This window comes from Hippopotamus amphibius, chromosome 2 (assembly GCF_030028045.1).
Source record: "Hippopotamus amphibius kiboko isolate mHipAmp2 chromosome 2, mHipAmp2.hap2, whole genome shotgun sequence".
NCBI classification, from domain to species: Eukaryota; Metazoa; Chordata; class Mammalia; order Artiodactyla; family Hippopotamidae; genus Hippopotamus; species Hippopotamus amphibius.
The window spans coordinates 29517584-29589672 of record NC_080187.1 but is presented as its reverse complement, the minus strand read 5'-3'; the positions used below and the strand labels follow the sequence as shown (position 1 = coordinate 29589672).

General features: G+C 37.5%; 1 pseudogene; it reads right to left on the bottom strand.

The window, feature by feature from the left end:
• Positions 1-16357: 16357 nt before the first annotated feature.
• LOC130844300 (WD repeat domain phosphoinositide-interacting protein 3-like) lies at positions 16358-56969 on the bottom strand (annotated as a pseudogene).
• Positions 56970-72089: the final 15120 nt, after the last annotated feature.

The following is a 72089-nucleotide window of genomic DNA, read 5'->3' as shown; positions in this document are numbered from 1 at the left end:
TAAGATCAAGCCCAAATTCACAGGAACACCACCTCCATTTATATCTCCATTTAAGGCATTTAATTTTGTCTTTCTATTATGAGTAGAGAATCACCCCATCTTGACATAAGGTTAGAGAGAAAGGAGTTAAAGCAACTGGTCTGAGATCCATTCACTCCCTTTACCAACAGTATGCTACTGGGTGAAAGCAAAGAGGCCAGGTGACCCAGTCTAATCTCCCTGTCAGCATGATAATTAGAACTCTTGGTAAATGATGAAATGATATTTGCTAGGAGGAAGGTCCCTAACTTTAGAATGTTCTTAATAGGATGTGTCTGGTTATTTACTGCTCATAGAAATTAAATCCATAATCTATGGATTTATGATGTATGGTTCCTGTAAAATGGCAGGGACATTGAAAGGATATTGTTGACTAATTCATCAAGAAAGTGGCCCTTCCCTAACAACACTCATCACCAAACCCTGAGTTTCCACGCTTTCCTAGGCACTGTCCACGGTGCTGGTAATTCAGACATTAAAAGACATTCACTGTCCTCAAATAGATCATAATCTAAAAAGACTCAGATAAATAAATAATACAATGTTGCTAGTGCCAAGATTTAAACATAGATGCTATGTTGGTACCTATACGAGGTAGATACCCAGATTGAAAGAATTATGGAAGCTTTCCTTGAAGGGGTGATATCTTAGAGGAAATGTAGAAGTTAGCTTGGCAAATGCCCATTTGGTGTTCTAGGAGCTCTGAAAAGATTGATGGTAGAAAGACATAGATCTATGACAAAACATGTCATATGGAAAAAGGAAAAGTAGGCCAGGATGCTTATAGCCTTGTTCATAAGGAGAAGGAGATCAGTGATGGACCATGATGCAGGCAAGGTAGAAAAGGGAATCCTGGAACTTTTATGTTACTTTGAGAATTTACCAACTATACTGTAAACAAGGGGAGCCATTTAAGCAAGACAGTGACACAATTGTATTAGTATTTTAGAGTAATTATTGATGGGAAATTGATTAGAAGGAATTAAGGTGGGAAGTTAGAGTTTGTCAGTGATCAAGGAGAGAAATGTCAGGAAGCTGAAATAAGGCAGAGGCAGTGAGGGTGGAGAGATTTTGAGAGCCATTTAGGAGGGTCAGTCTATAAGATTAGATAGATTAAATGTGGGAAGAATAAGAGGAAAGTGAAGAGGATGACGTGTGTGGGATTTTGATTTGGGCAACCAGGTGGATGGATTTACCAAATGTATGACCCAATGGAAAAAAAATAATTTAGGGAAAAATGATGAGTTAATTCATCTTGGTTTTTGAAATTGAGGTGTCTGTGTGTTATAGAAGTAGTGATATTTAATAAATACTTGTATATGATATGTAGAGTTTAGAGATCTAAGCTAAAGGTATATTCTGCAGGTTAAAATTTACAGGTGAAAGTTGGGTCCCATAAGAGGTTAAACATTGATCCCACAGAGAAAGAGGGCAGAATGAAATGGGGCTGGGTCCAAGAAACAATATTCAGGAGATGCAAGGATGAAGGAGAAGCAGAAGAAAGGAGTCCACATAGGAGGCTAGGAAGCAGCCACCAAAGAGGTAGAACACAAACGAAGCACTGGATGGACAGCAAGGGAGAAGAGAAAGGGATGGTCCTTAGTGTCAAATATTCCTGAGCTGTCAAGTTTTTTAAAATGTCCAATGTTTTTATAATCAAGGAGATCATTGACAACTTTGGCAAGAGCAGGTTATTGATAACAGATAGTGAAATCCAGGAGTTTTATTGGAAACCATCTCAAGGGAAGAAGAGTAGGTTTCTTATTACAGTCTCCTGATTCCTACCAGAGTAATTAGGATTCTCTTTCCTACCCACAGCCTGTGAGACATTGTCAAGAAGGTGATAGATTCTCACTAATCTTTGTTCTCTTATCTTTGGAGAAAATAGAATACTAACTCCATTCTCCCTGGTCTCAGATTTACAGTAAGAAGAGCTTAGTTCTAAACTTGGTCCCACCATTTTTAGCTTTGTGACCTTGACTGCTTCTCTTAATTATTTGTTTCTTAAAGGGAAGTAGGTGGACCAGCTGCAAAGCACCACCTGGGAACTTGTTAGAAATACACACTCCCAGGCCTCACCAACAGCCTGCTGAACCAGAATCTGTATGTTAACAAGATCTTCTGATTCCCAGGCATGTAAAGTTTGAAAAGCATGGACTTAACTCAATAAATTCTAGTTTTCCCAACTAAAAAATGGGATGTAACACCAACCAAATAGATTTTTGTTAAGACTAATAAATTGAAAGTAATACCAATTTGTATTACCCCTTGAGTCTGTTGCTCAATGATATAGAGCTAAGGGAAAAACCAAATACTTCATGCACCATTTCCTTCTTAAATCTTCAACTTTTACAAGGTGAAACTATCTTAAGAAATAGACCATACACCATTTCTCTTTCTGGGTGAAATCTATCAATATTCCCCAAGTATCCAGAATCAATTCTGTCAGCTTCTGCGAGAAGATATGTGGGCCATTTGAGATACCCCAGGGTGAGATCTGTTGTATGCATGACTAAACCTGTGAAAATGGGTGGAACGACAACTACTCATAGGTGTATAAAATTGTTCCTCGCTGCCTTGTGACTGATGTTTCTGAGCAAATACCAACACCTTCATACACTCTTACGTGCATGCCTGTCCACCCTTCTGGGTTAGAGTTCGTTTTTCATCCATCTCACAAATCTTACTTCTGAGCTGCTACTCTGTGCCTGGCATTGTGCTCTGCTAGAAATACAACAGTGTGACCACTTGTGGTCCTCAGCATTGTGGAGCCTACAATCTTATTTTCCCCCAGAAGTTGGCTCTACTCCTTCTTCCAGCATCCTGTTCACCTAATTTTAGTTTATCATTTAGTACTGCCCCTGACTTTTCTTCCCACGCTTTTAAATGACCATCAGCGTCATCTTACTGCTCAGACCTGTCACTGAACTTCACTGCCCCATATAATTCTGCTCCCCACCCCCCCAGATTAAATTTTACAATCCAACATTTCCAAGATCAATCCAGTATTCACTCATTATCTGCCACTTGTTCAACAAATATTTGTCGAACACACTATTTGTTAAGCGCTGTTCTAAAAACACGGCCCAGACAGAAACAAAGAATATAATAATCTTGAGCTAACGACAACCCTGCATTATCATTTTGTTAAAGATAATTTCTCTGAGAGTGCTACACTTAGGGTTACCCTAATCACAACAGCATGAATAATGTTTTAGTCATTTACTAAGAACCTTTTATTTGAAGCATTTGCAGCTTTCCTGGAATTTTCCCATTTTGTGCACATCAGTATTCTAAGTCCTTGAGATTTATCCTTTTCTACCTTGATTTCTTCATAAGTAGTATCCCACTGAGGTAGAACTGAATATTCACCTGTCTTTGAACAAAATTATAAGTTTGTCCCAGATTTAAATAATTGGTGCTTTATATCTCTGTGGAATAGATATTTAAAAGTTCTTTACATCTTTGTCTCATTAATTGTTTTAATATTCTGAGGAGAGACCAACTGGGTCAAGTTCAAATATCAATTATTTATCTTAATATTGTTTTATGAAAAAACCTTCTACTAAGAGAATTTCAACTCAGCTAAAATAACATGGAAGCTAAAGACAAAGATGCAGAGTAATGTGATCATCACAGTCTCAGAGGGGAAAGAAAAAGGGAAGAAAGGTGGTTGGAAAAAAGTGACAGAAGTGCACTGGAAAGAGAGAGAAAGTAGCTTCTGGTTATTTCTCATCAAGTCCAAAAACGGGCAGGTGATTTATTTATGTGAAATAGAAAGCATAAGAACGCTTTTGAATATTAGAACTGGATTCTATTAAAATACTGCAATATGTCAAGTGGTTTAAATTATTTTATCTTCCAAACATAATGTCATATAATTAGGAGAAAGACTTTTAGGGAATATTCCACAATGTTATCTATGTAACTAACGGGATTAGTAGGTATTTTTGCTTTCCTCTTTATAATTTTCTGTATTGTCCACAATGTGTATATTCTGTTCTAATAAGAAAAAAAATCAATACTCATTTTAAAATGAAATGCTCCCCTTTCTCTCTGTCTTCAGAAATAATCACTTTTGAGTAGGTCTAAGATTACCACAATAGGAAAATTTTATAGTTTCAAGTGAGCTTGTAACTGAGATCATGCCTTCCATTCCAATTTTCTCCTGAGAAAGGAGTGTGGTGGTTTGAGTTGGACAATGTATTTGTAAGCTATTCCCAAAGTCTGGGCACCTTGTAGTCCTCATTCTCCCCCCGCCCCCTTTTTTTGGATTTTTTTTTTAGTTGAAGTATAGTTGATTTACAATATTGCGTTAGTTTCAGGTATACAGCAGAGTGATTCAGTTACATATAAATATTCTATTTCAAATTCTTTTCCCTTATAGGTTATTGCAAAATATTTAGTATAGTTTCCTATGCTACACAGTATGTCCTTGTTGGTTATCTATTTTCCCCATCCCTTTTTAATAGTGAGATAATATGGTCGTTTCTCCACTGCACATTCTTAGCAGAGTTTAACTGGCTTTATATCCACCCATTCCAGGTAAACAGAAAAAATGTAAATAAATAAAAATAGCAACGATGCAGATAAGTAAATCCATCCCCCACCCCATCACCACCACAGGATGTACTATGGGTGAGAGGATGTCTTTGCAGCCAGTAGAAAAGCAGAAAGTGTTTCGGGTGCAAAACTCTAGAGCAAGGGTCTCAGTGAAGTAGAACAGCAAATGTAGCCCAGGATGTGGCAGAATCTGACACTTGAATCTCTTCCTGCTAAGACAAGCATACCCAAACATCTGGAGGTAGACACATTCACCGGAATTAGTTGCCTGCCAGGTCCCACCTGAAGGATCCTACTTGTTCCTCAGCATCATGATTAGGAGAACCTCCTCGTTATGACCTTCCCTGACTATGCAGTCAGTTACCCTCTGTTCTGTACATCTGTCCTTTTCCATGCTTATGCTGTTGCTTCCACACACAGAGTAATCATTTCTCTTTTTTCTAGTTATCTGGAAATTATATTTCTTCTATAATTGTTTTATATGTATACATGTAATTGTAATAATGTAACTGTTATATATAAACAATAACATTATATTGTTTTTTACCTGTGTTCCCTACTAGACCATGAACTCCTTGAAGGCAAGAGCTGTATCTCCAGCATTTAGCACAGCGTCTGGAATTGTTACTTCTCTTTATATTTTTGAATGAATGGATAATTGGTTAAAGTGCAAGAAAGCAAGAGAAGCATAACTGGCTATTTTGGTGGGTGCTGTCACATAACAAAACTGATTTCTGTGCCTTTGTGTGTGCCCTGTGAGCCTTATCTGAGATCTTTATCTTGTAAGTACAGTGAAAAAGAACTTCTGACTAAAAGTTTGCATCTGGCCTTAAATTGTAGGTCTTTCCCAGATAAGTCTCCAGGTCACAGTTTCATTATTTATAAAGTGAGGAGCATAGACTAGAAATTCTCTAAATTCCTTCCTCTCTTTTAGCGTTTAGGATATTTTCACTACACATTATTATCAAATTTGTCAGTAATTTTGTTGATAGTTTTCTGCATTTCAATCCAGTTCCATTCAGTTTCCTACTACGTGCTGGCATCTTGCTGAGATACATAGCTTCTGATGTGATTTATAAACAGTGTAATATACATATAAGATAGTTCATATTCTAATGGTAAGCTCATAGTTATATGGTGTGATTTTTAATATTACATCTTTATTTTTGAATTTAACCCAGAAAAGTGAGACAAGAGTAATCATTTCTTTATGCCACTATCTCCCTATTTAGCTGCAAGCTCCCTAGACACAGGAAAAATACATTTCCTGTCTCTCTGGCCTCAGGGACCAGCACTGGGACTGCCATCTAATGATGATCAGGACACATGCATTTAATTGAGCTGAAATCCCTGAGTACCACTTCTGGCTCCCAGTCTTCCAGGTTTGCAGGCTACTGCCTATTTAATAAGCTGCTGCATTTAACAGATAGATTTCACCTCCCCCTCACCCCCACCCCAGTCTGGTGCTGGAGTCTTTATTCTAACCACTAGGCTAGCTCTCTTCAAGATTTCCCCTTTTTAGGAAAAACGAATAAAAGACTGTAAAACATAATAAAATGACATACCCAAGACTCTTTAGAATGTGTTCTCTCATCTGAGATGTCTCTCTGTTTCGAGGGACATATCCATTTCATGCTGGTATTGTTGTCACTGAATTACTGATACTGATGTCTACATCCCTGACCTTAACTATATCTCACCTTCCTATGGACCCTTCTTAAGTTAGTCTGTGAGGCCCCTGACGTGCAGTCTTACAACATCGATTTTTAGCGTACAATATATAACAAAACCAGAATAGTCTAGTCACTGTAATCTTCATACGCTGGGGCTCTCAGAACACAGCAGTAAACAGCTGATCCTCCAGTATTTTCCTCACTGTGCTGGCCCACTCACGGTTGTCCCATACAGTCTGCTCTCCTCTCATGCTCCAGCCACATCAGCCCAGAAGAATTCTGACTTCAAGAGTAAGGTAGCACTTGGATTTACTTTCCTTCCAAAATTCCATTAAAATGTTAGTAAGTAAACAATAATCTATTTTTAGCCCCAGGCTGAGAATGGAGCCATCGGTGATGAGAGAGATTGAGGAATTTTTATAACATGCTAAGAGGTAGGGGTTGTTTGATAAGTCAGAACAGAGAAAGAAAATCATCCAAAACACAGATAAAGAAAATCTGCAGTTGAAGAGGAAGTTGTGGACACAGAACTCTAGTGGGCCATGATGCAGAAGTCCAAGCAATTAGGGAACAGTTGTCCCAAAAGGCAGGTGAGTTGTCTTACTCCTCTATCCCTAACACACACACACACACACACACATACACACACAGGGAATCAGGCTGCAGTCAGGATCTTTTTCTTTTTTTTAGATTTATTTATTTATTTTTGGCTGCATTGAGTCTTCATTGCTGCACACGGGCTTTCTCTAGTTGTGGCGAGCGGAGGCTACTCTTTGCTGCGGTACGTGGGCTTCTCTTGTTGCGGGGCATGGGCTCTAGGCGCGTGGGCTTCAGTAGTTGTAGCACATGGGCTCAGTAGTTGTGGCTTGCAGGCTCTAGAGCGCAGGCTCAGTAGTTGTGGTGCATGGGCTTAGTTGCTTCTCGGCATGTGGGATCTTCCCAGGCCAGGGATCAAACTCGTGACCCCTGCATTGGCAGGTGGATTCTTAACCACTGCACCACCAGGGAAGCCCTGCAGTCATGATCTTCCGCAAAAACTAGAATCTCTAATAAAGATGTTCCTGCCCCAGAGCTGAAGCTTCTTTAAGGTGTTCCCCGTGTTCTTCCATTCCCACAGATTAGGACAGGTTGACAAACCCTGTCCATGGACAAAGAGCAGACTCACCTGGGAACATTTGCATTTGCTGTTCCCACCTCTTGATGTGTTCTTTAACTAACATTCACACAATTTTGTTCTTTCTTCTTTTAGTCCTTTGTTCCGACTGCGTCTTATTGTAAAAGCTTCCATGACCAACCTGTGTAAAATAGTCACATACCTTTCTCCATGTATGGCATCCTCTATCCACCTTACTCTTCTTTATTTTCACTGCCTGACATTATATTTACTTGTTTACCCACTATCTACCCCTACTGAAATATAAATTTCGTGAGTTCAGGGACTTGGTTTTGTTCACTGCTGATTTCCCAGTATTTATGACAGTATCTGGCATTCAGCAGGTGTTCAACAAATATTTATTGAATGTATCAATGAACTAGCTCAGGAATATGACAAGAAAATTCAAGATGCAGCTGTTTAACAGGTAAAGAAAGCAAGAGGCCTAAATTATGGAGGAATTCACAGGATCCTGAGAATAGTATCTTCATGAAAAGTGGATTCTATTAAACACATAACATTAAAAAGCACCTGGAAGCTTTTGAAGGCATGTAGTTCTTCTGCCCACCGGGTAAAGCAAAAGCATTTAGAATCTGAGAAATAACTAAGGAAATATATGCAAGAACATCATAGTCCAAATATGAACAATGAAAAAGTATCATGATTTTGAGCAATAAAGAGAATGAAATGAGATTATTTAATTTTCATGCTTAGAATATTCAGCCTCCAGTAGCACTGTTTTAATGACATCAAATTGCTGACTCTCTTATTTCCTCCTGACTGTGTGACCCAGACCCCCAGGGCAAGAAGGACTTTCTGAGCAGTAGCTGAGCAAATTGTTTCATTCCCAGGCCAAACAATAGAGCCCCCCAGTGGAGAAACAGAGAAATCTTTGTCTTTCCTTAGTCCATGGCTTCTTTTAAGAACTATACTGTCAGGACATAGTCACCAGCCACATATGGCTTTTAATTTCAAATGGAATTAAAATTAAATAAAGTATTCCTTTTCTGGTTGTACTAGTCACATATCAAGTGCTCCATAGCCACATGTAACGAGTGACTACTGCTGAATGAATGAATGAGCAGTAATGAAATAAAATTTTTTAATCATCACAGAAACTCCTCTTGTTCCAACAAATGATGGAGACCAGCAGGAAAAATGAGTAAAAGAAGACAGGCAGTTTTGCCTCTCAGTATTTACACATAGTTGAAGAAGCAACAAGTCTTCAGTGGCCAATAATTTCTCAGGCAGGAAGGCTTGATTTTACATGTTTATAAAAAAAACCACAAAGCTATCTCCCCTTTGTTTCATACCACTTAAATTCCTGCTAGGAATCCAGGTCCATATTCCTGGTTGCTTCCTTTATGGGGTCATTTAATGTGATTAGGAAATAACTTTCTGTCTCGGTTGTCTTTTTTGGTGGTAACCCTTAATAATACTAAGACTGCTGGATGTCTTTCCATTGTTTTACAAAACAGCATGATCCTGTGATCAAAACTATGTAAAAGTTAGCACTGGTTTTTTTGTTATCTGCCACCTTTTTGTTGTTCCTGCCACCTTGTACTTTCTTTTTGAATTTTGGAAAAGCCATGCTCTCCTTTAGAGTGAGAGATTTATTTTCTAAAATACAATTGGGACTTGAAAATTTTAGTTTATTTGATTATCTAGTTATTTCCCAACAAGATTACTTTTCTTTCACCATGGGAAATCACAATATTTGATTCTATATTGAATAACACTTGCATTATCATAATTTTGTAAGTGCAGCTTATTGATTTTGTTAAAAAGTCAAGCCATAGAAGAAACATTGAAAATGATTACAATTACAAAAGAGAATGTAAAGTCAAGTTGGTAGCTTGACATCAGCAATAAAAATAGGCAAATGCTACAAATCAGTCTCCCCTCCCCCACCAATAAGTCAGTTTACCTGTAAACCACTGGATATGAGGTTCTGCAAATTTATAATTTTATTATTTAAATAGTAGGTATCAAGGAACAATCTACATGATGACAAAAAAAGAAACAGATTTATATTTAAATCTCTATCTCTATATATTTCTTAGAGCTATAGGTGAAACAAATAGAAGAACTAAGTAAGAATACAAATAAAATTAGTAGGGAAGAAGTAGTATAAATTAGTATAAATAAATTCCTAATCTTTCATAGGCAAAGTTTATAGTTACTATTTAAAATTGATATATTGAGAAAAACAGATTTCAGCATATTGTTTAAAATAATTGTGCTAACAAAAGGTTTGGGGAGAGGAGGACAGAAAAAAATTTTTTCATTTAATATTGCTTAATACTGTTTGAACTTTTACTATGTACCTATGTTACTTCAAAAAATGTAAAATTTCGAAATAAAATACAAACTGCTACATTAACCTTGTTCCTCCAAATCTTCCACATTAATAAATGACTTGCTATTGAACTTACACTGTTACAGGAAAATAAAGGAAAGAAAAACATTTATTAGGCACGTACCATGTGTACTACCATAGGAGTTTCTACATTCATTAATTCCTAATCTGTAAAATCCTCCTAATGCCCCTGTGAAATACATACACATAAGGAACACTCTTAGAATTTAGCAACCTGAAGCAAGAAGGGGTATAGTCGAGGCAGAAGTTTTGGTACAGTCCCTACAATGTTAGGGATACCCGCTGTCATCTGTGGATAAAACTGACTTCGTTAGTGACATCCAGATTGCAGCTACATTTCTCATCCAATATCCCTTCCTTTTTGTTAAAGAATAAAGACTGTGAAATGGGATAGAAGGGGAAAGTATATTATTCTTTGATTATGCTTGCTTGGCCACAGGTGGGCAAGCAGATTGACCTGTCCATCCACACTGAGTAATTCCTCACTCTTTCACTTTTTGTTTATGACTTTATTTCTTCATCCTTGGCAAGAGCAGAAAGTAAGTCATGGCATTTCTTGGCTGAAAGGCAGAGTGAGACAGCTGTGACCCTTGAGATATTGTTTACTTTACTGCCTCCCGACACGCACTCAGTCACTTTTGTTGGACATGCTTGATGGCTTTCCTTCACGCAGTTGGCTGTTCCGTCTGCTCCACCAATTGATGGAGAGACAGAGAGTGGCTGCTTTAAGCTACACTTGTTAGTTCATTCATTAGACATTTATGAGCACCTACTATCTGCCAGATACTGAGACAATTACAAATAGGAACAAATCTGATACCCTACCCTTAAGGTGTTAACAGTCAGCAAGGGAAGACGTTCCTATGAGTATTAATCATTACACAGTGAGTATACGTACCTGAAGAGGTATGAATAAAGTAACATGGCAACACAGAAAAGAGAAAGATTAATTCTGCAGAGGAGAAGGTAGAGAAAGGCAAGATATAGGAAGGTGTACAGATAAAGTGATATTTACGTTACACCCTTATGGTAGGCAATGGCCAGAGCAGTAAAAGGCTTCACGACACAGGAAAAAATAAACCCACAGAAGTCAGCAACGGTGGCACAGTTACAGGCCATAAAAATGTAGTAGGCTGAGGAGGTACAGTGATGCACCACCCAGATCACCCCTTTAGGACCAAAGCCCTCAACCCCAGCTGCCAGCTGTGTTACCTGCTAAAAGCTCAAAGCTGAGGTTTCCCCTGGAAATCTCCTTCCTCCAAAGGGGTCCCAATGCCTCCATTGTCAGGGGCAGCCTGATTTATCAATTCAAGCATGCAAAAGCTTGACTGCATTGCCTGTGATGGAGGATAATTCTGGTGGGTGTGTTCCAGAGATCTCCATATGTGGTAGGCTAAAAAACAGCCACCTTCCCTCCCTCCAAAGATATCAAGTCCTAGTCTCTGGAACCCATAAATATTATTTTATATGGAAACCAGGTCTTCACAGATGTGATTAACTCAAGGGTTTAATAACTGAGAGATGATCATGCATTATCAGGGTGGGCCCTAAATGTAATCATGTGAGAAGGTGATGTGAAGACAGAGGCAGAAATTGGAGTGATGTCACTGCAAGCCAAAGAATGCCAGCAACCACGTGAAGAGGCAAGGAATGGATTTTCCCCTAGAGCCCCCAGAAGGACTGTGGCCCCACAGACACCTTGATTTTGGCTCAATGATACTGATTTAAGGCTTCTTACCTCCAGGATATAAAAGAAAATCTGCGTATTGTTTTAAGCCACCTATTTTATAGTAATTTGTTACAGCCGCCACAGGAAAATTATACAGCATGGAATCAGCTGAGGCCTTTGCTGCAACTATGAGAGTCCAAACTTATCCGCACCCTGGCTGTAGAATTTATACAGATTTTAATACAACTGGAGTGCGGATAATTTTTGACTCAACCTCGTATATCTCAGTTTAACTTCTTCCTCAGCCCAGTCCTGCGAAAGAAATTAAGTCAAGTCTGAGCATACATTCTCTTAGGTCCTTCAGCCTAGGCCAGCCTTTTGTGGTCTGGCTTTGGTCACTGCTTGAGAGTAAACCCAAATTTGCCTGGAAGAGGGGTAAGGGTCAGAGAGAACAACGTGTGTAATGTGTGAGAGAACCCAGTGGATCTGGAGAAGTTCTGGGGCACTTAGGGCATACGTGTGTGCTGAGCCTCACGTCTTGAAGCTGCCCTCAGGGTCTCCTTATGGTCTAATCCCCTGCTTCGTTTTTGGCTTCTACCAAGCCCAGCTCTGACATGAGCACAGTGGGCCCACCTCATGTAAGGTATTGCATTTTGTGCTCAGCTGTGTTTGGACATCATCCCCAAAGCAGTGGGTGATACTGAAGGACTGTTTTGCTATGGAGGAACGTGATCAGATTTATGTATTTTAAGATCAATTGGCTATAATGTGTAAATGGGAGCGAAGGAAAGAAAAGCAGAGTAACAAGGGTAAGAAGAGTAACAAGAATAAGAGGAACAGAGGGTAACAAGGTGACATGAACTTGGTAAGCTGTTTCCTGGACTTGGAAGGGAACTACTTCAGAAAATAGCTATGTTCTGTTAGTGCTACCTTGAGCCCCGTAATTAAGTGCTCAGAGGCTAACAATTGGAGAAGGTGGCAATAGTTCTGAGGACAATGTATCCTGGATCCTGGCTGGCAGAAAGCTGTAGGGACCTGGATCATATTGCTTGGGTTTGAATCCCAGCTCTCCCACTTACTCACAATATATGTTTAAGCAAGTTTTATGAGCTATGTCTGCATTTCACTAATGACACCTCTCTAACGGAGTTATTGTGAGGATTAAGTGCATTAATATATGTAAAGCACTTAGAAGAATGCGGGGCACATAGTGAATGCTTAATAACATTAGTTATTATCAGCCCAGCAGTTTCCTCAAATGTTTTATAGTCGGGAGAGCTGCTTTTCATTTATCAGAGCCCTGGGATCTCAAGAAATGATGAGGAGAAAGGAATGTGTTTATTAAAGGTGCTGATTAAAACTGGAAAAGATATATTGCTACTAGGGACTTCACCCTCTGCCCAGCCCCCAGCCCCAATTTTCTCCTTCCCCTTCCCCACTGAGTATAGTGAGCTGAGCATGGGAATTACATATGCTTAAATTAAAAGGGGACTCATAGTCATCAAAGTAAACCACTCATCCAAGGCTGGGTTCCTCCTGTGGCCTGACTCATCCTTTGGTTCCAGCATTGGACTTGAGCAGCAATGGGAAACACACCATTCCCATTGTCACAAAGCCCACAGTCCAGTGGAGGGCACAGCCATAAATTAACAATTACGTATGTATATAACAGCCTAATAAATGGTACAATGGAAGCTGTCTGGAGGGTGCTGTGGGAATAGAGATAGAAGGACTAATTTACCTTGCAGCAAGTAGGCAAGATTTTGCTAAAACAATTAGATCTGTGGTGAATCTTACAGGATGAAGCTTTTCTTGGTAGTCAGAGAAGCTAGGGACACGTATTTGATGCAGAAAGAACAGCCAGCTAAGACATAGAGTCTGGGAGGAGTCCAGCTCATTTGGAAAATCTTGATAGCGGGAATATAGCTCAAAGAGTGTTGGAGGTAGAGTATCAAGAAGAAGGCATGGAAGTTTGGGCAGAGGAAATAGGTTGTAAATCCTTCAAAGCAGTGCTAAGGTCTTTGTAACTATCCTGAAGGCAAGGGGAGAATTCGAAGATTCCTAAGAAGAGAAGCACATAATCAGATTGGCAGTTCAGAAAATCTTTGTGCCACTACAATGGATGAAAGAGAGCAGGACAATTGCAAAGCCTCCTGGGCATAATGAGGATGTGAATGCTCCTTGAGACAAAATTTAAAACCATAATAATAATGCAAATATTACCCTAATTTCTAAAATGTAAAATCTAAGATATGATGTAATTAAATGTTTTTCTCAGGATTCAGCATATAATCAAGGAACTTTTTATTTATGAATTTTATATTTGCTTCATCCAGAGCACTATTTTATAGACACGAAAGTTCAGAAGATATGCTTGCTCAAAACAAAAGAAGCGAAAAGATCAAACTAAGAAAACTGCTTTTTTTGTTTTAGTATGAATGTCTAGAAAAGTAAAGTGTATATTGTCTGAAAAGAATTGCTCTATCAATCTCTACAAATGTTTCTGTTCCTGTGAAAACTCCGTGAGAATTACTCAACATATGTGCGCATCAATCTCTACTAGTTTGAGCTGAGGGTTAGTCTGGTAAAATTTCCCAATAGAATAATAAGTGCTGAAATGTCACTTCCTAAAACTGAGAATTTTATTCCACAAAGGTAAATTTAGAGCACGAGTTTGGAATTGAAAAGAAAACAAAAACTTTGTCAAAATGCAATATATTTTGGAAGTGAAATGCATTAGCAGTGTTTCGCAGATTTTTTTTTTCTTGAAGTTATTAGGGATTAAAGTAAAATGTAGTGCTTTTCTGTTAAAAGTAGATTGCATGTTTATAGTAAAACACTGGCAATTAAAGAAAAGTATAAAGGAGAAGATAAAAATTATTCATAAAGGCAAGACCTAGAAATAACTATCATAAATATTTCATGTACTCCTTTCATGCATGCACATATATAATATTATATATTTATCACTTATTTCTATTCATTTAAATTATGCCATGAGCATTTTCCTATAATATTCAATGTTCTCTGAAAACAATATTTTAATAGCTGCATAATACTGCACCATAAGGCTATTTCATAAATTATGCAACTATTAACTTATAAGTAGGCATTAATGTTGCTCCTAATTTTCTATATTTTAAGAACTCTGCAATGTTCATTCTTGCACATGAATCATTTTTCACATCTCCACATCTCTGGTGACTTCCTAAGGGCAGAATCCTAGAATTGGAAATGTTAGGTCAAAGTACAAGTTACATTTTTAAAGTTTTTGCCACTATTGCCAAACTGCTTTTTGCACAGTTTTTACTAATTAGTAGCTACACTAGAAGTGCACAGCTTGACAGGCAAAACATAATATATAATTAATAATTCTTTTTCCTTATTAAATGTGAAGTGACGCTTGTTTCATAATACTTATTGGACAACTATATTCTGTGAATTGCTTTTCTACGCCTTATTACCAGTTTTCTACTGGGGTATTGGTCTTCTTCATCTTCTTATTTTGATTAAGGGAGGAAGGGAATTTTCTCTGTGTTATAAATGCTTTGGGATGCTCAGGAATGCCCCTAGTGGGGGAGTTTGGGCTTTCTTTCTTCTCTGCAAGCTGGTTAAGCTGTAGATCTGGACTCTAGATCACGTTGCCAGAGGGAGCTATAAGGGTCACCTGGGTTAAGATCAAGACCACAAATTGCATGATTACCATATTATGCTCATGCTTTAGGCTTTTTAGTCTCTTTGTCATGTTTGTTGCAAAACAGAGAATTTGCTGCTATGCTGATTCTAAATATTTGCAACCTGAAATCAAAAACACAAAATTATCTCTTTATCAAGAATTTAAGAAAACTAAACATATACTTCAAATAGTACTTAACAATATAGAGCCCATAACTTAGTGTAGTTACCCAATGTTAAAAGAAAAAAAAAAGTAACATGCCTTTCATTTTCAACATGTTAGTGTGTAGCCCTTTTTATAAATGCTGGGAAGAGAAAAAGATGGTTAGAAAGGTAAGTAGAAATGACAGACTAAAGCATCACGCTTAACACCGACAGAAATCACCAGAGGACATTTACTCCTGTATCACTTTGTTGAAAGCGATGTAGAATGTTTTCCTTCATATACCCTAAATTAAATGACTAATTTTTAAAGTCTATGCATTACTTCAATCCCTACACATAACAGAGAATTGAATCTTAACCCAGAATAAAGCTGACTCTTCCTGTTTAAGAGACCCAGTCAAGCCCCCTGAGAAGGATGGCTACTCTCCACAGTGACACTACAAGGCACCTGGGCTCACTGGGGCGGGGGGAGAGTCTGGTGCTTTGCCCCAATTCTAACAGCTCCAAACACAGAAACGGGATGGTGGCATGCAGCATGTGCACACACATAACCAAACAATGTCATAGGCACAGAAAAATCACAACATCGAATTCACACAAGGGGAAATGTTCACATTGTGTTTTCTAACAAAATCATGTCTTTTTCCTTCATGTTCAGACTGGAGAAGGAATTTTTCTCCTTTGCTAAGGTGAGCTGCTGGTATTATTATCCTGTTTAAATCTTGTTACACTGTAAGAACTAACATTTGCCAATTTACTCATTTCTTCACTGTAGACCCAGTAAAAATGATGGAATCTGTTGCCAAAAACAAATTTCAATTTGTTCATCTTTTTCTCAACCCAGCTCCTAAGTTTGGACGGAGTCCCCTCAAATTTTAGATGTAAAGGATGCGGTGGAACTGCTAAAGCTAAACTTCACGGTCTAATTAAAAACAAGCCGACAGTCAGGTACAAATTGTTCAATGCCACTTAAGTATCTACTTATGCCTTGGTAATTATTCTTTTAATAATGGAACCCTTCCTTAGGAAAGTAAAAGACCTCATATGGCTTTGAGGCCAAAGGTCACTGGGGCAGTCCCTTCCTGCCTGTTACCCACAGGTCCACAGTGCACCCGTGTTAGCCCCAGAGAAGTCTGAGGGGGCACACCCAGCACTTCAATGGGCTGCCCAGCTGAGGGAACATGAAATCTGGGAAAACTCCATTTGGAAATGAAGTATTTTGGAAGGAAACTGGCTGATGCCAAACTAGACTGTTCATTCCTTTTTTGGATCTTTGGCAGCAAAAACGTACACTGTGCCAGATGAGCACCCTATGATATATATTTGGTGCTTGAGATCTTCTTCATAGTTCTTGGGTTCAGTGCCCTGATAGAAATAGCGAATACTCTGATGAGTCCCTTTTTCAGATTGCAATTCTTGTTCCCTAGAGGTGGAGAGCAATGCAGCTCAGGATACCCTGATGTACAGGGATGTCCACTGGCAGCTTCCTGGTGCTGGCCAGGTCCACGAGCGGCACGTGACTTGCGTACGTGTCCAGGAAGACCAGGAAGGACTTGTTACTACTAGGACACAAGTCACAAAGGCCTTTAGAGTTATAGTAGAGTTTAAAGACATGCAACTGGTAGGGATTGTGTGTGCATGTAGAAAACACCTTAATCATGAGGTCCAAAGGGACAATTCTGTCTCATTTCAATTTGGCTTCCTTGAATTCTGTGGAAAATTCTATGTTAATAAGAGTGTTCTTTTTCAAGAACTCCTCTTCTGGCAAAAGGGTTAGTGGGCTTTTGGTTATATGCAGGTTGTGCCATGTTAGGTGGAATTAAAAACTCGTTACTGTTTTTATATGGAGGTTAAGTATGGTTTGAAGAGATGGATATAAGTGCCAAGTTGACAAGGGGTGGATTTGTGATAGCTGAGTTTATATGTCAACCTGTCTGGATCAGGGGATGCCAAGGTATTTGATTAACCATTATTTTGGGGTGTGTCTGTGAGAGTGTTACTGGATAAAATTAGCATTTGAATCGCTGACTTAGTAGATTGCCCTCCCCAATGTGGGTGGGCATCACCCAATCAGATGAGGGCCTGAATAGAACAGAAAGGCTAAAGAAAGAGGAATTTGCCCCCTTTATGGCCTATTTCATCTCTTTTTCAGCCCTCAAACTGGGATTTACATCATCGCTCCCCGGATTCTCAGGCCTTTGATTCAGAGGGAATCACATCACCAGCTTTCCTGGCTCTCCCACTTATCCATGGCAGGTCATGGGACTTCTCAGTCTCCGTAATTGTTAGAGTCAATTCCTTATAATAAACCTCTTTTTATATCCTATTGGTGTTGTTTCTCTGGAGAACCCTAACCAACACAGACACCAAAAATAGTCACTCTCTTGCACTGCTGGTAAATTGCTACAGTCTTTCTGGAAGGGAATTGGTGAGTGTACTTCAAAAGCTTTAAAAATAGCCATGCTTTTGAGGTAACAATTCTACATCTAGGAAGTTAGCCAATAGAAGTATCTACGGATGAATTTACAGATTTCTCCACACAAATGGACATCTCAGTATAGTTTAGAAAACTGAAAAATTCTGTACAACTTAAATGTCTAATTATTGGGGATTTATCCTTCAAAGCTACACTATGAAGGTTATTTTTCTACAGAAATGGGTACTCTTGCATTAGTCTTATGTCACATGAAGTTATAAAACAGAATGTACTTATGATGCCACTTTTATACATAATTTTTTGACACTTACAAACCTGCATTCCTACAGAAAATGGAGTTCTGTTTTAAAGTCAAGGGTGTGAAAAAGGAGAGAGCAATGATGGGATTCCTCTCAGAAATGAAAACTGAGTCTATAAACATCACTACTTCTAATAACTGTCTCCAAAGGAGTTAAGGTATAAAGGTCAGGAACTTCATTTTAAATGCTATTTAAATGCTCAGAACTTTGGTCACTAATCCTTTTCAAAAACTGCCTCACTATTTCCCCATAGCAATCGCTCATTTGTTTAACAAATATTTTTAAGCACTTATTATGTGCCAGGCACTTTTTTAGGCGCTGGGCAGGAGCCGTAAAGAAAACAGTCATTGTTCTCATGTTAGCATATTCAGATTCACAGTAATTGACATAAAACAGCCTAATGTGTCAATGGGTGATAAATGCTATGAAAAAATAGTAATAAAGCAGAGTGAAGAAACAGAGAATGCAGCCTCTTTGATTAGCTGTCATCTGAATGAAGACCCCAAAGGAAGTGAGGAGTGGGTTAAGCTGAGTTCCAAGGGGAAAGGAGTAGCACTGCAAGCAAAGATGACAGTAAGGACAATGGCCCTGAGTCAGGAGTGGTTTGGTCGCTTGGGACCAGCAAGGAGATCAAAGAAGCTAGAATGGAGTAAGGCAAAGGCAGAAAGGAAGAGAAAAATCAGAGAGGTAATAGCAAGTCAGACAACATATTGAGATGAGGGTTAGCAAGGAATTTCTTCAGTTTCGAAGCCTTATGTCAAAGTTCTACAAGAAAGCAAGGAACTGGATGGATTTTACACAACTCTCAGAGTCTTAGGTGAAGGGGATCCCCAAAGACAATGACTGCCAACAGGTAAACAAAACAGGGTCAATATTTACATTTATTAACAGGTATAAAAGGTATCTGGAGAGTTTTGGGGGCTAAGAAGGTGGGGCTGGGGTTTCCTTGAAACCCAAAATGGTTCAGAAATCAATTGCATGATAAATATATTTTTAAATAAAAGTTTATTTTTGAAAATATGTTAGAAGATGTCAGTGTGTGTTCTTAGTGAGTAACCAAGAATGAAGAACGAATATCCTCCGGTTCACTTCTATAGTTAGTTTCCTTGTTTTTCTTTCAAAGAATAAGCATGTAGAGGCTTGCAATGGCTTGCTATAGAGAAAAGGAGTAATTTGAATTTTTATCCTGGACTCAGAAATGATCCAGATTATTTGGCGGTTTGACTTCTTCCAGTTTGCTTTGCATTTGCATTTTAATATAGTGTCAATAGACAAAACTACCTTCTTTGAACACTTTATTCCTTTCCTTTACAGAGTAGTTTTTCTGATCAGAGGATAAAATAACAACTTAAAATGAAATCTCTGATGGAAATCAGGCCAACCAATTGAAATAAATTTAAAAAGAAATCCTACCTCAAGGTGTATGTATAATAGAGTGACATGATATACTCCTGCTGTTTCAGAAAAGATGAATTACTATAAATGCTGCCTAAACAGGAGATGAAACTTCAAAACACTGGCATCTGAAAAAATACAGTACTTAACCAAGGGGAGGAAAACATACCATGGAGATGTGCTATATCCTTTTAACCATAAATGCCTTAAGATTTATTTGTTAATTCATTAAACATTATTGTGTATATATTCTGTGCCAAGAACTGTGTTTTGCACTAAGGATAACTCAGTCTAGTAGGGTGATAAGTGAACTAATTGTATTATAAACATGATGAAAGGGACTTCCCTGGTGGCCCAGTGGTTAAGAATCCGTCTTCCAATGCAAGGGACACAGGTTTGAGCCCTGGTCCAGGAAGATCCCACATGCCGCGGAGCAACTAAGCCCGTGTGCCACAACTACTGAGCCTGTGCTCAAGAGCCCACAAGCCACAACTCCTGAGCCCATGTACCACAACTACTGAAGCCCACTTGCCTTGCTCCACAACAAGAGAAGCCACCGCAATGAGAAACCTGCACACGCAACGAAAGAGTAGCCCCCGCTCTCCACAACTAGAGAAAGCCCGTGCACAGCAACAAAGACCCAACACAGCCAAATAAATAAATTAATTAATTAAAAAAAACATGATGAAAGAAATAAGCTCACAGGGGTAGGGGGAGTTGCTGCAGAAACACAGAAAAGATTGAAGAACTGGGAAAGGCTTCCTGAGAGAGATATTGCTTGGGAACCCTGAAATGAAGGGTTTGAAAGATGGTGCAACAGGAAGATCCTTGGAATAGAGTCAAGAGGCCTACGTTCCAGTATGAACTCTACCATCAACTAAACTTGTGACTTGAAAGGTCATGGGAAGCATTCATGAAAGGAAGAGACAAGAAAAGCAAGGATGCTGAAAAAGTACAGAATGCTTGACACAGCTGGGTGGAGAAGGCTGCAGGCCTTGAGGAGTGTGGCTGCAGCCATTTGACCAGCTATGCCTGGGCAGCCGCTTACCCTGGGTTTCTGGGACTCAAGGGAGGCAGTGCTGGCAACTTCAGTATTTTTCCAGCATGTCCTCTATTGTCTATGGACTTTTCCAACTCTTCCCTAATAATTTTTGGAAACAAAGTATGATCTAATCCATTGATTTTTTTCAATGGGTGGTCCCAGAAGCTCTTGCAATACAATCACCCAAGGTCCTTATTAAAAATGTGGATCCCTGGGTCTTACCTTAAGGTTGCTGAATCAGAATATTTGGGGCTAGAGTTAGGAAACCTGTACTTCAACACCTTTATTAGTGATTTGTTTGCAGCAACTCATTCTGGTACACCTATTCTGTCTTCTCTACCAGCCACAGAAACTGGTACCATGTTCGTGCTTCCAAACAGGGACATGGTGGGGATTGAACCCCATGACTCTCAGTCCCCGATTGAGTGGGTTTTCCACTCTATTGTCTAGTTTCCTATTTTTGATCCAACAGTTTAAACTTATCTAGTGTTTCCAGAAATAATGTGGAGCAATTCTTATGTTAGGTTGTTAATTAAGAAGCAGAATAGGAACTTAAGTTGTGCATACTGTAATAGTTTGATTTTATCTGTGAGCAAAAATGTTCATGGAAAAATACTGAAGGAAACACAACCAAATGTTAGTCATTTTTGCCCTCATGGGGCAAGAATGTTGTCCTTATTCATCCTTCTCTTTTCCCATATTTTGTATCCTCCAAAACAAATACATACTTTATAATTTAAAATAACAATAACTTCATTTAACTTGGGATAAAATTAAAATTGAAATGCTTAAAGCTATAAGTGACCCTCAGAGAACTTTCAGAGCCTCTGGTAAATTGTGTTCTCAAGATTTAACCGTCTTTGTTGGCTCTGGCCTCCCAGATGGTATGGATCTGCTCAGTGGTCTCTGACCTCATTTGATTTCTGAAACTGTCCTTTGATCATCAAACTTTGCCCCCCTACTTTTCCTGAAAAATTAAGTCATCAGAAACTTTGACTCATGGATGCAAAAGGTTTGGAAGGTTTCAATTTGGGAGATCATAAAAATCACAGGGACTAATGTCTATTCACTTCTAGAACTCTGTAAATCTTTTTTTGTGAGAAATTTTAAAGGGAGGCTTTAAGTTCTTCACCTAGGATTTAGAAGTTAATGAGAATAAAAAGAAATTAAGATATTTTTTCCATATAGAGATAAAGACAAAATTTTTAAAGATTTTCGTTTTCTTTTGGTAATTGTTTTAATTATGAACTGAGTGATTTTTTTAAATTTATTTTTAAATTTTTTATGTAATACAGTCCTATTATGTACAATTTAGAAAATAAAAAATAACATTAATTACCCATAGTTCTGCCATGTATTAGTAATACAGTGTATTTTCTACAGTCTATGCATGGCTATGATTAATTACATAATTTGGATTCCTATAATTTTTCACAATATTCTAACACATTTCTTTTTGTGTTAATACACAGGCTTTAGAAACATCATTGAAACAAAAGATTTCTGATGCTAAAATCATCACAGCACTAATTTGTTTTGTTCAGATTATGAACCTACTTCAAATTACCTAAAATATGCTTTTGGTCTCATGCCACATTTAAATATTTAAGAGGAGTTGCATTCTATTTTCCATTGTCCTATGATATAATGAATCATATCTAGAAGAAACATTGATAACTAGCAGCATAAGTTTAGGTGAAAAAAGCTTACTTTCAGCTCTCATTAAGATATATCCATCTAATGGATACAGATCATATAAAAGAGTTTATGACTAAATAATCAATAATATCAACTTCTTAAATAGAAAACCTAACTTGTGATAACAAATGAGTTTGACCAAATTTTTGTGATTCTAATTCAAGGACTAATTCAAGGACCCTCCCCACTCCCCTGTCCTACTTTAGTAACTGTAGCACCTTTAAGTCTGGTATAATGTAGAGAAAACAGACAGCTATTGGGCTTGGAAAACCTTAGGCAACTTTTATTGAGCTGAGCATTGAAATATTTCCATGTGGATATGGACTCTCTGAACATCTGGGTACTGATGTATCACCTGGAAACCTCCCTACTTATTCCTCAATAAATCACATGGCATCCAAAGCTAGATAAATCCTTAACATGGAGAAAGAAGAAGGCAAAATATTCTACAATAAATGATGTAGCAGGTAACTATTGGTCATACATAGGAGAACACTGGTTAATAGGAGGCACTGATAGTGCCTAATCTTGGAGACCAGAAATAATAGTCCCAGGAAATTTGAGTCCCGTTCCCCTGCTCTTTCAGTAGGGAGATTATTATAGTTCCCCCAGTTTCAGTTAACTCTTACAAAAAACTCCCCAAGCAAATTTTACATTAGAATTTCCCTTTTCTTTTCTATAGTGACACATTCTCTTTACATTTAAACTTAAACTGTCCCACATCAATCACCTAGTAGTTCATTCAGGGCTTTAGAAAAGATATAGATGATTCACAAAAGAAGCAGAGTGCAAACTGGCTCCCTTTTCTAACTCTAAATTCAACCCATCATGCTAATATCTCAAAATCAGTCACTGGGAGAGTACTTTAAACCACAAACATCAGGACACACTTTAAATCAGAACCCTCACCCCAAGCCCCAGGGGCTTGTCTGACCAGTCCACCGCTGTTTGTAGATTTCTATGTTTGGCTAAAGTATGAGCACAGTCTGATAATCGTGCACTTGGTGGCCTTGCTCTTAACACAGATGTCCTTAATTGGCTCTCATTGGCAGTATGATCTACAGTCTAGACACAACTGCATAAGCAGCTTGCAAAGAAAAATGAAAGCCAAAGTTCCCATTTAGGAGCATTCCAAAGTGACCCACAGTACAAAGCATAGAAAACCCCCTTCCTCCCTTAATTCAAAGGAGAAGATGACAAAGATGAAGAATGAAGGGAAGGAAATGGAGGAGGTAGAGGAGAAAAGAAGGGAATGGAAATAAAAATAAGGAGGGTGAAAAAAAAGGCTTGTCAAAAATCCTGCTTTTTCCACAGTGGCCAAAATGCATGGTCATTAGTCATCCTTTGTTTCAGAGGCACTTTTACTATGGATTTTATTTCTCCTTTTGTTTTATTTTATATCAGTATTAGAGTACCCTTCAACATGCCATATCATTAGTACAGAAGCATTCTGGACCATGCTTTGCTTCTGTACCTCAAAATCCAAGACTGTCCATTCCCTTGAGGGCCCTAAACTCCACTAATGACTCATTATAAAACGTTCTATTTCTAAAACTCATAATAAGGGATTCTCAGATGTAAAAGAAGCAGTCACAGGCAAAACAAGATTAGACAAAAGAGACTGAACTTGAAACATTGCTCTTGGAGAGCTCTAAAGATTTAAATCGGACTCGTTGTAAAGTTGGCTTTCATAAAAGTAAATTTCTTATTAAACTGCTAACTTGACTCCAATTTCTCAAAGACCCTTACTATAGTTTATCTCGGTTAAATACTAGTCAAATATTCACATCATTTTAAATATATTCTACTGAGACATTCTGAATATCAGATATATAGCCAAATGAGATGTCCAAATTTCTCATTCAGGCAGTTCAGATTAGACGGTTTCATAAATTGTATCAATGGTGCAGCACATACTCAGCAGTCTCAAGATACAGGACAATTTCTATAAGTCCACATATATTTCTAAGTATTGTTGGTATCCCCGTGAATCATAACAAAAAGAAGGTGAGGATGAAACATAGGTATTGCAATTTGCAGTTTGCATCATATTTCAGGTGCATTTCTGCTTTGACATTATATTCAGACAAGCAACAATAAGTAATTCTCAGTTATCATTGGTAACTTCACAGAAATTTTTCTAATAAAAAGTAGGAGCAGAAAATATAAAATATAAGTCCCCAGTTGGGCAGGGATTTTGTTCTATATATTTTACTGACTAATATATCCCTACTGTTTAGGACAGTACTTGTGAGAATAGATACTAAATAAATATTTATTGACTAAATAATTAAATGAATGAGTAGAAATTTCAGATTAGGAATTTTGCTATTTTCCTATAGGTTTCATTGCACTTTGATTAAACTCACCATGGTTGTATTTTCCATGGTAACCATACATTTCTGCCACAGAGAGGTAAAGGAAATCTATAGTCACAATTTAAGTTTTATGATTCTACACATTAACTGAATACTCATTTAAAAACTCTTTTCATCTAAATTAAGTTCATCATGTCAGAAAATCCCTTAGCCAAGGGACCTACCCAATAAAAATTATATCAAGAAGCCAATTTATAATCTTGCTTATTAAAATTTTTGTTTATGTTATTTATTTCCATTACTTTTTTTTTTCTGTTCACAAAAGTACTGCCAATCAAAACAAACAAAGGAACAACAACAAAAAACTGGCTTTCAGTTTCCAAGGGAATGGCCTATACCCTTTTGCTAACTAAGCATCTGAACTCACTCCCTCTGGCTTGTCAGCAATCTCCAGCAGCTGTGGAGTCACCTGGACACAAAGGAGCACTCATTTATTATGCTAATGTCTGAAAAGAAGAATACCCTATTCACTTCTGGGAGTCTACTAGGAAATGTTTTAGGACAGAAGCTAGATAGTGAATACTTTAGGAACATGCATATTTGAGAAGGACAATCAACTTAATTGTCTTTGTCAATCAAAATCTTAATTGTATAGTTAATTAATGCTAATTACTTGATGAAGTATTTACAGTTAACTGTGTACACTTTGTTATATGTGATTACACCTAGACATAATTTCTTTAAAACTAAGCCTGTCTATAGATGCCTATAAATGAAAGTATGTAAAAAATTACCTCTAAGTGTTAATTTTCAGAAAGATCAAAACATATGAAATTAGACCTTTTATTTTGAAAATTAAATTCTAAACTCCCCTTCCCAAATCAAGAAGTTAAGACTTTTCCTCACTTGAAAATAAGATTTAGAAAATGCCTAAGCTTCCAACCCTATGGTAGAAAAATGTATAGTTTTAGGTAACAAATTCTCTTAAAATCTTTCATGAATTATTTTGGTCACTGTTTTCCTAATTTGGCCATGTATCAGAATCTCCTGGGAAGCTTTTAAGAATATAGATCTCAGGATCTCTGTCTAGATCAATGGAGTCAGGACCTTTGGGTGGAGTTCAAGAATTCATATTTTCAAAAAGTTATTTTCTCCAGGTAATGTGTAATCAAATTTAGGAATAAAATATTTTAGATGGTTATATACTTCCTACCATCACTTGCTATTCCCACTCTCATTCTTCCATATGCTCCAAAAACCAAATCTATACAAACGTGAAGCCGAGAACCGAATTAAAGAAAATTTGAATTGGCCTGACTTAACCTATAGCTCACAAAATTCCCTCTGGAGGCCCCTGTGGAAAATCAGGAACCTTCATCATCCACAACTATTGCAACCATGGTACATGTTTAGAACTGGGTGGCTTCTGATCAGGACATACATCACAGAGAAAGCAGTGAAGATTTAAAATATGAACCCAAATCACAATGCTTGATACTTCTCACACATCAGCAACTCTTTTTTTGTGCCCTCCACTGTAAAAAGATCTAGAGATTTAAGAGTAAGTCCCTTGAACCACAATGGGATTCTAGCTGTAAAATATACAGAGAACCCAGAAGGTCATTTTGATAGCCTGGGTTCCACACAGAAATTAGAGTCTGAGATAAGAACTTGAATGCAGGTAATTGGGGGAAGGGGTGTAATGCCAGGGAACAGAACAAGAGATATTCTTGAGTTGGTCACTGCTTTGGGGACTGGGGCTAGCTTATGCTGGAATCTTTTGAGGAACAATGTAGAATGTGCCTCCAAATTGCTCACTGGAAAGAAAAAAAGAGGAAGGCATTCATGCACAAGCTCCCATCTCCCATTAGTCAAGGATTGCCCCATCAGATGCTTATTCTCTGGCTTACCAGTTTGCACACGTGTGAGTGCCATCCCGTTCCTACAAGCATCCTACACCACAATGTCAGAGAAGACCTGGAGCACAAAACAGAAGGTGTGCAGACAGGCAAAGCTGAGGTGCTCTCAGATTACATATTTGTATGAAGCTGGTTGTTACGATAATGGCTGGCTTAAAATGTGGGCCAAGCTGACCAGGATGAGACACAAAAGTTGTCCAATACAGTATTGTGTGTATCGAGAGGCTACTGTTCTGCAGTGAGCCTACAACTTAGAGGTGTGAGGTCCCAAGGCTGAATACCCTTATTTATGCATTGAAATATTCCCAGAGTTCTTTGAATTATCAAAAATAGCATGAAGTTATGCTCCTTACATACTGTTACATTGGCACTCTCTGTACAGTGTCATCTCCCTTGCTCCTTATATGTCAATTTCTTACCCCCCATTCAAGGTTTCTCCTTTCTGTTCCTATTGAGCATTGCTTTGTATTTCACCTGTGACCAATGAGAAGCTAATTTAGCTTCAAATCTATGGTACATATTTGGCAAATGAACAAGATATGGAAACTATAGTTAGTGTATCAGGCACCTTCATGACAATTTTGGCAGAGGTCTCCTCTCTGACTCGCATCACCTCACTATCAAATACCACTAGAGGCAATAAGAAGACTACTGGTGCTCTGACACCGGGCTCCTTGGGATCCTAGGGCATACAAGTAAAGTAAGTGGTAGGATGCTTAAAGTATTTTGAAAATTCCTGGTTAATGATACTTGTGGAAGATGAGCCTTTCTCCCCTTTGTCCCTGCTCCTAAACATTCTCAGAGATGATCCTACTTTGCCTGATATATCATCATCACCACTATGTACTTTGAAAGTCAAGTTCCCATCCTACTCCCAAGAACTGCTTTCCCTTAGAATTAGCCTGCATTTCTAATTCTACTCCTTGGACATTGTCTCTGATGGAAGACCACTTTTCAATGTCATTTACTGTCTGCATTTGACCTATGATCCTGTTAGCTCTGTGCTAATACTCTTGCCCTCAGCTTGACTGTCTCTTTATTCCCAGCAAGGCATGGACCCAGCATCTAGAAACATGTATCTTGATTCTTTGCTGGGAGATTTGTTGTTACAGGAAATTGTGCCTTTGTGTATTGCTGCTGTGTGAAGGGATTCAATATTTCATAGAAACAGAATGATTAGATTCACTTGTGCTTTTGAGGCATTACATATTACTGTGCAGGAACTCATCAAGTTGAGTCTGATCTAAAATAATACAAAAGCAGAAAGGAATTATTCATTCCATCACCCTTCTTTTTGCAGTTCACATGAATACCTCATCTTTAATCCCATTCTTTAATCATAGTAATTATGACTATTTCTGTGGCAATGAGAAGAAAGTGATACTAAGACAGGTTTAACAAAAAGGGGGGGATATCTTCATTTGTATAACTGAACAATTAAAGGGGATATTTGACTTCAGATATAGTTTTAGCCAGTGTTCAATAAGAAGCAAATAGACATTTCTATTTTTATTTCTTAGTTTTGCTTCCACAACATTAGATACATTTTCTGCAGACCCCCACCCCCACCCAGCAGCTGTGACATAACTGCAGCAGTTCCTGTCCCTGCATGCTCTTGTGGAGGAAAAAGACTGAGAATATTTCCTAGAATTCACAGTGAAATTTTTATTGCACTTCACTGAGTCTCATTATGCATTAGCTTATGCATTTATATTGAACTCTTACGGATTGAATTGTGTCCGCTTCAGATTCATATGTTGAAGTCCTAACCCCCCAGGACCTGTGCTCATGACCCTGTTTGGAAACAGGGTCATTGCAAATGTAATTAGTTAAGGTGAGGTATATGGGAGTAGGGTGAGTCCCTAATCCAAAATGACTGGTGTCCTATTTTCCTATAAAGGGGATATATGTAGACACATGGGAACACAGGGAGAATGCCACGTGAAGGCAGAGATTGAGATGCTGCAGAACCCAAAAAGCACCAAAGATTGCCAGCAAAACACCAGAAGTCAGCTGAGAGGCACAGAACAGATTCTCCTTCACAGCTTCCAGAAGGAAATAACTCTGCTGACACCTTGATTTTGGAACTGTTAGACTGTAAGACAATAACTTTCTATTGCTTAAGCCACTCAGTCTGCAGTACTTCGCTATGACAGTACCAGGAAACTAATACACAGACCAATCACCACAGTCAGGTGAAAGCAATACACTTGACCAGGCTTGAGTCACATGCAGGCCCACCATACCAGGAATGGAATGACAGCACTGGAACAGATTGAGGGAAGTGGTGATTCGGGTAGAATAATCTTCAGCTGTCAACGATACAGTTCCCTAACTTCTACCAATTTCAGGGGCAGTAGAGTTCACTTCCCTATTTATCCATGTGACAAATATTTGTCCTCTTTCAGTCTTTCAATTACACCTGATATTTTCTCTTCTACACAAGGCCAAGTGTTCATCAGGTCCCTAGAAATGTTGAAAATGTCCATGATTTCCCTCCCAAGTTGAAGTTGTAAATGGAAGTAATGAGAATGGAAGATCTTTTGTAAATAATTACAATGATATTTCAGTAATCAGTGTATTTTATCAAAATGTTCTATATTTTGTCCATAGAGTATGAGAGATTTTACTATACTAATATACCAAAGAAATTCTACAAAAAGCTAAAACTTTGGAATCATGTATAAAAAAAGGAAAATAAAAAGGAGTTTTCGGGTTGAGAAATTCTACAGAGTAGTAATATGTGTGAACCATGGAATTGTGCTTTAGAGGAGATTGAATTCACTGCTGGTATTATTAATGTATATGTTAAGATAATAAAGCTTGAGCCATTGGTATATATATTCATGAAATGGGCTATTAACATTCTGTTTGTTTTATATTTAACTCTGTAGGGTCTACTAATTTACAATTAAATTAAAAAATCCACTAGGACTAATGAGCTAATAATTGCAAAGAACTCTGAGCATGGATAAAAGCCACCAAGGGAGGACAAACTTCTATTCATGAAAATCGAAACATCTGAGACTTTAATTACATCCCTTGCTAGAACTGACTTGTAATCGGTTATGGGGACTAGCTCATTAATGATCTACTGTGGGATTCCTAAACAACATAGTGAAAGCCATTTCACTTATCAAATGTGAATATACTTGAGAGCAGGCATTTTCTGATAATTCTGTCTTAATACAGCAGGTTCCCTTTTTTCATTCAAATTCAAAGCATTCTAATTAGTTCTATAGTATCTATAACACACCTCTGCATTGTCAGAACTTTCATTTCAGTTTTTAAGTTGGGCAGTGAGTTTATGTTTGAGGGATATTATTTCTAGGATGGGGGAAGGGGAATAAATAAGAGAATTTCTTCGTGTCTCTGTGTAAAGATAGTTATGGGACAAGGCTCAGTGAAATAGAGACTCAGATATTTGGTTCTCAGTGCTGGAACCCTGAGTTTGCCCAAAGAAGCACTGAAGAAAGTGTCAAAGTTTCCCCAAGTATGGTATTTATCAGTCAAATGTTTTGGAAAGTATATGAAGTTTTATACATGTATATATATATATATATATATATATATATATATACATGTGTATATGTAATCTCTAACCTGAAAAATTTTAAACCTACTTAAAATGGGAAGAATAGTGCAATGAACACCCTTAATTTCTTCACTTTGATTTCAGCATATATATTTTGACCTATTTTTGTAAAAGTTTGAATCTAGTATTTATTTATGTTTATATTTAATATTTACATTGGAAAATGTTAATTAGTAATCTTCTAGTGTTGGGAACTTAGATGATAATTTATTTTCAGTTTATTCATCTATGTATTCAAATACAATGAACATATATTACTTATATAAGTAAAATAAGAGTAAAATATCCTGGAAAACAATTCTTACTGGATTATTCGGAAATAATTTCTTTGGGGAGCTATTAAATTTTCATAAATTTCATGTTATGCATTTGAATCTATATGTAGCATCAATATTTGTGATCAGGTGTGAGTTATAGATCCCTGAAAAACAGTAAAAATTCAAGATTTTATTTTTCTCATAAACCAAGGAGTTTGATGGTAGGAAGTCCAGGGCTGGTATCTTGGCCCCACAAAGTCATAAAATACTCAGCTTGCTCCTATATTTCTATTATCCTTATCATGTATTCCAGGTCACACGGTCTTAAGAAGGATACTCAAGTTCCAGTGTCAAATCCTCATTCCAGTGAGGAGGATGGAAGACAGCCTCTGCCAGTTGTTTGCCCACTGAAAGGAGTTTTTTCTCCTCTTTCTCTCTCTCTCTCTTTCTTTCTCTTCTTTCTCTTCTTTCTTCCTTCCTTTCTTCCTTCCTTCCTTTCTTCCTTTCTTTCTTTCCTTCTTTCTCTTTCTTCCTTCCTTCCTTCCTCCCTTCCTTCCTTCTTTTTCAAAATCCAAACCCAATGACTTCGGATCATATCTCAATAGGTACAACTAAGTTACTTGGCCATGTTAGGCAGTAAACAAACTGGGGAATGCAATGTTTTGCTAGGCACAATGCCTCCTCTAAAAAAAACCGAATGTGAAACACAACATCATTTTATATACCACTAAAAAAGAAAAAAATCTCTTACCAATGAAACTAAGGCATGATTTTCTTTTCACTTAGAATATTTTTTGATAATCATTTAAAGAATACTTTTAGATTTTTTTTTAATACTTAGACTATAGTCATATATCATGCTGTTCTGTGTCTAGGACATTGTGCATACATACACTTTTTATTTAAAAAGTAGATTGTACCAATCTTTTTGAAGACATTAAATTCAATAAAATCAACTAAATTCAATATGATTGGTACCATCAACACACATAATTCATTGATTATGTTGATGTGACAACAAAGTAAACAGCAATGACCAAATTCACATGAGATTAAGTAATGACAATTATGTCACGATTCCTCTTGGCAAGACACCAACAATGGCAAGAGTATGGAACAAAAACAAGTTTGTCCTGGAACCAGCCAGTATGGCACCTAAGAATTAACTATACTGTTTTGGATAGTCAGTGGTGTTTGCAACATGACTACTTGAATCTGTGTGGCAGAAACTTTAAATTTAATTCAGATTCTTTTCACAAAGGAAGTGTTGGTATTCTCTTCTAAGTAACTATTTAAGAATTGAATGTAATTACTTTCAAAAGGGAAAAAATATCCAGAAATTAGTTAAAAGTGTTTTCGGTTTCATAAGAAGAATTGAGGGAGAAAAAGCACACTGGGTCCTGAACAAAGAAAAGAAGCATTAATCAGAGGGCAGAATAAAACATGATATTTGTTCAATGCAAGCTTGACACAGATAAAGGCTCTGGAAGTAAAGTGCACCGAGGCATTGAAATTGCAACCCTGAACATATTAGGGCCACATAATTAAGCTGAGTGTGAGGGGCAAGGATGCTGATAGGATGATAACTAGCTCACTCTTCTGCTGTGCTCGTGCATGCTCTCATCAGTGCAATTAAAGTCACATAATCCATCACCTAGCAGAGTATCTGGCATATAGTAGTGCTCAAAATTATTACTTTGAATTAGAAAATTAAAAAATTTTATTGGGATGAGGAGCTGAGAAATATCCCAGGATATTCATGAGCATTATTCTTTAGCTGAGTGGGTCAAATGGAAGTTTTTAGAGATTTTTATGTTTTGGTGGTGGTGGTGGTGGTAGGGGATGATATTCAGGTTACTCTCTTAACTCTGCAACCTGGGTGGGAACCAGTAGGTAGGAATCAGATATGCCCATCAAAAGCAAAGAAGCTGACTTAAATGTTACATGCTGAAAAAATATCCTAGGTGTCTATCTTCTTACAAGACAAGCATGGGATGTACTGTCAGTAAAAAATGGATTCTGAATGTGTATTAGATGTCATTCAATCACATTTATATGCACTTGCTCTCTGTAGCTTCCTGAATTGAATACTGCAGGAAGATAACAGAAGAGATTGGTAAAGTGTAAAGAGAGGCTTGGATTTGATGACTGAGTCTTTTGCGCCCCACTTCGAATCCACAAAATCAGTTTCTCTGCAGTTTTGACTCCAGCATCTGTAATTTAAAATTCTGCCAGGGTGATTCTGATGTGCAGCAATGTTTAGCATCCTCTAGACTGGATCATTTCTAGAGTTCTTTTCAGCTTTCAAATTTCATACTTTAACACTTATCATATATTCAACCAAAAAAACCCTAGGTTTTTACTAACAGTTGGCAGTTCTGCTAATTCTCCTCTCTTCTTACAATATAGAAAGCCACAAGATCCTCATAAACCTCAGATAGACTCAGGTTTATGAAACTCTAGAGCTAACTAAAGCCCCCAGGGACACAGAGTCTAAAAAATTCCCAGAAGTATAGAAGAGCAAAAGTGTTCTGACCTTAAAATATTATCGTTTCCATTTATGTCTCCAACTCTTTGCCCTATAGTCTTCTGTAACACAAGAACTTTATTGCAACAACAGTGGTCTCTTTGCTGTGGGATGAAGAATGGTCTGGAGACCACCAAACTAGTTTCGTGGAAGAACAAGACTGCTGAATTAAAGATGAGATTGTAAGGGGCAACTATTACATTAAGTAGACAGAAAAACTGTTTGGGGTTTACTACGTGTGAGAAAAAGAGTAATATACCAAATAATATGTTTTGAATATGTCAAATAATATATCAATCAATAAAGCAAGCAATATACTAATCACATAGTGATCTTTTCATACTCAGCCCACATGGCCTGTGAGGAAATCTTCTGTCTAATGAGGTGTGGTGATGGGTTTATTCTCCACATTAGTGAACTCAAGAAATAAATATATATTTGTAGAGACATGGATGGACCTAGAGACTGTCATACAGAGTGAAGTGAGTCAGAAAGAGAAAAACAAATATTATATGTTAACACATATATGCGGAATATAGAAAAATGGTACAAATCAACCGGTTTGCAAGGTGGAAATAGAGACACAGATGTAGAGAACAAACATATGGACACCAAGTGGGGAAAGCAGGGAGGGTTTGGGGGAAATGAATTGGGAGATTGGGATACCAAATTGTACACTCTAAATATATGCAGTTTATTGTATGTTAACTGTATCTCAATAAAAGTTCTTGAAAGAAAAAAAAGAAATAAATATATCAGCCTTTAAATAGAAGCAAAGACAGGTATCTATCAGTCTTCTGTTTAATTGGCCTGCACCATTTATAATAAAGCAAACATGGTATTATTTTCAACTCAGGAGCCTTCAACTCTGGAGGCTGCGACTACATAAGCATCAGATATTCGTTGACATATACAGCCGTGGCTATAGTGAAAGTAATGAAAAGAGTCACACACTTATGAGAAATTTCTCAATAAAAGTAACTCTAAATATACCACATAGTTTCTTGATGCTAAAAGGGCCTTTATAGGTCTTATAGTTCCTTACGAGCAGGAAACTGCCAGGAGGAAAATCAAAACGAGGGATTCTGGCAGATTTAAATTTTCAGATCACGTGCAAACACAACATATTAGGAAATGGCAAGTTGTGAAAGATAATAGGAAATGCCTTTAGCTGACAGATTGATAAAAAAATAAGCTCATGAAGGGTGTGATGGGTTGGATTTTTTCTTCTTCCTTCAGTATCCCTCCCTGCAGGAGGATTGTTTCATATTCCACTGATATTTTCCTTACCTATGTCAGTTTCTTTGACCAATGAAATGAGAGCAAAAGTTATGATTGTTACTTCCACTAAAGTTTTAAAAATCAGTATACAGTATACCATGTATATTTTTTCTCTTTGTTGTATGCTCAGATTGCATTTGCTCCTTCAGTCTGGTTCCCAGAATAGAAAATTTGGAGCAAAGCTGCAGTCAACCTGCTAATGGCATATTTCTAAACAGTCTCATATAAAAACACAATAAATTACTTAGAGACATCAGAATATATGTAAGTAAATAATATATTCTCATGCTTTACCAGGCTCCAACCACTCCATTGAGGTTATTAGTAAAGGACAATTCATTATTTGTTAACTATTGTATTTGCTAGTATGAAATCATCAAGATAGATTCAAAGCAGTTGCTATCTTTTCTCAGAACGTTTTAATCTTAATGCTACAGGAAGCTCTGTGTTCTTAAAAATTCAGGTTGTGATTATGATTATGCTCTTATGATTAACACTGTACAGCCTATGGCTCTGAGTGGATTAGAAGCACAGTGACTGTCTTATGCACCAGGCTTCTATGTTTATTTGTCCAGGTTCCTGATGGAAAACAGCACAATCATTGTGCTGTTATATTTTCTCAAAAATAATACATGAATATTGACAGTCATCTAACAAAGGGATTAACAAACAATAGAGAAAATGGAAAAAATTTCACAAAAGCATATATATGTGGATAGATGTTGATATGGGCGTAATAGAAGATACTCAGGAACAGTTGTCTAGATGTTCCGAAAATTTGGAATATTTAAGTTATGCAGACCAAATATCTGAATATCTGCTGTAAGTTTTCAGTTTTTCTGAACATGGAGACATTTGGTTTGGGAAAAGACATTATTCAAAAATCAAGAGGAAAACATAGTCTAATTAAAGACAAGAGGAAAGAAAAGTCTTTTCAATTCAGATTGATTGGTTTCATTAAGTCACCAGATGCCTCCTTTCACCTTATTTAACTGGTCTTAAAGGCTTAAGGAAGTTTTTAGCTCAAATCAGAGCAATCTAAAAGGAAGTTTCTCAAATTGCAAAATAGATTCTTAGAAATCAAGAAAACCTCTACTCGAGTGAATACACTCAGAAATGCAAAATCTAAACAATTTTTTTCCACTGACTATAAAGGCATGTTTAAGATCTTCAGAAAGAGCTTCTTATGCACTTTTTCTAAGCACGTCCTCTGATAATTGTAAGATATAAAATAACTCACATTTTTTCTCATCAGTGCAGGGCAGTTTACTAGTTTCTCCATTTACCAGCTGAGAGATGACCTATTGGACCGTGTCTGGGAAAGATGACCAAACCTTACTTCTCTTAAAGACAGTGGTAACCCAATGTGGGAACTATTAGGAGAGGCTGAAATTATTTAGTCCACAGATCTGATATTTCTGTTTATTCTGTTTTCAACCTTTGGGGGCACACAATGCAAAATAATTCCTAAGGAAGAGGCTTAAGATAATGGTAGCAAAAAGGCCATGAGATAGTTACTGTTCAAATTCATTAAGGAACTAAATAAATCACAAGAAGATTGCTGATAAAAACAAATATGTTCAGTAGGACAAAAGGGTTGAAAAACAAAGGACATCTCTGAAATTAGGACAAGAGAAATTAGGACTAAAGAAAAGAGTAGAGATAAACTGGCAAAGGCAAGTTAGATAAAAAGCTATGAAGAGACTAGAGAGCTCACTGGACAGCTTCCTTCAGTGAACAAATTAAAGTCATTATTTTAAAAGGCAGAGAATGTCACAGATGCAAATGCCTTCAGGATCACTGTATTCCCAAGAACTGTCTATGCATGCTTGAATACAGAAGGTAGACTCTTGGAAATATATCTAAATCCTATGATAGGGGCTCTTCAAAAGAGAGAGATAAGGATAAGGAGGATAAGGATAGAATGGCAGAGGTACTCCAGTATGAAAACCATGCACTGAAGAAAAGGACACATCCTTTTTTTTTTTTTCCTTCTCTAAGCATTCTTAGTTTTTGGAAATTATCCTTGTCGGTTGATTTATATTCACTTTATTCATTTTAAGTTGTATGGGACTCCATTATGAATTCATAATTTATTAACCTACCTCCATCAGTAAATAATAAAGACAAGGCCTATTTTCAGCTACAATAAACAAGAGTGAAAGAGCCAAAGTACATACCTAAATAGGGACTTGAGAATATGCAGATCTTCAACTTTGTTTCCCAAAGAGATGGTTTCAATTAATAGTCTCAACAATAATGTATGAGAACTCCCTTTTCTCTACATTCTAAGATTTGGTATTGCTTTCTAAGAAACTTTTTAAAAAGTGTTTTATTCTATATTTCTTATTAATTTATAAAGTATATATTTAAGTGTGTGTGCATTTAATCCTTTACTGGTTATATGTACTATAAATGTCTTCTCCCAGTGGTGTGGGTTGCTAAAGACAGAGATTTTTAATAGTGATATTTTAAAATTTATTTACATTTGTCCTTTTTGAGTCATTTAAGGAATCCTTCCATACTCTAGTGTCATGAAGACATCTTTCTGTTTTCTCCTAAAAGTTTTATAATTTAATTTTGCACATTTTATCCATCTGGAAAAATTACTTTATAGAGAGATTTTGAAAAATATATGGATAGTTGCTTTTCTCAGCACTAATAACTGAATTACTTGACTCTTCTGTAAATTTAATTTATACCTTTGGTTTCCACTCTCAGCAGGCAGTATTTCACCCTGTATATAACACAAGTTGGATATATCCTTTCTTTTTCCTCACGTATGTCAAGGTAGTAAAAAGGAAAAGGAATTGGAAAACCAAAAGTAAATTGTATTTAGAAAAAACTTTCAATGGAGTTAATTTTCCTCTCTGTGCTATGAGTACCTGACTTGTGGAGAAGTGGCAGGTACTCAGACATGAACTGAAGCCTGGTGATAGAGCTTCACGTAAGCACTGAGAGAGACTTATATATGGCCCTGGCAATTTGGAGGACATAGTGGACTTGTGTATGACTCCCACTTGAGAAATCTAAAGTACAAGAGGGCAGCATGAAGTAACCCATACCATTGAAAGGGAGGATTCAGTTAAGAAGGAGGTATACCCCCTAATGACATTAGATCTAAGGGCCAGGTTTCAACAGACCGTACATGGTTTGTTAAAGAGAGCACTGCCATAAATTTGTCTTAGAAACAGCCCCAACAACCAATTGGAGGGGAGACGAGACTTTATTGGAAAGGAAACTATACACAAGAGGGCACTAAAGACCACATGCAACACTTAAAAAAAGAAAAGGTTGTCCTTATTCCCCTACTATATAGAGAACTTGATAACAGCTTGAAATAATCCTAGTCAAGAAAGAAAGAGTCTGTTCTATCTCCCTCGCTCATCTTCGTCCTGTCTAGAGAAGGGACATAGGGATAAGCTAGGGAACTAGAGGAGGAGTGGGGCATGGCTGCTTGCCCACTGAGGATAGCATTCCTAAACTGGGCCCACCTCAGGGAGGTGAGAACAAAAAAAAACAAATGAAAATGTTTTTAAAATATTATAACGAACAGCCAAATACACATCATTTAGATTCAATACGTGTCTTCCAAGGTCGCCCTGAGGGTTGGCATTCAGTCAGATGATGGGGAAAGAGAGAGGAGAGAATGGATTTGGTCAGTTTTTATGGGCTTGTATTAGTTTTGCACACATTTAATTGGTCATAAAACTCATTCACGTGGTACTACCTAGAGGCAAGGAAGGTTGGGAAATGTAATTCCTAGATGGTTGCTTCAACCTAGCTACAAATGAATGAAGCAGGAGTCCGAATGTGTGGTATCAGCTGACTGTCTCACTTTTGTTTTCTTAACAGATCTGATGCATCTGAAATTTGTGTGTAGGTGTATGTGTGTGTATAATGCAAGTTAATAATCTAGAAATTCAAAGTCTTAGTTATTTTCCTGGATTTAAAATAAAGCTACAGATAATTCATGGACTCCTGCGACATCTAGACTTTTATTTTATACATATGTATTTTAAATTGGACTCCTTCTCTGTGATTGTTGGTGACATTCTATGTAGTATAGCCAGAAGTCTCCATTAGAATACTGAGGGATATTATTCAGAATGTAGAAAATCACGTGTAGTGTATCTATCAATTGGAAATAAGATCTTCAATTATTTTGATATCTAATCCTTAAAAGCACAGCTATATACACTCACAAAATCCCTTAGGAAACCAAAGATTATAAATTTGTTTTAAAGTACTCAAAAACAAAGAAAATCCAGGAAAGTAAAATCAGTAGCTCAAATCTTGTGGTTCTTAGTGTTGTGTTTTATCCATGTTCCTCTTCAAATTTCTATCCTGATTTCACCCAGCGGCATTAAAATATTGTTTAGAACAGTTTTTCATTTGGGGAAATTAAATCAAAATATTTAGCTGCCAACATTCAAGTCATTTTTATCTCAACAACTGCCTCTCTTCTCAAAAACTTCAGTACCCAACTTGATAAAAGATTCCTACCACTATGCACTATATCTATTGATTCAAAAAGTAAATTAACTTGGAAACTAGTGCTTTTTTCTTTATTTCTCTCCTAGGAAGAGGTAGTTCTGTTGAGGGGCCATTAACTTCTCTTTAACTGGATTATTGTGTCAGAGGGTGAAGCTTTGGTGTTAAGAAGACAGAGTATTTTGCTTCTGAGTTGAGTCATGGCAGGTTCCATCTTAGTTCTTTATATGTGGGGAGGTTGCATTAAGTCATGGCCCACAAGAGTATAGGTTCATCCTGATTCCACCCCCTCAGCCACATTGAGACATATGTTAGAAAGAGAGTAAAACCTATCTGAAAGGAGAAAAATTAAGCCTGCCTCATCTCAGCCAGTGGGGCCATTAGAGTTCTGTACTCTGTAGTCCATCTCATTGCAACTTAGGCTCCATATTAGAGTTTAAGGACAAAGCCTCAGGAAACAGTTAAGCATTCCTTCACATAGTCTTGTTATCCATTCACATTAGTGCTCTCTTCAAACTTTTGGTAGCAGGTAGCCAGTAAAAACTTGGATGCCTACTATTTCTCTTTGGCATCCTAAAAGACACATAACTTACATTGATATATTTTGGTGGAACAAGTGAGAATATCCATTACATAAAGGGCACCATGTTGAGATGTAAAGTACCAAAATAAAAACAAGACTTTATTGCATTTTTATTTGACTCTAAAATTTGGGGGCCAAGCCATGGTTATCTTTAGTCTGGATCTTCTGAACAAAACCTGTGTAGGGAAAACCTTCTTTTCCTATTGCAATATTTGATAATCCTTTCCCAAGTCAGTGACTTTTTGACATTATCACAAGCCCCTCAACACTTTGAACATTATCAGAGACAAGGAATAGCTCCATTAACTGAACTTCAGGTTTAACTTCAAGTTTAACCGTTAGCTCGTTAGAGATATCTGCTTGGAGAGTTTTCTTTGTATTTTTAGCTTCTGAGCTCTCAGTGTTTTATGATACTCAATTTTATATCTTTAGTTTTGATTGGATCACTCCTATATGTGCAGCATAGCAAGAAAAAGTTAAGATGAGACAAACTTTACACAGTAAACTAGGAAAAAGATAAAGGCAAAATCTTCCAAGAAAAAAAAAAAAAGAATTGTGAACTATCACTAGGTAGTTCTTTTAATAAATAAGGAAATAAAAGATAAAGAGAGTTCTGGACCCTCGCTTCATCTTAGCGTGTCTTGGATTTCAGGACATTGCTACTTGAGTTTTGAGTCAGAAAATCTCAGAAAATGCTGAATAAATCCAACCTTTGCACACAGAAAAAAAGTTCTTATATCAATTTTCATTTTATTGTACTATTTAGGGCAGGCTATCTGATGAAACAATTTCCACATCTCACTGAATTAGTAAAATAGAATTTTATTTTTCACTCACGCAAAGTCCAATAGGTTGGAGGAGAAGGGTGGGTGCCCTGCTCCACAGAGTCTCTCAGGAATCCAGGCTCCTCCTGTTGTGTGCCTAGGGCCTTGGAGGCCTCAACTGAATCCTGTCTTTGGATGGCGAATAAGCAGAGAGAGACAAGCACACATGGAGGGTCACACTGAAGGCTTTTGTAAACCAGGCCTGGATGTGGTACACATCACTTTCACTCATATCCCAAGGATCAGACTTCATTAGCTGAAGAGGAGGCTAGCAAATATAGTTTAAAGGGAAATCTCAGAAAATGGGGAAAATTGGGTTTTCATGAACACATACTCTTTGCCACTCTTCTGCTTATTGTGGTTTAGGTGTTCATACTAATTTCCATGATCATAGAAAATTCGCTTCAAAACTATCAGGGCCCCTGTATAGAGATCTTTTACTTTCAGATTGATGTATTTATGCCAGGATCTTTTTGTCTTGTTTTTTCCCTTCTATTTCCAGCCAAGTTCTAAGGGCCCATTTATTACTAAATCTTAATAATAGCACAGATGTGGGGGGGACCCAGATTCCTGAATATGAGTTTTAGCACAGTTCTTTTTTGAAGTTCATCAATAAAGATAAGGAGAAATAGGAATCACTAGTACATAAAAGTTGTACTATCTCACTGCACTGAACTGAAAAAAAGGCATTTATCAAAAATTCAATTGCTAAGAAGGAAACAACACAGTGACTCTGCTATCAGAATTGCTAATAGGCTAAGGGATAAACTACAAGCAGCAGGTAAGAAGGCTGGCAACAGAAAACTGTTTGTATTTTATAAGAAAACTATCAGAGACTTAGGAGCAAGGAAATCCACTTGTAAAAGGTTTTGACTTTGCAGTTAAAACATGAGCTGTGGGAAATAGTAAAAGAAAGGAAGGAAGACATTCAAACAGCATACATTAGTTTTATACACAGTGAAGGAGAAATGGATCAAATTAAGAAGCACACTGAAGTGTTAAAGTCTCAACTGGCCTTTTCAAAAGGGTATTGAGAGACACCAAAGTAAAAAAGAAATGGATTTCTAGAGTCGGTATAGTCAGGTTTCATTCTGTAGATAATAAAAAGATGCAAGGAGTCTTTTGGCTGCAACTAGATAGAGAAGGTTTTGGAAGATACGGGAATTCAAGGAAAAACAATGTTTGGGGGAGGAGTATATATACATACTTATATGGGGCCCAAAGATACACATTTGGAAAGCAAAAGGAATTCCATCTCCAGTTCATAAGTCTATTTCTCTAGCAGAGACAAATGTGAACTCAGGAAGAAATCTTTCCTGGGGGGGAGCATCCAAGGTCTAAGGAATTCAGAGGTTGGGGGCTGATGCTGCAGCTATTGTTACATAGTAACATAAATGTCAGCAAATGGCTGAGGAATATGGCAGTTCTTATGAGGATGGAAAACTTGAGAGAGAGAAGCAAGAATTTGAGGAAGCAGGAAATGCAAGACCATAAACTATACCAGTCTTTGTTATAAGTCTGAAATTCTCAGCTCACAAAAGTGGAAATTCCAGCCCTAGTCAGAGACTGCACTCAGTTAAAACTTGGGATTCCAAGAACTCTGGTCTAAAGGGTAAATACAAAGTAAGACCAATGGACTAAATACAGAAGAGAAAAGGTAGCAACAAAAAAGAGAAGTCTTTGAATATTACTCATATATATATTTTAAAAGATAAAGGTATGTTAATAAACCTCTCCTAATTTATGTATGCAGGGCAGGTTTTTTTTTTTTGTTGTTATTATTTTCTTCTGTTTTGTTCCATATTCACCTCAGAATATAAGAAGCAGAGTGTTACAATTAGCTCTGAGTGATTTCTCACATGTGAGGTTTAAATTCATAGGCACTAACCCAGGAAATTGATGGATACTCTGGAAAAGCTAAATAATACAAGGAAGTTTTCTCTCTTAAAACTTTTTTATTTTTCCTTCTTAATTCTACCAGTTATTACAAAGTCTTTGAAGTTATCTTTTATTTGTAATAGAATGTAGGTCTGTCTTGGAACATCTTTTGTGTTTTAGAGACATCACTTTTGCTCGGAAAATGCTTTTATTTATGGGAATATGCTTAGATTTTAGGGGCTGCCAATGCCACACGAGTCCTGAGTATTTGTGCAGAAAGTATGGGACTGGTGCTGTAATATTCTTATATGTCTTGTGGTTCCTCTGGAGCTTTACAAGAAAATAGGAGAGTTTTCTAGTTGGAAGAAGTCCGTTTGAAGGTGATAACAATGTCTATTACATCCAGTGGAAAAAGGTAGGCCTTCATCAGGTCACTACTGATGAAGAAATCCCATTTCTCTACCAAGACACCTAGGTGAGTTCTCCATTGACTGAGACTCGGTAAAATAAGAAGAAAATACAAGAGAGAAAATGCTTTTAGACATAATCTAAGACTTTAATTTATCTGTAAAAAGGGAGACAAGATTTCATTTCAGTTATTAAATTTCCCTGTGGTAAAAGAAGGTTTATATAATAACATGAAGGGTTAATATTGTTAAAATGTACAAATTTGGTTGCAAAACTGGGGGATTTTAAATTGGCGGCTTTGTGTTATTTGGGCTCTGACACATCTTGTATAAGCTTTTCTGGTGAATAGGTAGGAGAAGGGGAAATAGAAACTTGGAGAATTTATTCTAATATAGAATATGCCCTTGGGGATCACTCAATTAAATCCTGTACTGACCCATATTAGAAGCTTTGGAGGACAATATCAAAAGGGATTTTCATGGTGGCCTAAGGAGATGGTCTGCCAGTCTAATTAGTCCCTGCTAGACTCTAAGCTCTGTGGAAATAGAAATTAGGACATTCTAATTATGTTGACATACTTTAGTTGCAAAAATGTGGGTTAAATCATATTTGTGGACATATGTACTTGAATGCAAATCCTCTGTTGAAAATTTCCTTTTCAGCAAGACAAGAAATTAAAGGACATCTTATAACCACAGAAATACAAATGAAGATGCTAGCCAGATGGAAAATTGCTTTTTGAAAGATGAAATTGTGCATGATTTGTTTCTTGTCAATGTTGATTAAGAGACCTTTCCTATATTTATCAATAATTAGTACAAAAAAATAAGACTTTCTGAGAAGTATGAATGTCTGACTACATCTTTTAAATGTAAGAGTTTAAACATTTAATTTTGTCAAGCATATCTGATCAGAAGTTATATTTCTTGATTTAAAAACTATATTTGTATTAAAATTTAAATTTCCTCTCTGACTTTGTAAATAATCTTGCTAATCTTGTTTTTATTAATTCATTATTATTTATTCTGTGGTGAAATCTCTTTTTAGACTGAGACAATTTTGTTCTTCTGCAGCATTCTTATTTTTTTAAACTCCTCTCTGACTGATTTGTCTCCAGCACAATATGAAGTCTAATTTATTCAATTGCTCCCAGAGAGCAGAACCCACATCTGTTTTGCCCTCATCAGTGCATTTGCATTGCCTAAATTAGTTGCCCAGACTTCTCAGCAATGTGACTGCATATGACTTGTTAAAAATAATGGAGCCACGTGAAGGTGTGAGAAGGTGTTTTCTGATAATCCCCTGATCTTTTTACCTCTCCTAAGTGTTTCAGCGATGTCTCTAGCTAACCGCTGGAATGAAGCTCATGAGTAAAAAGCAAGAATCAAAAGTAGAGGAAAGTTGACCTCTAAAGGCTACTCAGGCTCCCCTCAGTACCCTGTTATCACTGTTTCCCAAAGAATGAGTTAGCATCAAGGATACACATTTGGCTATAGTAGGTGGGCCATGAGATTCTGTATCTTTGCAGAATCTCCTTCCCTTCCACAAAGCTGAAAGAGTAAGAATGCCAAATTTTCCTAATCTGAGAGAGCTTGAATTAGTGACATGGGCATTGGTTGGCAGGGGAAGGTAGATACTCCCCTGTCAGCCAAACGGCAAATGATTTCTAGTTGGCTTATGTTTATTTCTATCACGTATTTAACTCTGGACTTATCTTTATCATAGATGTAGGGTCCCTTACCATTTAAATTGGAGGTCATTTAGGCATACATGTAGCACAGGCAATAGGAATCATCCAAAGAGATCCATTCCAACTCACCAAACACTGGAGTACAAGACAAAAACCTTACAGTAATAGTATGCAAGGTCACCTAAAATGCCACTTCTATCAAAGGTTCAGGATTAACCATGGCTTCCCTTGAAGCATACTGACAAGCTTACATCTCTATACCATATTTATGTTGTTCGATAGACTCATATCCTACTAACTATATTAGACACTGTTCTAAGAGCTTTAAAAATACTAATGCATTTAATTCAAACTTACTTAATATTATTACTCCCACTTTAAAGATGATGTATTTGAAGTTCAGAGACATCAAATAATTTGTTCAAGCTCACAAAGCTAATAATTGGTAGATCATGTGACTTTAGCACTTGCTCTCTTAACCACTAAACTCTGCTCCTCACACTTATTATGTCTAGTTGTATCTACACTCACATTTTCCCCTGAATTTCCTGATTTTTTTTTCAAAGAAAATTGCGAAGTGATACAGCTCTCCCCTCCTTTCTCAGAAATTCTGGGTTTGACCAAAATACAGGAAATTATTCTATTATTATTAGCTATGTTGATTTTTCATTTAATGGAATAATAATGGAAGGAATAACAACCCCAAAATTATACTGAGACTTACTATATCTTAGGCCCAATATTCTAATATCTAAGATGACTATATTCTCATATATTAAAGATATATAGTATAAAAAGGGTTCTGGACCTAATTCTACTTCGAGGTGGTTAATTTCCCCAAACCAACAAGCAATTCTCAGACAGTAGCTGGATGTCCTACAACTCAAGTCAATTCTGACACTATCTACATGGAGAGAGCATCATGTCCCACAGGTTAAGGGTGAAGCCAAGCAGGACCCTGCAGGGCCCTCACAGGTACATGACTCTTTATGTCCCCACTTCTCCTTTGTAGAAAAAGTTTAATATCCTGGGGCTTTTTCTAGTTTCAAAGAGCAGACTCAAACAGGTAATAACTAGAGACATGAAAAAATGCAGAAACAAAGCAAAAGCAGTTAAGTAAGAAAAGTAATAACAGCTTGAATAATAGAGTCACAGACTACAAGTTTTTCCTAAAGGGGTATAGATAATAATCTGATGCATATCCTTGAGTTGTTTCACAGAAACCAGGACTCCCACTGAATAGGAACTGTTAACCATAAGCACATAGACCCCAAACTGGCTGGAACCAGATTGGTGATTAAGATTCCCAAAACATCGCCCTGTTACCTCACCACCAACCAATCAGAACAATGTCCACATGCTGATCACATACCTGCAACCCTTACCCCTGATGTTGCCTTTAAAAACCCTTGCGTGTAAGCCACCAGGGAGTTCAGATCTCCTGAGCATTAGCTGCTCACTCTCCTTGCTCGGCACTGTGCAAATAAATGCCGTATTTTCCTTCACGACAACCTGATGTCAGTAGATTGGTTTTGCTGCACTTCAGGCAAGCTAACTCAAGTTCGGTTTTGGCAACAAGGGCTCATTCCTATGAGGATGTCCCCCTCTCCTACCCAACTTCAGAGGTCAGTCACAAGTCCACGTTGTTACCTGTAATTCTGACAGACTGTTATAAATCAGTAGGTCCCGTGACCCCCTCCTTGATTTTGATTAACTTGCTAGAGCAGCTCACAGAACTCAGAGGAAGATTTTACTCATTAGAGCACCAGTTTCACACAGAAGGATATAACTCAGGAACAGCCAGATGGAAATGACGCATAGGGCAAGGTATGGGGAAAGGGTGCTGAGCTTCTGAGCCCTCTTGGAGCTTGCCACTCACCTCAAAGCTCCACATATTCACCAACCCAGGAGCTCTTCAGAGCCCCTCCTGTTGGGTTTTTACAGCGGCTTCATTACACAGGTATGATTGATCAAATCACTGGCCATTGGTGACTGACTCAATCTTTAGTCCCTCTCCCCTTCCCTGAGGTCAGGCAGGAGGGACTGAAAGTTTCAATACTCTAATCGCACATTAATTCTCCTGGCAACCAGCCCCTACCTTTAGGTGAGTTCCAAAAATCACCTTATTAACCTAATGAAAGATACCTTTATTGTTCTCTCATTTAGGAAATTCCAAGGGTTTTAGGAACCCTATGCCAGAAATAGGGATGAAGAGCAAACATATATTTCATACACTATATTTTGTAACTCAAAATAACCCCATAAGATTAATATTATTACTCCATTTTAGTGCCAAGATTTGAACCTAGCTCAGGCTCTATGCTATGTATCTATGGTGACCAATATGCTATAGGGCCTCATACAAAACAAACATAAGCAGTCTACGTTTATGCATTGATAATTCCTCAACATATGAAACTTGGAGATATGCATGGCTCTGCAACTCAGGTCTCATACTTTTCTGACATGCCAGAACCCCACTGAATACACCCACTCTATCATTAACCTAAATTTCAGAAAGAGAGACCCGACTGGGGTTTGTTAGGACTGCAGCCTGGGAGAGACAGATTCAAGGGGCACTTGAATTGTGTTCCACCAGACTACAAAATGTGGGAAGCTTATAAAGGCAAAAAAAACCTACAAGGTTACATAAATTGTTTGTCAAGAATTAGGATTGGAGCTGGCAAGATGTAAGAGTGCTTGTTAAGCAAGGACTGGTTGGGCTCTAAAGTGGTTACTTAGTTGCAAAGGGTAGAGGAAACTCTGAAACTACAGGTTGTAGCTAGCAGCTGCTAGCAGATGCTGTTTTGAAAATTGGCTGGTGGTATTCTTGAGTTTGATACAGTTCAGGAAAAATTCAGGTGCTCAGTGATGAAGGAACGTGTCTGAGACCACAACCACAATGGCCACCCAGATCCACTTTGGATGCCTGACCCACAGTTACTCATTTTGATTTTTAAATGATCTTAAATAGTCATCCCCACCCTCTACGAGAGGCTGCCCTCTCTGCTGGCACCAGCTGCTCTCCTGTGTATTTGCCTTGGGATCTGCTACAGAGGCCTCCTTCCAGATACCAGCTGCGGTCCATGTTTTCCCCACAGGCTGTTTTTAGGTGTATTTTCTTAATCAATAGGTCTGCATCAAAACACTTCTCTCAATTTCAAAGGAAATAAAACAAGGGACAGTAATTCATTTGGAGCTAATTTTTCATTTTTCTCTACTCATTCTCTTTTCTTCACTGGGCAAAGAATAATGTACTCAAGTATTGAACTAAATTTACCCCAACTGTTTTCCAAATTTAATTTTTAGAAAACAGTCCTCAAAAACATCTCTCTTCTATTTAGCTTTGTTATAGGAAGTCAGTATAGTCTAGTGGCTAGGACCTGGAATCAGAAATATGGGGTTCGCCACTGACCTTGGACTCACTAATGAGTCTCTGAGAAAGCCTCATATCTCTCATGTAAAAAAAAAAAAAATGGAGATAATGGGTAACAATAACACTCTCCTCATTGGATTGTTGCGAAAATGAGATCATCCAATTAAAGAGTTTAGCATGTTGCCTGGCCTAGGATAAGTAGTAACTAGCCATTAGCTGTTGTCTTTGCGGTAGCCATTGTACATTACATTGGAGTCAGTCATCCTGTCCACATGCACACTGAAATCACACTTTTAACAGCTACTGATGCCTGGGTCCAACTACCAGAGATTCTGATTTAGTTCATTTGGTGTAGTCCTGGGCAACTAGGTTATCAGAAATGTTGTTCTTTCACACAAGCCCCAATGTAACACTTTGTACATGGTAGGTTCATGCCTTATAAATAATCCTTAAATAACATAATAAGCATATTTTAAAATTCTAGCAATGGAATCTAAGCAGTCAGCTATCTTTACCTGAGGACTGGAAGCTGGTTATTTTTTAACAAGTGACCAGCTTTCAGAGAGATAAACAAAGAAAAGCAAGGTGGTGAGAGATAAGGGTCTGAATTATGACATCACCCAAACACACCAAATCAATCAGGTGATATACCCTTACAGCAGGACCACATTCATAGCTAATGGAAGAGGATCCTGCAGTATTCTAAAGCGTTACTCCTGGATGTATTATTACTAGAATAGTGATACGTTATGGGCTAGTTAGGCGGGAGGCCTGGAATTCTAGTGTTATAAAACCTGGTTTCACATTTGAGTCCCCACTTGCTTGTAAAATCCTGAGTAAGTCGCTAATCTTCCTTCAGGCTCAGATTCTTCATTTGCAAAAGCAGATTAATACCTATTTCACATGGTTCCTGAAATTATCAAATGAGACATTCATTATTAATCATTTTCTTCATTGATAAAGGTTATACACATAAAATATGTTTTTCAGTATAGTTGTATTCTCTGGCCCTCTAGCCTTCCACCAGTCCTTCCTCTTCTCCACAATTTGTTTATGCCATTATTAAGGGTATTTTTCCCTATTGATGTAGATGTATCCCTAACTTCTGACTCCCCAAAGACCAGGAATTGGCCTTAGTTCCATATACCAGGAACCTAGCTCATTATCTGGTACATAAAAGATGTTTAACAAATATTTGATGAAATAATCTATGGAAATCAAGAAACCATAATTATGAACAAATCAATTTTTATCAAGGCCAATTCAGTGGAAGAAAATTGTCAGACTATGCTAAGCAACTCCAAGCCTTAATTTAACTTCCCTGATGTTTAACACTGACAATTGTTTTGAAGGTAAGATTTTAGGAGCTGTTATATTAAACTTTCAATTCATTTGTCTCATTTATTAGGTGTGATAAAACTCAGGTTTTAAGACCCTAGCTAATTAACCAAGTGTGCTTTCAATTTCAATCCCTGTTACCTACAAATATTTGAACTAGCATTTAATGTTTATTTTGAGCTATCACTGCTATTTCTGGACATGTGCAACTCAGTGATTTCATTTCCTTCCAGCTTAACCAAAAGAGAAGTATTGACTCTCATCAGAGGAGAGATATTTCAGATCAAACATTCCATAACTGGAATTAGAGTTAATGTAAATTCATTCCTATGTGACTTGCATTCCCCCAATAAACATTTATTATCTACTGCCTCTGACCTTGCACCACTACATGCCACAGTGAGGTCAAATTACTGCATTAGTTTTTTATGTTTGAAATAAGTAGAATTTACCTCTCTGGCTTTATTTCCCACTCCTTGATATCATAATATCATATGAGTTAGCTTTATAAGGAAGAATTGAATTATATAGTACAGATGAACTTATTTGCAAAGCAGAAATACAGTCAAAGATGTAGAGAACAAACTTATGGTTACCAAGTGGGGGAAAGGGGGGTGGGATGAATTGGGAGATTGAGATTGACATATATATACTACTATGTATAAAATAGATAACTAATGAGAACTTGTGTAGCACAGAGAACTCTACTCAATGCTATGTGGTGACCTAAATGGGAAGGAAATCTAAAAAAGAGTGGATATATGTGTACATATAACTGATTCACTTTGCTGTACAGCAGAAACTATCAACATTGTAAAGCAACTATACTCCAATAAAAATTAATTTACAAAAAGAATTTAATTATAACCCTAGACTCTACATAACTTAGCTTTGCTTTGTTTTCACCTATATCCCAGATCAGTTGTTGAAATTTGTGCCTTCAAAACATCTGGAGGTCTAATTAAAATGCAGATTCTGATTCCGTAGGTCTGTGATGGGGTCTGAGATTCTGAATTTGTAACATGCTCCTAGATAATGTTGGTGATGTTAGTCTAGTGACCACATTTTTAATAGTAACGTTCTAGATGATTTCAATTCACTATCATTGTTTGAACTTGTTTCTCTGCATTCCTTGATTCTTTAGCCTCATTACAGACATTCACTTATCCTCCAGATGCATACTTAAAAAGATTTCTCAGGTGTAGACCTTGGCCCATCATGTAGTCAACTACAGCTTGTATTGTTTGTCTCAGCTCCATAGTTAGCACCTGGAGTAACCACACCCATCAGCCTTATAAAAATTTACCTGCAAATAGAGTCCCCACAAATAGGAAAAAGAAGTAGACATTCAGTAACAGTGAATGCTGAGAAAGATCACTTAGTTTGAGTCCCAGATTCTCTATGTGTTTCCTTTGAAACAAGATATAATTTTTACAAACATTCTCTTAATCTTTGAAAAAAAGTGCATTGTGTTTTCAAATAAATTATACTATTTTATGTATCTCTCATTTCAATTGTATTTCCAAGAAAAATGTATGTTTTGCTTTTAAACATTTATATATTTAAATTTTTCATGTCAATAACTTTGTTTTCAGTCATTTTTTAAATCTAACACTTTAATATTTTAATATTTTGACATTTGAAACTTAAGAAAATGAGCCACTTGATACTGACTAAAGTTCATCTTTTGTGGGTATTGGAATTATTATATTCTATTGTAACTATTACATTCTGATAGATTGTATGAAGAGGTGATCGCCCTGAAAGGCTGCGAGCAGAGTTGGTTATCTTTGGAACAGGCAGTTCCTAAGATAAGGGACCAGGAAGTTAACAGGAAATGATGAATTATCAAGGCAGGATATAGAAAAGAGGCATAACTCCTAGTAGATATCTAAGTCTTGATCTTGTGAATTGGGACTTCTAATATAAATATGCTTTACCATTTTTTTCTATTAGCTAACAACTTACATGTTACTTGCTATAGTCCCTTTTAACACTACTATCAGTTTCATCTCTAATAAGTCCTTATTTAAAAACTTTAGCTTGGTTTCAGATATACAATGGGGAACAATGAGGAAATTGTAAAGCAATAGAGGCTTGAAGCTTGGAGGAGGGAATACAGATTGGGGGGACTTCAAGGTCAGAAATTCTAGTTGTGACCCCAGACTTTAAAAGCAGGTACAAGAACAAGGTATCTTGCCCAATGACTTGCTTGGTGATGGATGCATACAAGGGATGTAGTGTAGATTCGCAGCACATCCATCATTCTTTAACCCTAACACCCCAGAGAGCATGCATGCTACCCAAGAACTTAGGTCTCTCCAGCCCTTAACACAAATACATAGGAAAGGCAGAGGGAAAAGGGCAGAGTTGATTCAACTTGTGGTCATGACTAAGGATCTCAAACAGTCTGTCTTGACTTGGAAGAGACTTTCAAACTAGAAGAGATAGAGCTACGGTAGGCAGTTTAATTTGTTCTTTCATGACTACGCGACAATAGAAGATGAGGTAGATGAGAGCAGTTACAGAAATAAGGTGTTCTTTGTATCCACATCTGAGACATAGTATGTGTATCCCAACCCTGCTCATCTACTTTGATCACAATTAATACTAAAAACTCTTGTATTTGTTTTCATATGTTTATCACTAATAAATACCATGTTGCAAAATACTATTGCTTTTCTGTTCTTAACTTAAACTCTGAGTAGCATTTAACACATTTGATGACTTCTCCCTGCTTAGAGAAACACTCTCCTCTCTTGGCTTTCATGATACTACCTTCCTCTGGCTTTTCCTTCTCAGTTCCTTTACTGAATAATTCTGGAGCTCAAATCTGAATCTACTTCTTCTCTTACCCCTCTGATGGTCAAGAATAGAGATTCTCAATTCAAAGTGCACAGTTTAATCACCTGAAGAGCTTTAACAACTAACAACTCCTGGGTCCAATCTCTAGCAATTCTGATTTATTTGATTTGGGGGTAGTCTGGCCAAATTGATTAAAAACTCTCAGGTTACTCTAATCTGAAACCAATAATTAGAAGCACTTTACTAGATTAAGTTTCTCCTATTGATAAATATAAATTTTTATATTAGCTCCAGGATTCTTTCCTGAAATCAAGATTCAACCATTCAACTGCCAGGATTCTGATGATACTACAGCAGTTTATATTGGACTAAGTCTCCTGCTAATAGCAATTATGAACCCTGGACAAACATACCTATGACAATTTCTATGTCTCTTCATATCAACTGAGAGCAGGCAGAAACTGGATCTGATATTATACTTTCCAGAATGGAAATACACTGGATGAGATCCACATTTAACTGACTTTTCTCATGATGGCACTCCCCAGTTTGCCCTGTGCACAGGAGATAGAGTTCAAGCAGAAAACAGAAGTCTGAGGTCAAAGTTCAGGGCTGCTAGATATTGAGGAGGATAGGTAAGTGCATGAAAGGGTGAAACCACAGAAGGTGTGGTCCTCAAATCTATGTGTCAACTCTTTCAAAATTCAGCTGCCCATGTGTAGAGTCAGATTCGAATGAACGTAGCAGAAAATAACAGTTGGAAAGCTAAAAACACTGAACAGGAACTTTAGTAGCTGCCTAGTGTTGGGGAGATGCCGTTTGGAATTCAAGTCCTGCCTAATTAGAGGAATTAAAGCTAGGGTTTGTAACTGATACTCCAGAAGGGCCACATTGTACAGTAGTAAAGACCATTCCCAGGGCTAAAGTCTATGCCCTGATCTGAGCAAGAAATTCAATTGCGGTCACTCTAACGAAACTAAAAACAAAATTTTAGGATCATATTAGTCCACTAGCAACTTAATTCCTGCTAAAATAAAATTAACATTTTTTAGAGGAACGTTACAGAATCCAAACTCCACAAAATATTACTCAATGGACAGTGAATACTAGAGATGTAAAGAGGCAGGAAACTGAGACCTATATTCAAAAGAAAAATCAGCCAATAAAAGTGGACACAGACATAGCAGATATCGGAATTAGCAAACAATTTAAAAATGACTATTATAGATATATTAAAGAATTAATAGGAAAAATGGATATGATGAGTAGAGATACATTTCAGAAAATATATGGAAACTAAAATTGAACCAGATGGCTACCCAAGAACTGAAAACTACAATATCTGAAATTAAAATAAGAAGGGCTTTCAGAAGAAATGCATCAGTGAAATTGAAGATAGGTAAATAGAAATTTCCAAACTCAGGTGCAGATTATTTTTTAAATGGAAAAAAAAAAAGTGAACACAGCTTCATTGGCTTGTCAAGTAATATCAAGCAGTCTAACATATTGGAATGAGAGTCCCAGAAAAGGAGAAGAGAGATAATGGAGCAGAATAAATATTTGAAGAGATAAGGTTGAATATTTCCCAAACGTGATGAAAACCCACAATCAATTGATCCAGGAAATTTGGCCAGCTTCAAGTAGGAAATATTGAAGAGTCAACTAATCATTTCAAATTTGGGTTACTCATAGATCTTAAGACCAGCAAGTTCAAAACGATCTCTTGATATTTCTTTGATACTTCCCACTCTTCAAACCTGTTTGCTCATTTCCCAACATTTCTCATTTTAGTAAATGGTATCACACTTACCTTGTTGTTCAAAATGAAATTCTGGGAGTCATCTATATTGGTTTCCTAGGGCTGCTCTAACAAATTATCACAAATGTGGTGGCTTAAAACAACACAAATTAATTTTCGTATCATTCTAGAAGCCAGAAGTCCAAAATGCATTTCACTGGGCCAAAATCAAGGTGTCAGCAGGCCTGCATTTCCTCCAGAGGCTCTAAGGGAGAATTTATTTCCTTGCCTTTTCCAGTTTCTAATAGCTGCCTTTATTCTCTTGCTTGTGACCCATCCTCCATCTCCAACGCCAGTGTAGAGCATCTTCTCCCTGATTCTGCCTCCCTGTGCTTTGGTCACATGGTTTCCTTCTCTGCCCTATCAAATCTCCCTCTGATAAGGACACATATGATTCCATTTAGGGCCCACCCAGGTAATTCAGGCTAATCCTCTCCACTCAAGATGCTAAACTTAATCACATCTGTAGTCTCTTTTGTCAAATAAAGTAACATTCACAGGTTCCAAGGGTTAGAACCTGAATGTGTTTTGAGGGCTATTATTCAGGTTGCTATAGCATCTCTTATTGCTCTTCTCTTACCCAAATTTTTATTTTTTGATGAACAATTCTTTTTTACTTTATTTGAAAATATATCTTGAATCTACCCACTTCATCTCCACTGCCATCCCTCTAATCCAAACTACCTCTAATTATCATCCAAAGAAGTTCCCCTCTGGCTGAAACACACTTCCTTCAGATCTCCTTACTATTATCTCCTCTACTTTAGACTGTAGCTCATATAACTTCACATTTAAGAAGCTTTTGATAACAATATCTAAGAACTCCATTTTACCTTTTATGTCCTTTAAAGATCTTGACACATTTCAAAATCAACATATTGATTTGTTTCCTCTATCAATTATGTTCAATCAGGAAAACAGAAATCTTTTGGGGGCTTTGAACAAAGGAACTGGTTACCCTAGCACTGAAAACTGAAAGAGCAAAATGAGGAGGAGGGACTTCCCTGGGGGTCCAGTGGTTAAGACTTTATCTTCCACTGCAGGGGGTGCGGGTTTGTTCCCGGTCAGGGAGTTAAGATCTACATGCCTTGTGGCCAAAAACAAAAACAAAAACAGAAAACAGAAGCAATGTTGTGACAAATTTGATAAAGGCTTTGAAAATGGTCCACATCAAAAAAAAAAAAAATCTTAAAAAAAATATGAGGAGAAGTCCTGGAGGAATAAAGTAGGGGAAGGAATGTTGTACAGAAATTAATACCTGTGAAATCAGATACCTCCCTAAAGGTTAGAGAACAAAACGGGGGAAGTGTTACCAGAAACCGAGAGCACATTCACTTCTGGGGATGCTGATTCTGTACCACTGATAGAGGTAACAGAGGAAGAAAAGAGCATCTTGCCTCCTCAGTTTCTATTTCTTTGTAGGACACTAATGCAAGTTTTCTACATTGCCAAAGAAGTGCATTTTGTGGGCCATATATCCTGAATGAACTGGGAACTGCTTAAATGTGGTCTGGCAATAATAGTGAGTAAACACTGATTGTTCAAAAGCTCTTAATCCCCAATAGTAAGTATTTGGGGAAGATCTCCTTCTAAAAGCATCAGATGTTCTCTGTTTTTTAATCTGAATCTATCTACAATTGACCCTGCTGTTCTAAACACTGTTTTTTTAGAGTTACATTTCCTGAGAACTTTAAAAACAAATGTAGAGGTTTAAACAGCATGAGCACATACTGGGGTGAATTTATCTTGTTTCTCAATAAATAAAAATTACAAATGGCAGAACAACTTTGTAATACTGTAGGAAGAGATCAAAATGTATTCCTTCCCACCACCGGAAGCCGTGCTCATTATAGCAGGAGCCCTGTGTATGATCTCCACTGGGATCTTGGCCTTTAGAACAAGATGTTAAATAATTAGCATTACCATAGCAATGGGAGCTGAAAATAAGCTGCCTTAACAGATCTACTTCCTGCACAAAGAAAGCAGCTAGCACAAGTAGAGGGCAGGGACTTGTAAAGTCAACAGTTATGGAATACCTACTATGCCGTAAATGGTAGTGCCAGGAATTTTTTAATTTTTATTTATTTATTTATTTGAAAGAACATAGGATTAAGAATCAGAACACCTGTGCCTAGATCCCAACTCTGCCTTTTTTAAAATGATGTGATTCTGAGAAATGTATTTAGACTCTCAACTTCAGTTTTCTTAGGTATAAAATAAGAGTAAAAATAATAATGTCATACAGAAATTCTGAAGATGACCTAAGGAAACATGTGAGGTTGTTTTAAAGTTGTTACATAAATATTTCTGTTGAAGAGTATAAATTGCTACTTAAATATTTCCGTATTTATGATTGTAAGTATAAGAAGTATTTAAAAAAGGCCAACCACTTTAGGCATTTGGTTGCAAAAACAAGATGGCAATTGTTAGAAATTAAGATGAAATTTTGGAGGTGTTTGTGAAAAGGTAGGAATGCCTGAATCCTGTTCTGCAAATCATAACTCATCCCTAAAAATTCTACAGGGAGATAGACACAGAGAACAAAGCCAATGGGAAACAAATATTAATTCGTCATTATTGGGTAAGTACATAAATACTCTCAATGCAAAATGTTGGCAAAGCTGAGATAGAGGTCTGCAGCTTTTTGCTTGCAACCAGCCTAAATTCAGATCTTGGAGTATTACCATCTAATGACCAACCACGTGGTACAAGGGACCTGACACACTGACCAGGACTCTCAAGGGCGTTTTTGGAAAAAATGAGAAGTAAGAGTTCCTCCTAAGAGCATCATAAAAGAGAAGAAATGAAAGAGAGAAAACACAATGTTGATTCCTAATATTTTTGGCACAGTGTTCCTGCCTATTAGCAAATGTGGATGAATCTATGGCCTAGAATTTGATGAATAAGATTAGCAACTTCATCTTCATGGGAAGGTGAGGGAGCTGGGATACATGTGGAGAGAAACTAAAATCTCCTCCCCTGCCTATTGCAGTCAGCATCCCTAGATGGCCCTTCCCTGGGAGCTAGCCAGCCTGTCTCTGATTGGCCATTCACATTTACTGAGCCCTCTGGATAAATTCAGGGAATGATTCCACACTGATGCACCCCAAAGAGGAAACTAGGTTAGCCAGTATGCCTTTATCATTTTGTTGCCTCTCAACTACAATTCTACTCTTCATTGCCTGATCTGTGAAATGAAGTTGGGCTCTTTATTTCTTCTTTGATATAAGGGACAATGTAAGGCCTGTCAATAGACAGTTCTGGGAAGATAATCAATGGTGGAGGAAGGGGGTCTTTTTCTGGTTTCAGGGTGCTCCACTTGTGGGCTCTTGCAGTGCATGTAGCTTCTTCAGTGCCTGGTTGCTTCACTGCACACAACTGCAGTCCCGGCTCCTGCGGCACTCTGATTTCTCCAGCAGCAGGGTTCTGCAGCCCAGATGTCTCCTCCAACACCTGCTCCTGCAGTAAACAGTGGCCAGTAGCACCTATGACCAATAGCTTCCTCCAGTACCCTCTCTAGTGGGTTGGCAGTGGAAGGCATCTGGCAAGATACTTCCCAGTGCATAGTTTTGCCAGCACTGTGGAATATGGACTTCCAGTGACTTCCATGGGTGCAGCACCACAGCTACTTCTCTGCCAGCCAGCGGGTCATGGCCATGACCTCTTCAACAAGATCTGAATCACAGCCATGGTCGGAGAGATGGAGGGGGACTCTATTGGATGCTGTGTCATACCCCTAAGTGGTAGTAATTACTCCTTATATCTACCTTTCCTGTGTTCTTTAGAGTTCTCTTTACTTCTTATTAGCTTCCCCCTTGTTACTCAAATCTCCTGTTATTGTTAATATTCTTTTTATTAAACTTATACAAATTGCTGTGTAGTTTCTGTCTCCTGATTGGAACCTGACTGATGCAGCCAGCTTGGTATAGGCTGGGCACCACTCTAGAGAGAGGAGGGAACTAGTATTTACTGAGCACCTGCTCTACACTAGACCCTGTGCTGGGTGTTTCATCATTATCTCATTTAATCTTCACAGCAATTCTTTGTTGCAGGATACAGTAATTGGCACCATTTTACAACTAAGGACACTGAAGCTCATAAAAATAAGTGACTTATCAAGGTACTATTAAATGGCAGAGTTTTGGAATTAAACTCTTTTATCTGAGTTAAAGCCCATGGAACCCATACAGCTAGGAATTTTCCAAAATTCACTTGAAATATTCTTTAGCTTTACTTCTTTAGTTAGCACTATATAATATCCTAGATATTTATGGAAATAATGCCCTTTCTAGTTCTCTCTGAATGGAAATTATATTCCTTAGTGACAAGATGAAACTGGCCTTTATTAGAGTTTAAGCACTCTTTACCACCAACAATTACCACCTCTCTTGGTGTGTCCGTAAGGACCCATTAGGAACAGCACGGATTGAGTTATCAATAGCTAACCTTCAGAGCTACCACTACTATGTTTCCTTTCTTGAGCCATCTTCTTTAAACTCCAATTGATTTTTCAAAATTTTCAGTTTCTACTTGATTCCCAATTTTCGTGTACTCCTATCTTCTTTATAACATCACAAACTTTATTTTATTTGCTTTGGCCCAGTGGGTGATTTCTCAGATGAAATAACTTGTTTTCTTTCTCTGGTTCTAAAATCATCAGAGGAACCTAGCAGCATGAAAGGGAATTGTGCAATGTATTTTGAGGATCATAAATTACTCACTAGAAAGAAAATGATGGATTTTTTTTCTGTTCTCTGCATATATTATATCAAGACCATAGTTTTCCTCAAAACCAAGTTCAAATGTTCTCTCCTATAAACCCCATACACTTTTCCCAGGGGTGAGCCTAGAGGAGGTATGGGGCCCAGTTCTGGCCAAGGAGATGTGAGCAAAGTGAGCTAGGAGATACCCGGAAAGATTATCCTCCTTTGCCCTTTTCTTCCTTCTAGCTCTAGATAGTTATATGAGAGTACAATAGCTGGACACTCTGTGTGAGCTTGTTCAATGAATGAATGAATGAATGGTTTTTTTTGAGACACCACATTAATCAATTGGTTGTGGGTAGTCAAGTGAAGATTCGATCCCAAAATGATCCTTTGGTATTCTCTCCAGAAGAAACCCGTTAGAACTAGATTGAGGTGGAATTTAAATTAAATAAATGCAGAAAGCATGAGAAAGAGTAGTCACTTATATTCCATAAAAAACAGCCAAATGCGGCCTTAAATAAGTCACAGAAAGCCGTGACTTTTTGTTTCTTCCTCACCAATATTTATTTAATTAAAAAAATAAATATTCAGGGTGTCTGCATTTTAGTGCCCTCTCACTCTCTTTTTAAATATTGCCCTTGGAAAGCTTTAAAAATTGGAGGAGGACAGGAGGCAGTTTTCAGGGCATGGAAAGCTGCTAAAATAAAATTGAATTTCTGAAACTGTCAGAGCTAAAAGTATTTGAGAAATAAAAAAATACAAATTCAAAGGTCAGGAGGTTTTCGAAAAATTTAACTTGATCCGTTTCTTTTCCCAATTTTTGAGTCATTTAGAGCTAATAGTTGATAAAGTCACAGAAAACAAAGAAATCTCAAAAGATCTTACATGTCTCATTTGTAAGGGCTTTAGAAAAAACTAGTTAGTGATAATACCAACTCCAGGATTCTGGGTATGGTTTCTTTCTACTACCCCCTATGGCTACATGAATAAACTCAAACCAAACAGTCCCATGAAAGTATTAATTTACATTTTGTTCCTATTTCAAAATAAAATTACACAGTATCAGTTTCCTCAAGGTATTGAGCCACAGAGCTTTTCATGCTGCCCAGTCATTATCCTGTCTTCAATTCTGTCATTTTTCTGTCCAAAACCTCAGGCATTTTGCAGGTGCTCTTTGTAGATCTGTTTCATGGAAGAGGAACTGGACAGCCCTCAGTCACAGTCAGGTGGCTTATTTGTGAATACACAGCAATAGCCAGGAAGAGAAGCAAGAGCGGAACTCTCACTTCTGCCGCCTTTATCTATATTTGTAGCGGCGCATGAGCATGTCTCCGTTCAGTAATTTCAAAGCTGTGAGGTTAGTGAGAAGAAGGGGAGAGAGGAGAATATCAGAGTGCTACATAAAAGCACTGCAATTATCTTAAACTTTCCATATGCAGACCTTTATGGACTCCTATGTCTTAAATTCTTTATTGATTTTGCTATAATAATTTACAGCTCCAAGATAATCAAATTGGCGGATAACTGTTGCAGTAGCCATAGATATACGGAGCAAGAAACAAGCACAGAAACGCACTTGCATTAATAATGTCACTCTCAGAGTTCCTAAAGCAGATATGCCTTTTCTTGGCAAATATCTGCAGAGATAACATTTATCCAAGTGCCAACTCGAAGACCACTAGGATCCCTAGGAAGCGAGATGGAGAGTAATGTAGAGCTATTGCCATCTAGTGGTTTAATAGCAGAAGTATCAGGCGCCTTCTCAGGTCTAACAGAAATAGAAAATTTTTTACAAAGGTAAATATTTTGCAGTTTATTTCACTGCTCTGTGTATACGTGGCTGGATTAAACATTTTTTTGAAAGAATTCATGGATGCTTATTATTATCCCAGAACAATTCAAACCTCTAGCCATACTGAAATTTTCATTCACTTATCAAACTTATTGTTTGTGACAAGCTGAGCTTTAACACTAGGGCTATAGAGATGTGCCATCCTCAGAGCTCCTGTTTCAAGCTGTGGTTCAAAAGCTATGGCTAGGGGACTTCCCTGGTGGTCCAATGGCAAAGAATCTGCCTTTCAATGCAGGGGACACAGGTTTGATCCCTGGTCAGGGAACTAAGATCTCACATGCTGTGGGGCAACTAAGCCTGTGTGCCACCACTACTAAGCTCATGCGCCTCAACTAGAGGGCCTGCGTGCCACAAACTACAGAGTCCATACACCCTGGAGTCTGCAAGCAACAGCTAGAGAAGAGAAAACCCGCACACCACAACTAGAGAGAAGCCCGCAGGCCGCCAGGAAGATCCCGCGTGCTGCAACTACGACCCAGTGCAGCTAACCCCTCACCAAAAAAAAAAAAAAAAAAAAAAAACAAGCTATGAGTAGATATTGTGGATCTCATGTGTGTGACTCAGGGGCACTGCATGTTTTTTGGCTCTTTTTCCCTCTCTCTTTATATATGTGTGTACGTATGTGTGTATATAGTACTAGGTATTATGCTCACTACAAACCATTTACCAAAATAGACATCATACAAATAATATAATCAAGTGAATTAGGAATATTTAAGTTATATGTATTAATTAAACAAGAATCTGTATTCACAAGCTCACTAAATTATTAATAACATTAACTCATTAATTAAATAAAATTTGGGTTTAATGCCTTATGTTGCAGAAATTAAAGGTCTAGTTGTGTTTATTTTAATTTGACACTTGGATTCAATGACCATCAAAATACTGCTGCGAAATATTTCTCAAAAAATCTGTGTATCCAACAGAGGAGATGCATCACTGGCTACACTTTCAGAATCATGGTACTAATTTCTTAGTTTCATTAAAAAATTTTCTTGTTCACTTGAATTGTAAACATTTAATAAATTCTTCCTTTTCCTGATGACAAAATCAGATTTTTTTTTTTTTTTGGAATGAGTCAGAAAGGATTTTATTTTAATATTTTCATCAAATGGTTTAAAAAATCACTGAAACTCTATTTGGAAGAACTTAAAATAGGTTAGAGAATTCTGCTTCAATTTTTATTAAGTGTAAGATATGAGAAGTTTATGTCTGAGACGTCATTTTTGACAATAATAATATAAACACTTTCAAACATCCATTTTTCAACATTCTTTTCCCATAGCAAGATTAAAAATAAAAGAAAACAAAGCAAAAAGAATCACTTTCTCACTCATTATTAGAATGTCACCTCTACCTTGAAAGGAGGCAATAAGTATCTTTATCTTTTCTGAGGATCTCTGTTAGGTGGCATTCTATTGACAGCTACTTGCCATCACAGAAAAGGTCAGCAAATTTGGAACACTTGTCATTTAGTGAAAGAAAACTGTTACTCTTTTAGGTTCTTTGCCAAAAGATAACAAGGGAATGACGTTGCATACAACAAAAATAAAAACAATACATAAAATAGATTTATACGGTCACACCTTATGTCATTATAATTTAAGCATTATACAGAGTCTACTCTTCATGATATCAAATTCATAAACATATATAGCCAAGCGTATGTGAACCGCACTAGGGTGCAATGTGCTCAAATGGATGTGTGAGGGTGCAGCTGTCAATCCCTTTGAGGTGTAGAATTTACATTCTCCCCTCAGGGTACAGTTTATACTTTAAGTGACACGTGGACCAAATGGGGATGCCACTGTCAATCATACATGTTTTTAAGTGTACTTTCTTTTTAGCCCATTAGGTAAAGATGAATATAAATAAAAGTTGTATCATTCTCTTCCTGCACATCGTTTTTGAGACCCTTGGGGAGGCCTTTGAAACCTTTTCAGGTTTTGATACTCCACCCTCAGGCCTGAGAGACAAGGAACTCTCAGGGGCCTGAATGTGAGTGAGCAGTTCCAAAGCAGCCTTTTTCTCTGGGGAAGAAGCCACGCTTGAGCCAGTCCTAAGTGTAGTTGGGCATCCCCCAGAGACCTAGACGTGTCTGTGGACAGTCGGTTAGTAGTATGTGCTCCTCAGGGGCTAATTTCAAATCTTGAGCTATTGGAAGCTTTTACTCATCATTGGTTCACAGGAACACAGCCCCTCCCCAGAGCAGCTGGGCTTAGAGGGCGGCTCCAGGCCTCTAGACTGGTGCTCTGACTTCCCTCTCTGGACTTTTCTCATCTCGGGTACCTTGGTGTCAATAACAGTCTGGAAGAAGGAGCTCTGCTGGCTCAGGCTCGTGGGCCTGCTCAGCTGCAGGTCCTATGGCAGAATTTGAAAGAGGCTGGCGAGTCGGGAGCCTCAGTGAACTTGACAGCCCTAGGGCTCTAGGAAAAGCAAAAGTCTGAGCCCTGGTGCTTTTTAGACGGCTGATGGTGTCATCCAGAGCACCCCCAGGGCTGGGAGAGAAGATTTGGGGCATCACGGCTGGTAGTGGGGGAGAAGCTGGATACTAGGACTTTTTTCTCAGTCTGGAAATGAAATCAAGCCCCCAAACTCTGGTGAGGATGCAGACTGGGTTTTATCTCATCATCTTCTAGTCTGGTGGACCAAAGACAGCAAGATTATCTGGATCTAGCAGCTTTAGTGGATCAGGGACTCTAGTTAAAGCCCATCTCTGTTCCTAGTAGAGCTTTCCCTGGAACTAAAGCAAGCAGAAACATTTCATTTAGGTTTTGGTTTTAAAGGCTACAAGATCAAATATTGGGCTAAAACTTATTTATAATAAAAGACATGGCTGTTGATTCAAGTTATTAATCTATCCCCACAGAAGCATGACATATTTGTTCTACTTCTGTGTGAAGATGACTTAAAATAGAGTATTTTGATTTCTGATGACTTTGTATAAAACATTGAAGTTGGAGAACCTTAATTAAGGATGGAAAATGCAGGTCATGTATGTTGCCACTTCTGCATTCTAAGCCTATGGCAGGCATTATTACTGAGCTATTCCCTTTGTTTTGTACTTCGTAGGCGCTTCCCAGCATGGCCAGGATGAATGTTTTTCTACAGAATAGGAGTGCAAGAATTGTTACCTTATTGACTTCTTTAAAGTGTTTTATTATAAAAATTTTTCAGCATATGCAAAGAGAGGATCATATCATGAGCCTCACGTACCCATCACTGAATGTCAAAAATAAGCCACATTTGCCAAGCTCATTTCTTTTTTTTTAAGGTTCTAATTGCTTAACTGTCTTTTTAAAATTAATTAATTAATTAATTAGTTTATCTTATTGGCTGTGTTGGGTCTTCGTTGCTGCACACAGCCTTTCTCTAGTTGCGGTGAGTGGGGGCTACTCTTCCTCGTGATGCACAGGCTTCTCATTGCTGTAATCTCTCTTGTTGCAGAGCACGGGCTCTAGGCACATGGGCTTCAGTAGTTGTGGCACATGGGCTCTAGAGCGCAGGCTCAACAGTTGTGGTGCACAGGCTTAGCTGCTCTGTGGCATGTGGTATCTTCCTGGGGCAGGGATCGAACCCATGTCCCCTGCATTGGCAGGCGGATTCTTACCCACTGCGCCACCTAGGAAGTCCCCAAGCTCATTTCAACTATCCAACTCCACCTCACACATATGCATGTATATGCTTTACTGCTTTTAAATAAAATTAAATCTGATTTCCAGTTTCTAGCTAGTGTGTGTCTAGAAAAGCAATCTTTTGGTGAATCTTTTCTCTCCCTGCCTTCATATAAAGATGATGATGAAGGCTTCCGTAAAACTGTACGTCCACAGAGGCCTTGCCTGCCTTTGACACATTCTGGAAGAGTTGATACACCTAACATTCATCTTATACTGAACTTCAAAGTCCTGTGGCTCTGGAGTTTTCGTAGCAGAGTAGGCACTTGAGTGCTTGCCTATGTTCCAGCCATAGTGTCTAGGTCCAGACTTCTGAGTTTTATCAAGCAGTCATCCCCTTGAAATAGCCTGTTTCCATAGATATTTGAATGGATCAGACTTCACATTCCAAGTACACCACAAATTAGCAGATTGCCATTCGCTTTTAAATGCTGTAGTGTACCCCAGTTCTTTCACTGCTTTTATCTACTTCTTACCCTGGAAGAGACTGGCTTCTCTTTCTCATAATACCTGCCAGGAATTCAAGCTTCCAAAAAGGCCATAAAAAATGATTTTTCTATCACTAATTTTGTTTTGCTTAGAAGTTATACCCAAGGGAAGGGAATACAAAGCCCTGGTTGCCTTCTTGGAATAAGGGGAGAAAAATACAAAGTATGAAACATAAATACTGCTCATTCTTTTTCTATTTTTTATCGCTAGAAAAGAAAAACACAATTTAATACCTCAAAAAATTACCTGTTATATCAGGTTTTCATGATTAAAAACAATGCTTCTATAAATGCATTTGTGCTTTACCATGGTGTCTGATATATGTTTTTTTTCTAGCCAACCAATAATCGGTTCTTGCAGTCACGTTGGCAATCTTTTGAAGATACCCATCATTCTGGAGGAACTAGCCAAGGAAAAGCTAGAGTAACTTCTGGCAGTATACAAGGCACTGAGTTAGTGTAGAAAGATTTACAATTAGAAGAGAGCCCAGCCAGCTGCTAACTGTGTGACTTGGCCAGCCATTTTATAACTCTGAGCCTTAGGTTCCTTATAATAGTAATTATAATGTTGATCATCATCATCATCATCATCTATTCCACAACATCATTATAAGTATCAAATGAGTGATGATTTTTAAAATCACTTTTAAAATAAAATCAGCATACGAATGTTATTTCTGTGAAATTGAATGTTATATTTCTTTAAATATGTAATGAAGTATGGTAAAAAATAAACCTTTTGAAATCTCAGAAATTATGGGATTTTCTGATTCTGAATAGTTTTCTTAGTTTCAGAATATATTAAAAACGCATTGGGTTTTGGTGAGCACACACACATGGTTAATATACAAAAGCGGAGAGTGACTAAACTGATTGGGTGCTAGAGATGAGCTTCAAGATTCATGCAGATTCATGCGCTTATACCCAGGACATTATCATAGATTAAATGTTTGTGTTCCCCAAAATTCTTATGTTTAAATCTAATCCTAAATGTGATGGTATTTGGGGGTGGGACTTTGGCAAGGTAATTAGGTTATGTGGGTAGAGGCCTCATGAACGAGACCAGTGCCTTTATAAGAAGAGGCTAGCTCACTCTCTTTCCTCCAAATGAGAGTTCAAGAAGTAGTCAGCCATTTGCAACCTGGACCAAGATTCTACACTAGAACCCCACCATACTGGCATCCTGATCTCAGACTTCCAGCCTCCAAAACTGTGAGAAATCACTGTCTGTTGTTAGTAAGTCATCCAGTGTATGGTGCTGTGTTATAGCAGCCTGAACTGACCAAGACAGTCACTCTGTCATTGCCAAGTGATAACACTGGCATATGAAGAAAGACCTTGTATCATAATATTTATTACATCAAAACACTTGATAGAAGTAAGGTTTTTCTTATTATGCTATCCTGAAATGAAGATTGCATGTCTGGCTCTCCTTTAAACTCTAAGCTTCTAAAAGTCAGAGTAAGGCCATAAAGAGGATTAAGAAGTTGGAATCAGATCTTGGTTCAAATTCAAGTTTTGACTCTTCCTAACTTGGGCCAAGTTATTTGAACTGTATATTTTGTTTTACTTACCTAGCTCTCTAATTAAACTAAAAATTTGAAGGCAGAGGCCATGTCCTAGGCCTTTTCCATTTCATTCTATATTTTCCTCAATAGTTTAGTGTTTCTCAGTATGGTGGTCTGTAGATCACTGAGATTTTCTTTCCATCTAATAAAAAAACCCACACTTTTCCTACATAGTTTCTGAACAACATGAGAAATAAAACAAATAATACATACACACCTACCAAGACAAATCAAAAATTAGAAAAATTTATCTACTCAAGGCAGCACCAGGGCAGCAGGGAAGCCTGACAAGACAAGTTCAGAGTAAAAGGATAACTCATGCTGCCTACAGTCAGACTCACTCCCAAGCCCAGCAAAAAGAGCTACAACAGAAGTGTCCTGGACTTCCAGAGTTTGGGGCAAGATGTGAGGCATGGAAGAACCAGATATGGACCCTGCGGAAGATGGCTAGATTTGCATGTTTTGAAGGATTCCCAATCAAGAGCACCACATGAAGTGGTGAGTAGACTCTCCAGAGTGATTCTTAGGATGCCCGTCAGAACCTAGAAACTGAAATAAGTTAGCCAGGAGAGACCTCTGTGAGCATCAGGGAACTGCCAGTAAGAGGTTCTCAGCAATCTCCAAGAAACCCACAGAAAGGCTAAAGTAGAAGAAGAGCAAGCCTTTGGACATCTGCCTGTCTCAGAGGGCACCAATGCCAGATTATGACTGTATCATATGCGCAGACCTCTTCCGTTCTTTCTTCTCCTTAATCCCCTATTTCAACACTAGAAGATCCAAAAGAAGCAAAGTGAATGCGAGAGGAGTAGAGGAGCAAGAAGAGAAAAAGGTGAGAAAACCAACACTACCTGTGTGTTCTCATTGCAGAATTTCCAGTCTGAAGAAGGGCCAAGCCGGGGAATGAAAGAAGCTTTTAAGTGGATGAAACATTGAAGCTTTAATATTAGCCTGGATTTTTTAACATTGAGAAAGAAAACTGTTTGTTATTAACTAAAAGATATGGAACAAGCCTGAAATTTCATCGAGGGGTAAGGAGAAATGCTTCTAGAGAAAAGGTAAAAGGGGCAAATAACTAGAGACTGACTTTCCCATATACAATTTTTATGTATTTATTTTACGTGGGAATTCATAAGGATGTTGTGAGAGGGAAAGTCTTATTTTAAGATTGTGATAGTTAAAAACTATAAGCACAGGGTGGCTGAAAGCCACTTCCTTCTTGAGAATAAAGCCAAATTGTGGAAAGCAGAACCAAGAGATTGAAGAGAGAGAGAGAGAAAAAGAGAGTGATTTATTATTGATAACATTGTTTGAATTTTTAACTCAGCCAAGCTTAATGAGAAATCTCCTCTAGGATTTCCCAGTTTATGTGAGCCAATGTATTCCTTTTTTCCATTCAAGCCAGGTTCAACATTTTCTTCTTTCAATTTATAACAGAAAGAGTTGTGACTAATAAAGCATAATCACTTAGAAAAGTAATTAAAACCACATGTACTGCATATACTACAATTAGATGAAATCACTGATATTTGCATAAGTTCTTAGGTTTTCTGCTATTCATATATAACAACAAATAACACTGTATATCAATCACTGCTCTAAAACTTTTAGATGAATTAGCTCATTTAATGACCACTATGACCTATGAAGTTGTCACTATCTAGTATGATCCTCAGTTTATCAATGAACAAACTGAGAGGTTAAGTAAGTCATTGATAGTCATACAGTTAGTTAAGTAATGGAGTTGGGATTCAAACCCAGGCATTCCAGCTCCAGGGCCCACTCCTGATCTCAATTAGGGGTCAAAAAGAAAAGAGGATAAATTGTGGATATGATCAAATCAAGCAGTATTCTTAATATGCTATGCAAGAGAAATCCCTTTATGTACATAAGAAAGCAGATTGTTTTAAAGGCATGCAAATGAGTGAAATGAGACATTAGATAAAATATCTCTGATAATGTCAGATCATTTCCAAGATTTTCAATATTTACTTAAATTGTGTTTCTCATTGAAATGGGTTTCAAAGTTTTCTCAATGAATCTTGAACACTCTAAATCTATGATACCATGCTAAAATACAACAATTTTTCAAGTTAAGATATAGTATTGAGGTTTCAAAAGAAAACTAAGCTACATTGCAGATCATTTGATATCTGAGTTTCACTCTTTCACAACATCTGATGACTTTTTCATCTGCGGCAGAATGAAATTGTAGGTTTATAATGCGGGCATATGTAATCAAAACATGAAGGAATGCTTTACAGAGGTGAATGAAACAGAGTGAATAAAGACCTGTTCACCATTATCTTTCATGTTGAGACATTTAACTTTTCAGCTTTTGAACTGATGTTACAGTGTATGTAGTCACTGAAAAACCTGTCTATAAATTTTAAGTCCATTTAGAATCTGAGTCTCCCAGAATCATTAAACAGATACACTGAACACTGCTGTCCATTCCTGGTAACTAAAATCTAAGTTAGAATTGTCGAATAGAAAAAAGGATTAAAAAGAATACATCACTGTGGCCTTGTAGTATAGTTGAAGTCAGGGAGCCTAATTCCACCAACTCCTTCTTTCCTTCTCAAGATTGTTTCGGCTATTTGGGGTCTTCTGCGTTTCCACACGAATCGTAAGATTTCTTGTTCTAGTTCTGTGAAAAATGCCATTGGTAATTTGAAGGGATTGCGTTGAATCTGTAAATTGTTTTGGGTAGTATAGTCATTTTCACAATGTTGATTCTTCCAATCCAAGAACATGGTATATCTCTCCATCAGTTTGTGTCATCTTTGATTTCTTTCATCAGTGTCTTATAGTTTTTTGCGTACAGGTCTTTTGCCTCCTTAGGCGGGTTTATTCCTAGGTATTTTATTCTTTTTGATGCAGTGGTAAATGGGAGAGTTTCCTTAATTTCTCTTTCTGCTCTTTTGTTGTTAGTGATCATATGGTTTTTATCCTTCAATTTGTTGATATTTGATTGATTTGCATATATTGAAGAATCCTTGCATTCCAGGGATAAACCCCACTTGATCATGATGAATGATCTTTTTAATGTGCTGTTGGATTCTGTTAGCTAGTATTTTGTTGAGGATTTTTGCATCTATATTCATCAGTGATATTGGCCTATAACTTTCTTTTTTTGTGACATCTTTGCCTGGTTTTGGTATCAGGGTGATGGTGGCCTCGTAGAATGAGTTTGGGAATGTTCCTCCTTCTGCTATATTTTGGAAGAGTTTGAGAAGGATAGGTGTTAGCTCTTCTCAAAATGTTTGATAGAATTCTGCTGTGAATCCATCTGGCCCTGGGCTTTTGTTTGTTGGGAGATTTTTAATCACAGTCTGAATTTCAGTGCTTGTGATTGGTCTGTTCATATTTTCTGTTTCTTCCTGGTTCAGTCTTGGAAGATTGTCCTTTTCTAAGAATGTATCCATATCTTCCAGGTTATCCAATGTATTGGCATATAGTTGCTTGTAGTAGTCTCTCATGATCTTTTGTATTTCTGTGGTGTCTGTTGTTACTTCTCCTTTTTCATTTCTAATTCTGTTGATTTGTGTCTTCTCCCTTTTTTTTTCCTGATGAGTCTGGCTAATGGTTTATCAATTTTGTTTATCTTCTCAAAGAACCAGCTTTTAGTTTCAGTGATCTTTGCTATTGTTTCCTTCATTTCTATTTCATTTATTTCAGATCTGATCTTTATGATTTCTTTCCTTCTGCTCACTTTGGGGTTTTTTTGTTCTTCTTTCTCTAATTGTTTTAGGTGTAAGTTTAGGTTGTTTATTCAAGATTTTTCTTGTTTCTTGAGGTAGGACTGTATTGCTATAAACTTCCCTCTTAGAACTGCTTTTGCTGCATCCCATAGGTTTTGGGTTGTGTTTTCATTGTCAAGACAGTATGGTATTGGCACAAAAATGGAAAGGAAGATCAGTGGAACAGAATAGAGAACCCAGAGGTAAACCCAAGTACATATAGGTACCTTATCTTTGACAAAGGAGGCAAGAATATACAATGGAAAAAAGACAGCCTCTTCAATAAGTGGTGCTGGGAAAATTGGACAGCAACATGTAAAAGAATGAAATTAGAACACTTCCTAACACAATACACAAAAATAAACTCAAAATGGATTAAAGACCTACATGTAAGGCCAGACACTATAAAACTCTTAGAGGAAAACAAAGGCAGAACACTCTATGACATATATCAAAGCAAGATCCTTTTTGACCCACCTCCTAGAATAATGGAAATAAAATCAAGAATAGACAAATGGGACCTCATGAACCTTAAAAGCTTTTGCACAGCAAAAGAAACCATAAACAAGACAGGAAGGCAACCTTCAGAATGGGAGAAAATACTTGCCAAAGAAGCAACAGACAAAGGATTAACCTCCAAAATACACAAGCAGCTCAGGCAGCTTAATACCAAAAAAGCAAATAACCCCAATCTGCAAATGGGCAGAAGACCTAAATAGACATTTCTCCAAAGAAGACATACAGATGCCCAACAAACACATGAAAAGATGTTCAACATCACTAATCATTAGAGAAATGCAAGTCAAAGCCACAATGAGGTATCACCTCACACTGGTCAGCACGGCCATCATCAAAAATCTATAAACAATAAATGTTGGAGAGGGTGTGGAGAAAAGGGAGCTCTCCTGCAGTGTTGGTGGGATTGTAAGCTGGTACAGCCACTATGGGAAACAGTTTGGAGGCTCCTTAAAAAACTAAAACTAGAACTACCATATGATCCAGTAATCCCACTACTGGGCACATACCCAAAGAAAACCATAATCCAAAAAGAAATATGTACCATAATATTCATTGCAGCACTATTTATAATAGCCTGGACATGGAAGCAACCTAAATGCCCATCAACAGATGAATGGATAAAGAAGATGTGGCACATATATACAATGGAATACTACTCAGCTATAAAAAGGGATGAGATGGAGCTATATGTAATGAGGTGGATAGACCTAGAGTCTGTCATACAGAGTGAAGTAAGCCAGAAAGAGAAAAACAAAATACTGTATGCTAACTCATATATACGGAATCTAAAATAAATAAATAAATAAATAAATAAATAAATAAATAAATAAAAATGGTACTGTTGAACCCAGTGACAGGACAAGAATAAGGATGCAGATGCAGAGAATGGACTGGAGGACACAGGGTTGGAGGCAGTGGGGCAAATGGGAAGCTGGGACAAAGTGAGAGAGTAGCATAGACATATATAAACTACCAACTGTAAAATAGATAGCTAGTGGGAATTTGCTGTATAACAAAGGGAGATCAACTCAATGATGGGTCATGCCTTAGAGGGCCAGGACAGGGAGGGTGGGAGGGTGTCATGGGAGGGAGGGTGGGAGGGTGTTGTGGGAGGGAGGAGATATAGGGATATATGTATAAATACAGCTGATTCATTTTGGTGTACCACAAAAGCTGGTTAAAAAGTGTAAAGCAATTATATTCCAATAAAGAGCTTAAAAAAAAAGAAAAAAAGAATACATCAACTGAACATGGCCCCATTTGTCAACTACAGCCATTCATTAGTAAACCAGATATAGAAAGCCTCTGAAAGATTTCAGATAACTTCAGCTCTCTCACGGATCTGAAGTAATCATCATAATTGTCAATTTTTAAATATCTGTTTTATTTGTATTATTGTTTTAACCTTTGATAAATCTTTTTAAAATGTATTTTGTATTGGAGACCTAAAATTGCTAAAATTTTTAGAAACACTGTTCTGTGTAATTGCAGAAAGTCCTGCAACTTCAAATGATATACATGATGATGTCTCCCGGTTGCTTTAGTGTAAGTTGTAGCCAAAAATTAGTAGAGCCTACTTTCTCCCTCTCAGGGGTCTAATTATCTAGTAGGTTCTTTCTGTAATCTGGGAGTGAAATGTTCAGAACTGAGAGACAGACATTCATCTGAGAGGTTTTCCAACAAAATCCTCATTTCCCACTAAACAGTCAGTAGCAGTCAGCTATCACCCGCTCTAATTTCTCTGCATCCAATGATGAAGTTTTTCTGCATCAAGTTTCAAAAGTATGAGCAGCACTGGAGAACACACTTCCTGATCAATCACCCATCCCTCAGCTGTCTTGCAAGGAGGTGGATAAACAAGATTCATTGGCAATTAAGCTACCTAGACACAACCTTGTCATTCCTTTCTTCTATGGGTGACCTTCCTTCATTTACACCCAATGACAACAATGACATCATTTGGGATGTAGAGGTGGCTGATTCTTTCTCTAATGGAGCTATTATAAAGTAGCAATCATGCAAAAATGTTTATGACATAATGAAAAATATATAAGGAAACTGACAGGCTCTCATTTTATTTCTTATTATGACTTAAATTATCTCCATGGAATGAAATAAACTAAGCTCGGCTTACGTGCAATTTTGTACTCCGCATAATAATTTAATCAGATATATCTGTTCTCAGGTGAAGGATGCATTGTCATATGGCAAATGACCAAAACTCATGTTTGACCTGCTGAGGCAGGTTTCAACAAGAGTT